Source organism: Equus przewalskii, chromosome 6, assembly GCF_037783145.1.
Source record: "Equus przewalskii isolate Varuska chromosome 6, EquPr2, whole genome shotgun sequence".
Lineage (NCBI taxonomy): Eukaryota > Metazoa > Chordata > Mammalia > Perissodactyla > Equidae > Equus > Equus przewalskii.
This window is the reverse complement of record NC_091836.1, coordinates 5,578,197-5,648,615: the sequence shown is the minus strand read 5'-3', so window position 1 is coordinate 5,648,615 and position 70,419 is coordinate 5,578,197. Positions and strand designations below refer to the sequence as shown.

The window sequence follows — 70,419 nt, the reverse complement described above, 5'->3', positions numbered from 1 at the left end:
CCAGGGGAGACATGAGGGAGCTCAGAGTGAACTGGCTTGGTTGTCCTTTTAATTTGGCTTTAAATTGGAAAGGATTGTGTTTATAAAGTCTGGACAAACTGCTTGATAGAGAAATGAGAGATTGAACGTGTTCAGCTCCAAAGAAAAGGGACACTAGCTCCTCCCAGTCTTTTTCACCCAAAAAGCATCCTTAGGTGACCAAGGACCTCAGTAGGAGTGTCAGAGGATCAATCCTTGTGATGCATAGCAGTCCCATAGGGAATTCCACTGTCATTCACCGTAATTAATTACAGGCTCCTCAGGGTCATACACCTAAGGGCTGGTTACCCGGGTGCTCTGAGCCCCCACAGTGTTTTTAGACTGCCAGCGGGAGAAACTGAGGCACGTAAGAGAGGGTTACTCCCATGTAACACTCCAGCCACACATTTTCTGACCCAGACACTGTCCTTAGAAGTTGTTCAGAGTTTATTAAAAACAAACAGACAAACAAAAAGAAAATGGGAAACAGTGCTTCTAAAGCCCGCCAGCTCCCGGATGGACAGCCTCCCACTGGGACTCCAGCTGGTTTCGTGTATAATACATACAGAAACAATGCTTGCAAGTATTTAACAAAATGGGAAAGATTAACTAAAGATGACTTAAGCCTTTTTAATTTTTTGTTGGAAGATTAGCCCTGAGCTAACTGCTGCCAATCCTCCTCTTTTTGCTGAGGAAGATAGGCCCTGAGCTAACATCTGCTGCCAATCCTCCTCTTTCTGCTAAGGAAGACTGGCCCTGAGCTAATATCTGTGCCCATCTTCCTCTACTTTATACGTGGGACTCCTACCACAGCATGGCTTGTCAAGTGGTGCCATGTCCGAACCCGGGATCCGAAACAGTGAGCCCTGGGCCACTGAAGCAGAAGGAGTGAGCTTAACCGCTGTACCACCAGGCCGACCCCAGGATGACTTACGTCTTAAATGTCCAAAGTGGGGAACGTTTGATCTCTCAAAGCTACTGTATTTGCACGCACAAGGAGAAAGAGCCCGCTCCGAAACTAAAGCAAAAGAATGGGAAGCTTATTATGACCAGCATTTAGAAGCTTCAAAACATAATAACGATAAAATGACTTGTTTACCGGAGACTAACCGTAAACTGGCAGAGACTGTATCTGAATTAAAAAGAGGTAAGAAGTCAGACCACCATCCCACCCCCTTATCCCTTTCATCTCCTCCACTGCCGCTTTTGGAACCTCAGAGCTTAGCTCCTCCTCCCTCAGCACCCTCATATCCTTTCCTTTCTGAACTTCCGTCCCCGGACCTATCCACTCCACCTCCTCCTCCCCCTCCTTCACCGCCTCCTCCTCCTTCTCCGCTCCTGGAAAAAACAAGGAGTAACTCTCAGGGAGCAAATACTGAGGGTTCTAAAGTTCGATTGGCTCCCTTTAAGGAGAAACCTGTTCCTGGGTGAGGCAAGCGCGTTCTTGTGTATAGTCCCTGGACCAGAACTGAACTTAAGAACTTAACTAAGGGTTTTCCTGACCCTTTGCAAGATCCTTTAGCGTTTGCTGGAGAATTTGACTTGATTGTTAGAACATATGCCCCAGGTTATTCAGATTTATATCAACTGGTGCCTTTGCTCGTATCTGAGAGCAAAGCAAAGGAATGGATAAAAGAAGCAAATTGGAGGATTTCCATAAGCATGAGCCTCATGACCTTGAGGAATGTGGAGATATTCCTCGAAATGTACATAAAGCCATTCCTGTAGTTTTTCCCAGGAAAATAGATTGGGCTAAAGTCCACCAATGTAAGCAGAAACCCGAAGAATCTATCTTTGATTATTTTGAAAGGCTTGAGAAAACCTTCAAACAACACTCTGGGATGGCCCCTGAAAGTTCTCAGGATCATCCAAATGATTCCATTTTCTTAGAAGGATCAGATGAGAAATTAGCAAAGTTAGTTAAGAGACATGAACTGGATCGGACCTTAATGCACACTAGCGCTCTTGTTACCATTGTGGATAAACTATCTAAAACCCTGTAGCAAAAAGGGAAAGCTCCTAGGGTCATGAGCATACAACTACAACAGCTTAGTGGCCCAGCAAACGCCATCCTTTTAAAATCCAACCAGAAACGAAATGACCACGTCTGCTACTATTGCAAAAAGCCTGGTCATTTCCGACGAGATTGCTGTACCCTCAAATGGGATTTAGGGCGTGACACCAGCAAAGAAAAATTGGGATGCTTGAGGGTTACAAGAGGCCAAATACCTTAGGGGAAATTGAAGTAACTCTTGGAGGGGAAACTTCAAAGGCCCTGTACTTACCGGGGCTACCTTATCTGCCTCAACCCTTATTCGTTGCCCTCTCCCTTGGGGTAAACAGACAGTTCGAATGGTAGGGGTTTCAAGTTTTCCAATGCAGCTTTTTAAATCAGAACCAATACTTTTTCATCGAGGAACCATCACAGGAAAGCATGTGTTTCTCCTGGTTAAATGGGCTCCAATTCATTTGATGGGACGAGATCTTCTAGAAGCATATGATGCCCATACTGCCTTTTCACAAAAGGGCAAAATGCTTCTAGATTTAGAAAGTCAGGATGCTGAGTAGCGTGCAGTTACTGAAAGGTTGATGATTGTGAAATCAATGACTCAAATAGAAGAAAAGGAAACTGATGACCTGTCATTACAATTACTTAGAGAATTATGGTCTTCGTCCTCTTCAAATACTGGAAAAATTAAATCAGCCACTCCTATTAAGGTGGCTATTGACAACTCTAAGCCTTTACCTAATATCCAGCAATATCCACTTAGACCAGACGCATTAAACAGAATGAGGCCTGTCATTCAGGAGTTTCTTGAGAAGGGACTTATAATTCCTCATACTACTCCCTGTAAGACACCTATTTTGCCGGTAAAAAAAGCCTAATGGAAAAGGCTGGAGATTTGTTCAAGACCTGAGAGCCATAAATAACATCGTGATTCCCCGACACCCTGTGGTTACAAGTCCACACACTTGGCTCTCAGCGATTCCAACCAACAGCTGGCATTTCCCAGTCATCGATTCAGGCAGTGCCTTCTTTAGCATCCCCATAGAAAAGAATAGTCGGTATCTTTTTGCCTTCACATGGGAAAATCGCCTGGATACTGGACAGCTCTGCCACAGGGCTATGCAGAAAGCCCCACTAAGTTTCCCAGATTCTCAAGGCTGATTTCACTAATACAGAGTTCCCTAACAACTCCACTTTAATCCACTCTAATTCAGTATGTGTATGATCTGCTCTTATGTCCCAAAACTGAGTTGGATTCTCAGAAGGACACAGTTGATCACTTACAACTGTTAGCATCTAAGGGGCATAGAGCAGCCAGGGAGAAATTACAATTTTGCCTGCCTATTGTAAAGTATCTAGGGTGCTTAATATCGCAGGATGGACTTGATTGATTTTGAAAGGATTAAAGGCATCTTGGCTTTTTCTCTCCCTAAGACAAAGAAACAGTTAAGGGGATCCCTGGGACTAACCGGATACTGCGGGAACCGGGTACCTAACTTTTCACTTCCTGCCTAGCCTTTATCTACATGACTAAAGTCTGATCAGCCTGATTTATTTATTTATTTATTTATTTATTTATTTATTTAGGAAGATTAGCCCTGAGCTAACTGCTGCCAATCCTCCTCTTTTTGCTGAGGAAGACTGGCCCTGAGCCAATATCCGTGCCCATACTCGTCTACTTTCTATGTGGGATGCCTACCACAGCATGGCTTGCCAAGCAGTGTCATGTCCGCACCCGGGATCTGAACCAGCGAACCCCAGGCCGCAGAAGCAGAATGTGCGCACTTAAGCGCTGCACCACCGGGCCGGCCCCTGACCAGCCTGATTTAATTGAATGGATGCCAGAAGGAGAGAAGGCAGTAACTACCTTCAAGTCTATTTTGGCTCAAGCACCAGCCGTGGGGCACCCTAATTATAGCTTGCCATTTTTCCTCTTCGTTCGAGACGATAAAGGAAATGCCTTAGGTATCTTAACTCAAAAGCATGGAGATCAACATCGACCTACCGGGTGTTACAGTCAGCAGTGAGACTCAGTGGCAAAAGGGTCCCGCCTTGTATGAGAGCCATTTCAGCCACAGCCCTCTTATGTGAGACCACTGAAGAAATAGTGATGGGGTCTCCTTAACTATCTATGTTCCTCACTCAGTTGAATATCTCCTAAATTCATCACACTCAGCATCACGCTGTAAGCTGACTAGCCTCCTATGAAGTTCTGTTGCTCTCTGCTCCTAATATTTCCTTAGCCCGATGTTATAATCTTAATCCTGCCACTTTACTTCCAGCATCACAGGAGGAGGATGCCCATGACCGCATTTTATTAACTGATTAGCTCCTCACTCCTAGGAATGACTTGCAAGAAACTCCCATTGGTAATGCTGATCTAATTTGGTTTACAGATGGGTCTTACTTAAAGGATGGACAAGGACATTATTGGGCTGGATATGTGGTAACGTCCTCAGTGGACATAATTGAGAGTTCTTATTTACCAGAGATAAAGTCAGCACAGCAAGCTGAGTTAATTGCTTTAACTCGAGCTTGTCAATTGACCAAAGACCAGGTAGCAAATATGTATACTGCCAGCCATTATGCTTTCAGAGTAGCACATGACTTTGGAATGCTGTGTAAACTATGAGGGTTTTTAATCTCTTTGAGTCAGCCTATAAAGGATGGGAAAAAGTTTGCAGAATTATTGAATTCTACATAACTACTCAGACAACAAGCAATTATTGAAACACCAGGGCATTCCAAATCTGATACTTTGGAAGCTAAAGGAAATCGGTTTGCTGACGCAGCTGCTAAACAAGCAGCCTTGAAGGTTTGCCCCACCCAGCCTTGAGAATGCCCACTGCTTCCTAGTAACTCTGCCAACCCGGTAAAAGATTTCCTTCTACAGGCTCAAGAAATCACCACGGGAAGAGAAACAGATATGGCAGTCAAAAGGGGGGAATTTTTGACACCCCCTCGCAGATGTGGTTCAGGCCCAATGAGAAACCCACAGTACCTGTTGGAGCACAATTGCCACTGCTCCAGCATAGACACCAATTAACCCATTGGGCACCTGCAAAGATGATTTTACGGGGAAAACAATGCTTTTGGAAACTTTCTCCCATGGTGGCTCATAAAGCCTATGCTCGTTGTGCTATAGGCCCAAAGTATAATCCAGGGAAAACCACTTCCTGGGTCACAAGGTCACTTTCCCCTCCTAAGGGACCCTTTGAGGTATGGCAATTGGACTTCGTCCAAATGCCACCATCTCAAGCATATAAATACATCTTGGCAATGATTTGCATGTTTTCACATTGGATTGAGGCCTTTCCTTGCAGAAGAGCAATGGCTCTAACAGTAGGTAAATACCTATTAGAGAGAATCATTCCTGTTTGGGGAATTCCTACTGAGTTACTGAGTGACCGGGGAGCTCATTTCGCTGGAGGAATAATTAAATCTATTTGTATTACTTGCCCAATAATGCAGCATTTCCATTGTGCTTACCATCCCCAGTCCTCAGGATTGTGGAAAGAACTAATGGTACAATCAAAACTCAATTGGCAAAACTTTCAGAAGCATTTAATCTCTCATGGCCGAAGGCTCTTCCACTAGTGCTCCTCAATCTTAGATCTACACCCTTTGGTAAACATCAGCTGTCTACTTTTGAGATAATAGCTGGATGGACTATGCAATTAGACGAAGGAATGTATGAACCAACTTTACCTAAAGGAGACATTTGACATTATTGTCCAAGTCTCATTGAGGCACTTAAAAGAAATGAGAGATTGGAAGTCGATTCTTTTCACAGTGAGCTCCTGGGAGATGAAGACCTTAAGGATCATGGCTTATAGTCTGGAGATTTCATTTATTGGAAAAGACACCAGATAAAGGATTCTTTGCAGCCTCATTGGAAGGGACCATATCAGGTGCTTTTAACCCACCTGTGTGCTGCAAAATTAAAAGGTGTAAACTCATGGATTCACATTACTCATCTGAAAAAGTCTTCTCCTCCTGAATGGGCTTCAGCTCCAGTCTCTGACACCCGCCTTCGACTGACCAAGACGAGTATCTCCAAACCAGGATGAGAGGAAGACGACACCTGTTGTAGACAGCTGTCCCAAGACTCCGGACCAGGCCTGTATTCCTAACCTTATATCTCCTCATTTAAACCCTTGTAATGTTTCAACTTTATGTAATTGCTAAAATAATTGATTTCTAGATTGGCTTGCTGATTTTCCTACCCTAATACTTTACCCCCCAAGTTGATTAGATTAGAACCTAATTACAAAACTGCTATTAATTACAAAAAATGTCATTTAAGACTTTCCTAATACCGTGTTTGTTTTTCCAATCCACATCCGAATGGGCCTCTGATGGCAATGTTTTTACTAATAATGATCCTGAAACATGGCCGATAGCCCACACTATTAATAATACAGGGCACGGCGACTCTTTTTCTGTTACTCAAACCATCCAATTATCCCAACAAATTGCAAGTGAACAAAAAAAACCAGATATCACAGTAAGAACCATGGAAGCTTTTACGCAAATTTGGGATGGATATGTTTGGCTTACTCCTCACTGTGGATCTTTAAACATACCTGCACCTTTATGTTGGGAGCAAAGAAATCATTCCAAACAAAATCTACCAGATTACACTCGAAAGGTGGACTGGATACCCCCTGAGTCATGTCAGAGCACTTTTATACTTAAAGAAAGTGATTGGTTTGGAACAGACTGGTCTCAGAGACCAGGCATTTATTGGACGTCTCCTAATGGAACTCAGTGGTTATGTGGAACAAACCTCTGGCCTTGGCTACCACCTGGATGGCTAGAGTACCACACTCTGGTCTTCCCTTGGATGCAGGGCAAGATTCACCAAGAGCTAACATCTGTTGCCAATCTCCCTCTCCTTAAGGCCAGATGGGCTCCTTCAGTGTTCCGCTGGTATGACCACCTAGCGGCTATATTTGCTCCTTCCTTGGGGTTTAGAAGTTGTCATATCGCATATAGAAGCTCTGACTAAATTTACTCAACAAGCTCTTAATGATAGTCAAGCAGGAATAGCTTTATTAAACACTGAAATGTCTTTAATGTGAAAGGCTGTTCGTAAAAACAGAATGGCCTTAGATATTCTGACAGCATCCCAAGGTGGCATGTGTACAATCACTTAGACTGAATGCTGTGTTTTTGTACCTGATGAGTCTTCCAATGCGTCATCTCTGCTAAAACACAGGAAGAAGACGGTGGATACCTTAAGTGATCTGACACCCAGTCTTGTTTTTTTGGTTGGCTCCCTTCTGGTATCGGTTCTGTTTTCCGGTCTGGATTGCAGTTTCTATTTCTATCACTTCTTGAAATCCTTGTGCTAGTCATAATCTTCAAAATAATTGCTATTTTCTTTACTCAGTGTTGTAAGAATAGCATACAAACTAGAGTAATGATTACTCGATGGCTTGAGATGGTCGATCTATCTTACAAACCTGGACAAATTTCCTTTTCTGATAAGGACTATGCCTAAGAACTCATTTAAGACTAATCCTTTCAAATATATTGAATTATGGTTACTGTACTTGTTCTATGATCATTTACAATGTAAATACAAAGTGTCATAGAAAAACACATATACGATGTTTGTGCAACAATCCAAAGTTAATAGAAAATTATATAATCTATGAAATGCTTCCTCTGTTAATACATATACCTCTATGCTTGTCCACTATTTCCCCCCAACATGGACAACTGAGCAAATAAATGAGATAAAAGTCTAGCACCAAGGGACCTGCAAGCAGCAATCACCCTGGTGTCGAGGGACAGCATTTGATGATCAATATTTTCTATCAAAAGATTATAGATCAAAAGGGGAAAATGACAAATAGAAATGGCAAGCCATAGGATATATTGGGGTATATGAGGAAGCCATTTGGTGTCAACCTAATTTGGCCTGACTTTATTTTTCCAAAAAGGCCTGACATGGCCATTGAGCATGCATTGTACATTTGCTTTAAGCATTTCCTATGGCAAGAACAAATGGCCTTAAGATAAAGGTGCAACTTCCCCCGACATTGGCATTTGCTTAAGGATAAGTATCTTTCCTTAGGCTAGAAACTGATTGCTGTGCTCACCTGTGACCACCCAGCTCAAGACAACAGATCTGCCAGCCTGCTGTGTCCACCCTGCTGTGTTTACCGAGACAGCAGACCTGCTACCTGCTGTGTCCATCACACAGGTGTGCCAACAGGGCAATCTTGTGACTATTGTAAAAGGGACATTTCAATCATATGTGAAACATGCTCTTTGAGGGTATATAACCACCCTGTACACCCCCACTTCTTCTGAGTGCTCCATTCCTTCATGGAAGGACTCTCCCAGGTTATGTGGGCCCTCACATTTCAGCTCAGAATAAACTCACCCCAATTTTGATTTATAGATTGGTTACAAATTATTTGCATCAACAAAGTGATGAAAATGTTCTGTAACTAGATAGTGGTGATGACTGCACAATATTCACAACATTGTGAATGTACTGAATGCTCCCGAATTGTACAGTTTAAATGGTAAATTGCGTGTTATGTGTATTTTACCACAACAAAAGAAATGAAGGGGGTCTTTCCAGATGAAAGAAAAGAACACTAGACAGTACTCGAATCCACATGAAGAAATAACACCAATAAAGGTAAGTTCATAGGTAAATATAAAAGACAGCTTAAATGTATTTTTTTTGTCTGTAACTCCTTTTTTCCCCTATCTGATTTAAAAGACAACTGTGTGATGCAATAATTAGAATTCTAAGTTGATGGGCACAAAGTATAAAGACGTAATTTGTGATAATAGCTCCATAAAAGGAGGAGGAAATGGAACTATACAGGAGCAAGGTTTTGTATACTATTAAAAATTAAGTTGATATTAATCTGAGCTAGATTGTTATAAATTAAGATGTTAATAGTAATTCCCAGGGCAACCACTAAGAAAATAATTTGAAAAATATATAGTAAAAGAAACAAGAGAAATAAAATGATACGCTAGAAAATACTTATTTAACACAAAAGAAGGTCATAATGGAGGAACTGAGGAACAAAAAAAAAATAAGACATATAAAAAACAAATAGCAAAATAGCAGACTTAAACTCTGCCTTATCAGTAATTACATTAACTATAAATGGGTTAAACTTTCTAATTAAAAGGTAGAGATTGACAGAATAGATAAAAAAGATGATACAATTATATGCTGTCTACAAGAGACTCACTTTAGATTAAAAGAAAAAGATGGTAACTTATTACAACCAACCTAATCAGATAGGAAACCAGGAGTCCATATATAAATAAATGGAAAGTTTGATACACATAGTTTCAAGTTGCTCTCTCCAAAATACTTAGTAATTACAAAGGAGAAAAGAGCAACTGCTTAGTGTAGCAGTCACACTGGGGTCAATTCCTAGCCCCAGGTTGCAAGGGAAATGATAGAAGATATTATATCACATGCATATGGTAACCAAAACAAGCTGTGTGACCTCAGACTGTTGCTTGCCTTCTCTGTTTCTCAGTTTCCTCATCTGTAAAGCAGGATAATAACTGTACCTTTCTCATAGGGCTATTGTGAGAACAGTCAGTGGCCCCCCAGCCAAAAATCACGAGGAACACACCTTTGGTTGAACAAATTTGGGTTTATTACTTGTTGCAGTGAGGGAGAGCACACACCCCAGGGAACTGTAGGGCACATGCTAATTGCTGTTACTACTGAGTATCCATCATTGGAACAGGCAATTTATACCTGTTACCAGTGCACTGTATTAAACCTCACAGTAACGGTATGAAGCAGGGTAATTGTCCCTTTTCACAGCTGAGGAAACTGAGGCTCTGATAAGGCAAGGCCAGAGGTCCCAGGACTGGATAGGGGTTGGAACGGTGCCTTCTGGCACCAGAGTCGACTGTGCAGCTTCTGTCTCCACCCTAGATGACCTCTCTCCTAGATACGTCAGGCACTCCATCACTCCCCCGACTTTTCTGACAGGAAGAGGCGTCCCCATCCTGTTTCTTTGTTCTTCTTTCTGGTTTGGGGAGACAGATCTGAGGAGGGGCTGCAGAGGGCAACACATAGGGTTATAAAAACCATAGTGCAGAGAAGAGGTGGAGAGAGAGGAGCAGAGAGGAAGGAAGGATGGCAGAGATGTGTGGCCTTGGTGAGGCTGGGACCCCACTCTGGGGTGATGGTGGGGAGCGGAGGGCTCCAGGGTTCTGGGGGAGTTGGGATCTGGTCCTGAGAGCAGGGTTGTTCTGTCCTATTCAGAGGAGACATATGAGAACCAGAAATTGACTGAGAAAGAGCCTAGACAACTGTGGAGCTCAAGGCGCTCACCAGGTACTGGGGTGGGTGGCTCAGGAGCAGGCACCTGGGGAAGGGGGTGGCTGGGAGGTCCCCTCCAGTGTGGGCATGGCGGGGCCGGGTCTGTCCCTGAGCCTCCAGCTCTGCCCATCTGCCGGTTCTGCAGGATGCCGCACCAGGCTCCCTCTGCTTCTGCTGCCGCTTCTCCTTTCTTTGGGCCTCTTCCTGCTCCTGATAACCATCCTGATTCAAGGTGACTCAGGGGTTGGGGGTTTGGGGAACCCTGGATCTCTTTGGATTTTCCCTCTGGGATGGTCTTTGCCCTTTTCCACAGTCCCCAGACTCATTAGTGCTGGGGCGTTTGGGCTCCTCATCACCTCCTGTGTGACCATGGGCTGGTTCCTATTCCTCTCTGAGCCCATTTCCTCATCTGTGAAATGCAGCTCCCCTTCCTCTACTGGGGGGCTTAGGCTCTCGGAGACCTTGAAACTGGACCTGCACAGGGTCAGGCACACAGTTGGTGTTCATAAAGGAGAATTCTCTGCTCTCTTATAGTCTCCAAGATCCATCAATCCATGCAGAGAGGAGCGTGGGACCATCAGGAGAACGAGCCCCCGGGTGAGGCACTGGATGCCGGGATCCAGAGTGGGACAGGGCTCCGAGGCTGCCTGACCTTGGACGAACCCCCGCCACGGGGGTGAGGGAGGGAGGGCAGGAGCGGGAGGAGGAGACTGGACCCCTGCGTGAGGTAACGTTGGTCAAGTTGCTCTCTAAGGGACTGTCAGTTTCCTCACCTGTCAAATGGGCTCTCAGGGTCACTGTGACATCCATGGACAATGTTCTCCTGGGGCCCTCTCTACACCAAGCACACAGTAGGTGCTTAATCCTTGAAGCCCTCTTCTTCTAGTGGCTGTTTCTCCGGAGCGGATACAGTCAGAACTGGAGGAGATCCGTGAGCAGCTGACCAGGATGAATGCCACCCTGAGTAAGGGTCTCACACCAAGGTCGGGAAGGAGCTGCGAGGTCCCTTCCCCCCGGCCCCGCCCCAGAGGGCTGGGGACCCACCTTCTATGGCTGCTGGTCTGAGGAGGGCTGGGCAGAGCCGGGATCTTTCTCACGGGTTTCTTGGGGACTGAGCTGACAGCCGAATAGGGCGCCTGGGCCCTGGGCTCCCAAGATCAGAGGCAGGCGCAGGCGATTTGGGAGCCGAGCAGCTGTCTGTCCCAACCCCACCCCTCCTCCCCAGCTGGCCTGTGCCGACCCTGCCCCTGGAATTGGGGATTCTTCCAAGGAAGCTGCTACTTCTTCTCCCAGACCCAGAACACCTGGAAAGCTTCCGTCTCCGCCTGTCAGGACATCAAGGCTCAGCTGGTGATCATCGACAGTGCTGAGGAGCAGGTGGGCTGAGCAAGGTTTCCGTCGGAGGCTGGGCCATGCGGCTGGGCAACAAAAAGCCTTTTGCCACCCTCCTCTGCCCTCTGAGAGATGGAGGTCCGGTGGGCAAGCTGGGGCCAGGGAAGATGCAGTCAGGGAAGGCTTCCTGGAGGAGGAGCAATAATGGACTTGGGCAGATCACATGAGAGGAGCCCATGGATGGACAGGAGGAGAACTCAGGGTACCCTTGAGATCATACATAGTCTCTCGCCAGCACATATGTGATCTGAGATACAAGTTGACACATTTCCACACGTGGATGCACATTAACACACATTCACAGCATACATGCATGTGTGAACACACACAACTTGAGTCGGGGCTTTAGGCTGGACTGCAGAAAGAACTTCCGAGGGAGGCAGGGGACTACGGGAATGTGGGCAGACGGGGTGGCACTCAAGATTCTTCTTCCTGATACCCCCCCGCCCCCCCGCCACCTTCAGCAATTTCTGAAGTTTTGGGATACCAGAAATAATAGGCCCGCCTGGATCGGCCTCAGCGACCACCACAACGAGGGTTCCTGGCTATGGGTAGACAACACCCCTGTCAATCTCAGGTGACCTCGCAAAGTCAATGGCCCCAGGGGGGTGGGCAGGGAAAAGACCCACATGCCAAACCAGGGGTGCTAGGACTCTGGGATTGGAAGGCACCATCTGAGGAGCTCGGTAGAGATGCAGAGTCCCGGCTCCACCCCGGGGGAAGGGCAGGGTTCTGAGTCTACTAGTCTGGGTACAGTGCAGGAATCTGCAATTTTACTCCGCCAGAGTTGATTCTCAGGGAGGTGGTGTCTGAATCCACGTTTTGGAAACCCCGCCTCTGAATTCCCCACGTCCCTTTGGTACTTGGAATTTTGCTGCCAAAGGCCAGGGGTCAGATCCTTCAAGGGCGGGCCTGGAGGGTGGGCTCTGGCTGGAGAAGGGGACTCATAGCTCCCATGGTGGTCGCAGCTTTTGGAAAGAAGGAGAACCCAACAACCACGGAGATGAGGACTGCGTGGACTTCTACAGTGATGGCTGGAATGATGACAAATGTAACAGAGAGAACTTCTTTATCTGCGAGAAGCCCTCGGTCCCCTGCCCAGAATTCTGACGACCGCTGTTCCCCGGTGCCCAGAGACCAGGCAACTGCGCATGCGCTTTGCTGGCTGCTCTCTGGCTCCGCCCCCTTTTCTTTCCTCCCCCCTTAACTGAGGACGGGAGGACCCTGAGAGAGGTTCTGAGACCCCCTTCTCCTCTAAGGCCCATCCCTCCATAGGCTGTAGACGGTTTCTCTTCTGTTGATGGTCTCAGCCTTACCTGAGCCCCCATAATATTCCCTTAATAAAGTAATTCATTGTATTGTGTGTTCCACCCCACTTACTATTTCTTTGTCACTGTTTCAGTGACTATAGTTTTGTAATATGTTTGATATAAGCTAGAACATTGTCTTCTTTCAATATGTTTTCCTCTACTACAGTGTATTTTATTTTCCAGATACAGTTTTGAACTGGTTTGTAACTTTGGTTGGGAATAGACATAGATACATATGTATGTATCCATCCATCTGTCTATCATCTATCTATGTGTTCATTCATTCATGAGCCAATTATTTATCCAGATATTTTAAAAATGTCCTTCGGTAAAGTTTTATGATTTTCTTCCTATAAATTTTTTAAAAACATTATTTCTATATATGTGTGTTAATTTCCTATCAATGCCGTACCAAGTTACCACCAACTTACTGGCTTAAACCAACACAAACTTAGTATCTCAGAGTTCTGGAAGTCGGAGGCCCGAAGGAGTCTCACTGGGCTGAAATCAAGCTGTCTTCCTCTGCTGGCAGCTCTCTTGCTCCATCTTCAAAGCCAGCAATGACTGATTTCTCTTTCGCACTTTGTGCGGCCCTGACTTCTGCCTCTCTCTTCCGCATTGAAAGGACCCTTCTGATTACATTGAGGCCCACCTGGATAATCCAATATGCTTTCGCTATTTTAAGGTCAGCAGACTAGGAAACTTATTTCCATTTGCAACCTTAACTCCCGATTTTCCACATAGCGTGACATATTCACAGGTTCTCGGCACTGGCATATGGACATCTTTAGGGGATATTATTCTGCCCACCACACGGTGTTGCATTTTTTATTGTGCTGAATGAGATGCATCTCGGTGGGTGTGGGGGGATAATACCCTAACTCTCTCTGCTCTTGAGTTAGACAACTCTGAGGCACGTTCCACACCATCCTTCAGAGGTCACCAGCAGGACTGAGCCCTGGTAGCCCACAGCAGCCACCTGTTCAATAACACCAACTCTTTCTGGTGGCTTCCTGCCTTCCCTGCGTCACTTTCCCATTTCCCTCCTGTGCTTTCTGAGGATGACACCACAAATCAACTTCTTGCATTGAAATCCTCATCTCCGGGTCTGTTTCTAGGGGAACCGGACCAAAGTCAGGCTGGGTTCAGGTGACTCATTCTGAATGGTAGGCCAGAACCAAACCTGGTGAGTGATTGGGCTGCGACTGGATCAACCATGTCACTTCCAGACTGGGACATTTAAGAGAAAGTAGTCACCTCTCTGTAGTCTCTTCTCTCCCCATGGCAACCCTGGAACCCATAGCAATAACCTGGATCCAAGATAGATTTGCCAGTCTGCAACAGTTTGACAAGAGCGTGCCTTGGCCATGACTACGTCCTGCTAAATTCTTGAGACATCAGCAATTATTGTGGCACAGCATAGCAGATTCTTATTAACTTGCCCCCAAAGGAATTCCAGAACCACAGCTAACATTCACACACTTGGGTATAAAGGAGAGAGAACTCTTCCCAACTCACTCTCTGAAGCCAGCACAATTTACCATTAAAAATAATTCCAGTCAAATAAAAAGGAAAAAAAAAAAAATGGAAAGCCGTTGAATTGTATTGAAAACAAAAATGACCCAGGAATTCAATTGACTAAATTCAGTTAATGCTGGAAAGCCTTTTCTCAATAAAAATTCCTCAGGTAATTATTACAATTATGACTGATCAGCTTGCTTTTTTAAATATGGGGTTAAGATATCCCCATCATCACTTCTAGGCAAAATGGAGCAATGGGCTGTGGATTGACCCTCCTGCTTGAAACAAGTAAAAAAACTGGACAAAATGTATGAAAAAATGATTTCCAGATACTAGAAATTAGTGCAATTGGGTGGTCCTCGAAAGAGAAGAAATAAACAGTGAATCCTATAATTGCCCCAGCTTGCTGCCTGGAGAGAGTTTCCAGGTTGCAGCGCAGTGAATGGAAACCCAAGCAGAACTCAGAGCTCTCGATGGTTGAAGAGATAGAGCTGGGAACTCAGGCAGGCCAAAAAGGCTAGAATTCACAGGACGGAATTCTAAGGAGAGAGAATCACACCGACAGAGTTCTAAGGCTCTGCAGAGGGTCCCTGTTCAATCTTTGACTGAGTATTGGTTGATACATGCATGAAGAGAAATTATATGAGGCCAAGATAGAACCACTCAAAATGATTAGAAGGAAAAGTACTTCAGGCTCACACAGGACTGGGACCATCAGAAGCCCACCATTTATGCACCTGTAATAGGAGCAAGAAGTAGCTTTTGTTGTTCGAAGCCATTCGGAGGTTGTTTGTTACTGCAGTGCAACACTATCTAAACTGCCTGATACATGCATCGTTTCTGGGCGTACCAGCCCCACACATCCAACGACCAGCATCTGAGACACTTTGCATGAAGAATTTTCCTGACCATTGGAGTCCTCTCTGCTCATGTGCAAGGCAGCCAGGAATGCCAGAGAATAATGACCCCCACTTCCCCAGACCAGTCCTTCCCAATGACTGATGAGAGTTAATGGTTAAATACCCCAGCTTCCTTGCCCTTCTGGAAGGACAACTCTGAGGCAAAATCTTCAGATTCAGTTGCCCACCAAAATTACTTGTCTGTTAACACACTCCTCGTTGGCTTCCTTCCCTTCCGTTTCTCACTTCCTCACTGGCTTATTCACGCTTCCCAGTGTCACCTTTCAAATTAACTACACGTGAGTCCCCAGCTCAAGGTCACCTGATGGAGGAACCACTAAGGCACAGAATAAATAGAAACTTGGCGTTGAGTAAGATATGAGTTATGAGTTAGAGAAGCACTGGCAGGCATTGATTTATTTTACTCTGCACTTTGAAATTTAGACTTACAGAAAAATTGGGAAAATAGTACAAAACTTCCTGTATAGTCTTCATCCAACTTCCTCCCAAGTTAACGACTTACTAACCACAGTATAATTATCAAGACCAGGAAGTTCACATTGACACGCTATTATTGAGTAAACTACAGATTTTATTTGGTCCTTTTTTCTGGTCCAGGATGCCGCATAACAATTAGTTGTCCTATCTTCTTAGTCTATTTCAATCTGCGACAGCTCAATCTTTCCTTGCTATTTATGTCCTTGACATTTTTGAGGAGTACTGGTCAATTATTCGGTAGACTGTCCCTCAATTTGAGTTTATCTGGTGTTTTTTCTCATCACTGGGTTGAAGTTATCCTTTTTGGCAAAAATACCACAGAAGCAATGTTATGTCCTTCCCAGTGCCGTGTCTCAAGAGTTACATGATGTCGATATGTCTTGTTGGTCATGATAATCACAATTACTTGGTTAAGGTGGTGCCTGCCAGGTTACTCCATTGTAAAGCTAATCTTTTCCCCTTAGTAATGAATAACTATCTTGTGATGAGATACTTTGAGACTTAGAAAATATTCCGTTTCTCATCAAACTTTCATCCACTAATTTTGGCATCCACAAATGTGATCCTGCCTGTGACAATTATTATTGTGGTTTTTGTTAATGATAATTTTCTATTGTCCTCAATTATTGTACATTTATTAATCGGAATTCTTCTGCAAGGAAGAGTGTCCCTTCTCTTCTATTTATTTATATATTCACTTACTTATTTCGATCAGTTTTTACTCAAGGATGTTTATTTTATTCCATGGGTTGTATTCCAATCATTATTTAGTTTCTTGACCAAATTGTCCCAGCTTTGGCCATTCAGAATTCCTTCACGTTGACTCTCACATCTTGCTAACATGCCCCACCAAAAATGGTCCAGCCCCATTTTTCCTGCCTCAGTCCTGGAGTCAACCATTTCTCCCACGAGCTCTGGTTCCTTTCATTAGAGAATGGTAGTTAGAAACCAAGATTTGTGGTCTAGTTACTTTCTGGTTTTGTCTTGCCATTTTAAAATGTACAATTCAGTGGCGTTAAGCACATTCACAATGTTGTGCAACCATCCCCATCACCCATCTACAAAACTTCTTCATCTTCCCAAACAGAAGCTCTGTCCCCATTAAACACTGACTCCCCATTCCCCTTTCCCAGCCCTGGCACCACCATCCTACTTTCTGCATCTGTGAATTTGCCTATTATAGGGACCTCATCTAATCACACAATATTTGTCCTTTTGTGTCTGGCTTCTTTCACTTAGCATAATGTTTTCAAGGTTCACCGACGTTTTAGCATGTATCAGAATATCCTTCCCTTTTATAGCTGAATAATATCCCATTGTATGTATAGACTACATTGCATTTATCCATTCGTCTGTTGATGGACACTTGGGTTGTTTCCACCTTCTGGTATCGTGAATCATGCCTCTGTGACATGGGTGCACAAGCATCTGTTTGAGTCCGTGCTGTCAAATCTTGTGGGTGGATACATAGGAGTAGAATTGCTGGGTTATATAGTAACCCTATGCCTAACGTTTTGAGGAACTGTCAAACCATTTTCCAGACTGGCAGCACCCTTTTCTATTCCTTCTGGCAATGCATGAGGGTTCCAGCTTCTCCACATCCTTGCCAACACTGGTTATTTTCATTTTTTTGATGATAGCTTTCTTAGTGGGTGTGACGTGATATCTCATTGAGGTTTAGGTGTGCTTTTGATATTGGAATGTCCATTGCTCTCCATCTTCTCAGGAGGCAGAGCTAGGAAAATTATGCATGTATTCTAACCCATGTATGTACACATACACTTCTATATTCATTTCTGTATCTACTTATCTGTACACATATATTAAAAACCGTGAGTTCATAATGATACCTCCACTTCCAGTCCAACCCTACAGAGCTCCTTCCAGCCTTTCGCCTTTCTGTATTTCTAACTTCTTTCTCCAACAGTGAAAACCCTGGCTTTCATTATCCACAATATATTTGCTAATTGTTCAATCCTAGAATACACAGGAAGTAGTTTCAGAATTTCTAATTCGTGCCTCTCGGAGAAACCATCATCCTATTGTTGAATGACGTACATCCTCTCAAAGATTCTTCAAGAAAGACAAATGGCTACGGAGTTTCGCTATGGAACAATTTCCGTTATGGAGCAACTTCTTGTACATATTTGAAGGACAGCTGGGCTGCATATCAAATCCTTGGTTCACACTTTTGTTTACCAAGTTTTTTTTTCCTGAGGAAGATTGGCCTGGAGCTAACATCCATTGCCAATCTTCCTCTATTTTGTATGTGAGCCAGCACCACAGCATGGCCACTGATAGACGAGCGGTGAAGGTCCATGAAATCCAGGATGCTGGAGTGGCAGAGGGCACCAAACTTAACCACTAGGCCACTGGGGCTGGCCCTTTGAGTTTTTTAAAAAATGCTACTCCTTTGTTGTCTTGCTTTGAATGTTAGCTTTTAAAAGTCTGATACTGGCCTAATTCTTTTGACTTTGTAAATTATTTGATCTGAAGGGCTTGAGGATTTGATTTGAATCTTTGAAACTGAATCGCTTTACTAGACTATGTCTCAGAGTTGACCACTCTGGGTTAGTTTTCCTAGGTACCTGGTGAGTCCTTTCAGTACGTAAATTCAGATGATTTTCTATTTCTAGAAAAAATTTTGAATATGGTTTCAAATATTAACTCTGGTTGGTTGTTGTTTTCCTTCTTCAGAAACTCCAACAATACACTTATTACTCCTTCAGTGCCTGAAATTCCATTTTTTTTTTAAGATTTTATTTTTTCCTTTTTCTCCCCAAAGCCCCCCAGTACATAGTTGTGTATTCTTCGTTGTGGGTTCTTCTAGTTGTGGCATGTGGGACGCTGCCTCAGCGTGGTCTGATGAGCAGTGCCATGTCTGCGCCCAGGATTCGAACTAACGAAACACTGGGCCGCCTGCAGCGGAGCGCGCGAACTTAACCACTCGGCCACGGGGCCAGCCCCCCTGAAATTCCATTTTAATCAATTTCTCCCTCATCCCTTTTTACTTCTTTTTTAGTGTCATTGTCATTCTCTTTGGGTTTTTTCCTGCTTTTCTCCAATGCCCTTTATTAAGCTTTCATTTGAGTCTATTCTCTCTTGGGTACCTTATAATTTATTCTGCATCTCTGAGACCATTTTGTCTTTTTCTTCCATTTCTTTCCTGAGTTGCTTCTCTTCCCTTATCCCTGTTTTTATTTTCTGCCCATGTCAGTACTTAGTTCTTTAGTTTTTGAATTTTTGCTGTAAGGTGATTTTCCATGTCCTCAAATGCTTGCTTGACTATATTTAATTCTGTTTGGAGCATTGACTTACAATTTTCTTCTACTTCTTTTTTTTTTTTTTTTTTTTTAAGATTGGCCCTGAGCTAACATCTGTTGCCAATCTTTTTTTTTTCCTTCTGCCCAAAGCCCCTCGGCACATAGTTGTATGTTCTAGCTGTAGGTCCTTCTAGTTCCTCTATGTGGGAGAAGGCCGAAGAATGGCTTGATGAGCGGTGATATATCCGCACCCAGGATCCGGACCGGTGAAACCCTGGGCCACCAAAGTAGAGGGAACAAACTTAACCACTCAACCACTGGCTGGCCCCTCTTCTACTTCTTGATTTCTTTCTGGGGGACGTTTTCCCCCAGTTGGTTTGTGTGGATTTTCATTTCCTGAGTTTTTGCAATTACTCTCTCTGGATTTCCTATGTCCCTTCGGTTCATTTTTCATTTGGGGACATGTTTTATGATACGTAGCTCAATGGCCCCCTCTTTTGTCACTATAGCAAAACCAACTTAATGTAGCGGATTTTTTGTTTGGTTGGTGGAGGGAGTAAGTGGCGAGAGACCGCCAATTTTGTCTTGAAGGGCCCTAAATTTCCCCTTCTGCTTCTATTTCTCGTCACCACCCAATTGTCGAAGATCTCCTTTCTCTTTTTGCTTTTACTCTCCCTGGAAGCTCTGCACTTTGAAGAACTCATCGCTTTCCTAGAGTTGACTCTCTATCTGCTCTGACGTTGTAGCATTTTCAGACTTGCAGTTTGCTCCGTCTCTCTGGAGCTGGTTCTAGATCAATGTGAGATTCTCTCGTCACTTCCCTCTTCTGCATTTCCCGCAGACTTTCTCCATAACCCCTGGGGCAGGGATGGAGCAGAAGGATGAGGCATCTCACACTGCGGTTCCATGATTTTTCTCTTTTCCTCATAGTTCTTCTAAATCTTGGCAATCTCTGTCTTCCTGTTATGCCGATGACATGGTTTTCTGTCACTCCCCTTTCTCCTCTTTTGTTCTGTATTGTTTGGGGAGTAAACATTTGGCAGACGGGTAGATCTCACCATCTTGGGACGAACTGAGGTTCGTCATAGCTGTTTTGATACAAATAGATAATGTTAAAGCACCCAAAGGCATGAGTAGCATTGGTAGTATTTTTCTACGCTTATGGGGCCTCCTGACTTTGTTTGCCAGCCTGAAAATTGACCGCAACCAAACAGGGGTCTACAGTGGAGGGTGAGATGTTGACGACAGAGATTATGACAGCAGTAAACACAACCGGTATTACTAGACACACAGAGTATCAAAGAAGGGTTCAGGAAAAGTTAACATTTCAGCACTATCGGCAACAGTCAAAAGGAAGAAACAACCCAAATGCTCGTCAACTGATGAATGGATAAACAAAATGTGACGTATCTACACAATGGAATATTATTCAGCCATAAGAAAAGGAATGGAGTTCTAACACCCGCTTACAACATAGGTGGACTTTGAAAACATGATGTTCGGTGAAAGAAGCCAGGTGCAAAAAGTCATGTATTGTATGATTCCATGTATACAAAATGTCCAAAACAGGCAAATCTATAGAGGCAGAAAGTAGATTAGTGGTTGCCAGGGGGTGGGAGTGGGGGAGGGGGAATGGGGAGGTAACTGCTGATGGGTCCTGGTTCCTCTTGGGGTGACGAAAAGATTCTGAAAGTAGATAGTGGTGATGATTGTGCCACATTGTGAATGTACTTAATTCTACTGAATGGTTCACTTTATTTTTTATTTTTTGAGGAAGATTAACCCTGAGCTAACATGTGCTGCCAATCCTCCTCTTTTTGCTGAGGAAGATTGGCCTTGAGCTAACATCGAGCCCATCTTCCTCCATTTTATGTGGGATGCCTACCACAGCATGGCTTGACAAGTGGTGCCATGTCCGAGCCTGGGATCCAAGCCGGTGAACCTCAGGCCACCAAAGTGGAACAAGCACAGTTAACTGCTGTGCCACCGGGCCAGCCCCTGAATGGTTTACTTTAAAACGGTAAAAATGGGAGGCCGGCCCCATGGCTGAGTGGTTAAGTTCGCATGCTCCACTTCGGAGGCCCAAGGTTCCGATCCGGTTCAGATCCTGGGTGCGAACATGGCACTGCTTGTCAGGTCATGCTGAGGGAGCATCCCACACAGCACAACCAGAGGCACTCACAACTAGAATATACAACTATGTTCTGGGGGCTTTGGGGAGAAGAAGAAGAAAAAGAAAACAAAAAAAGATTGGCAACAGATGTGAGATTAGGTGCCAATCTTTAAAAAAAAAAAAAAGAGAGAGAGAAACAAATGTTTAAAACAATAAATAAAATTGTAAAAATGGTAAATTTTGTGTTATGTGTATTTTACAACAATTAAAAAGAAGTTACTATTTCACTAAAACGCCTCTGTCCTGGTCAGACCATTTGGACCTATGAGAAAGTTGAATCTCATGAAAATAATAATAAGTTTCACATATTTCACATATTCACAAGTTTTCATATACCCTGAGGTACACAGGGAAGCCATTCTGGTTTAAATCGGATTCAGCTTAAAATTCGTTCTTTCCAGAGCAGCCGGACTCATGGCCCACCACACATGCCTTGTGCATCTGCTTCAAACCTTTTCCCAAAGCAGAGAATGCGCTCTTTTAAAGATAGGGGTGAACGTCTCCATTCCTCTGACTCCCATCCCAGTACTTCTTTGAAGATAAGCTTTTCTTCCCAGAGAACCAAGGTCAAGCTGACCTGCTGTGTGTGTGCCGAATCGTGGCAAAACATCTCCTTGTGACTTTGAGAAAAAAATTGGTATTCCTGTCCTTCTTGAGTTGTGTTCTTTGTTCTGAAATGGTGTAGGACCATGCTGTAAGCCATACTTCCCCGGAAAGCTTATTCCCTGGGGGAAGGGAGCACTTCTGGGCTAGTCCTCATGTTAGCTCATTGAACCTCTCTCTTACGTATAGATTAGCTACTGGTTATTTGGGTCGACAAATCCGCCACTCGACATCCTCAAAGTGACAGGTTCCTGACGAATGTGGAAAGACAGGCAGGTCACCCCCTTGCCCACCTTCATGCTCCATGGGTGACCTCTAGCCAAGGCTGTGCTTCTCAGCCGTTGGTCCATAAGACTCTTCTCGAATGATCAATCTTGGCCATCATCTGCTGACTTGTTACTTGGGAAGCTCCTCCTTCTGTAGAGCAATCCCACTTCCATCTTTTCTTGTTGACGTCAGATGGAAATTTCTAGAACCCCACGGACAGACGGGCCAGTTTAAAGGGCTTTGCTATTTATTCCCAACTAAAGCACCCCATGGCTGTCATTAACATGCTGTTATGGACTGAATGTTTGTGTCCCGCCCCAAATTCATATCTTGAGGCCCCCACCCCTAACGTGATGGTATTTGGAGGTGGGGCCTTTGGGAGGTAATTAGGTTTCGATGAGGTAGGTCATGAGGGTGGGGCCCCATGATGGGGTTAGTGCCTTTATAAGAAGAGGAGGGGGCTGGCCGCATGGCAAGTGGTTAAGTTCTCACACTGGCGGCCCAGAGTTTTGCTGGTTCGGATCCTGGGTGCGGACATGGCACTGCTCATCAGGCCATGCTGAGGGAGCATCCCACATGCCACAAACTAGAAGGACCCACAACTAAAATATGCAACTATGTATGGGGGAATTTGGGGAGAAGAAGAAGAAGAAGAAGAAGAAAGAAGATTGGCAACAGTTGTTAGCTCAGGTGCCAGTCTTTAAAAAAAAAAAAAGATGAAGAAGAGACACCAGAGAGTTTCTCTCTCTCTCTGCCATATGACGGCACTGAGATGGCGGCCATCTGCAAGTCAGGAAGAGAGCCCTCAGCAGGAACCGAATCTGTTGGCACCTTGATCTTGGACTTCCAGCCTCCAGAACTGTGGGAAATAAACCTCTATTGTTTAAGTCACCCAGTCTATGTTGTTTTCTTTGTTGCAGCCTGAGCTGACTAAGACACGTGCCTCTCACTCCATTTCTTTTCTTTTCTTTTTTTTTTAAAAAAAATATTACTACGTTGCTTTTTTTTAAAGGTATGCTTTTTGCTGAGGAAGATTGGCCCTGAGCTAACATCTGTTGCCCATCTTCCTCTTTTTCTTTTTCTCCCCAAAGCCCCAGTACATAGTCGTATATCCTAGCTCTTCCGTGTGAGATGCCACCACAGCACGGCGGCTTGATGAGCGGTGCATAGGTCCAAGCCCAGGATCCGAACCAGCAAACCCTGGGCTGCTAAACCAGGGTGAGCAAACTTAACCACTACTACACCACCAGGCCGGCCCCTCACTCTGTTTCTAAAAGCAAGATTTTAAATTATCTTCATGTAGGGCTCACAACTGGCCTCGTCCCCTTCTGCTGTGAGAATGTGTGTCAGTCAGGATGTGTCTAGTCGTAAGTAACAGAAAAACAACATGAACAGGTGTGAACAAGTGAACACGTGATTCGCTGGCTCGAGTAACAATAAGTCCTGTTTTACCACAAGCCTTTGCAGCTCAGTGATGCTGAGCCCCTCATGCCCGTCATCTCTCCTTCCACATTCTCAGCTTCATCCCGTGTTGTGCTGTGGGTTGAATATTTGCTCAGTTGTGATGAAACGTTGTGCCACCAGGAGGAAACGGGCTCGAATCAGAAATTAAAGCTAGTTATCGGAAAAGAAAGGACTCCTCCTAGTTTTCTTGGGTCTCATCCCAGACTCACTGAATTGGACTCTCTTGGGAGCGGGTTAGCAATCTGCATTTTTAATACGTGCCCCCAAGGGAAATGGAAATCAAAACCACAGTGAGATAGCGCTTCACACCCACCTGGGTGGCTAGAATAAAAAAGATAATAACAAGTGTTGGCGAGAACGTGGAGACATTGAAACCCTCCCACATAGCTGGTGGGACTGCAAAATGGTGCCGCTACTCTGGAAAACAGTTTGGCACGTCCTCAAAATGTTAAACATAGAATTCATAGGATCCAGCAATTCCACTCCTAGGTATATGCCCAAGGGAAATGAAAACTTACATCCACACAAAAAATTTGGACAAGAATAGTCATAGCAACATGATTTCTAATAGGCCTTAAAGTGGAAATAACCCAAGTGTCCATCAACTGATGAGCAGATAAATAAAATGTGGGCCATCCATACGTTGGAATATTATCCAGCCATAAGAAAAGAATGAGGTTCTGACACATGCCACGACACGGGGGAGCCTTGAAAACGTTATGCTAAGTGAAAGATGCCAGACACGAAAGGCCACATAGTGTCTGATTCCATTAACATGAAATGTCTAGAATGGGCAGATCTACAGAGACAGAAAGAACGGTGGTTGCCGGGGGCTGGAAGGAGACGGAATGAGGGGTAACTCTAGCGGGTTATTTTTGGCACGACAAAAATGTTCTGGAATTAGATGGCAGTGATGGTTTCACATCCTTTGAATATATTGAAAACCACTGAGCTGTATGCTTTATATCTCAATAAAAAAATAATGAGTCCCAGGGGATTCTAATGAGCCCCGGATTTGAGGGCTACAGGTCCCAAGTAAGGGTGCCATCCTTCCCTGGGGACCTGGACTGGAGCAGTATCAGGTTTAGTCTCTCCCAGTTCTCCCCTCTGAAGCCACTGCGTCCAATCCAACTGGCCTTGCCCTTCTTCAACGCCCGCAGGAAGGCCTGGGAGAGGGTGAGGATGTTGCGGGGGTCAGGGAGGACCCCTGTCAGTGCCAGGCAGGCCAGAACTCCCTGTCTCCTTTGCAGGAAGTTCTCATAATCTCACCACCAGCCTTGCCAACAAAAGGGCACGGCTCACCTGTGCTTCTGTCTGTGTTCCCAGGTGCGTCCACCTGTTCACACAGGTGTTCATACATGCATATAAGTGATCTCACACCTAGGCTTACGAATGTTCAGGAATGTTCACTATGAATGTCCGCTCAAGACTCTACATTGTATGGCTTGATATGGTAGGCACTCACCACACGGGGCTATTTATTTATTATTATTAAAATTTTTTCCAGTGTTATTGAGAGATAATTGACACACAACCTTGTATCAGTTTCAGGGGTACAATGTAATGATTCGATGTATACATATATTGCAAAACGATCACCATGATAAGTTGCATTAAAGTCTATTGTCTCAGATAGTTATACATTTTTTTTCTTGTGGTGAGAACTTTGAAGATCTACTCTCTTAGCAACTTGCAAAATATGCAGGACGGTATCGTTAGCCAGAGTCACCATGCTGGACGTCACATCCCCAGAACTTAGTCATCTTATAACTGGAACTTTGCACCTGTGAACCCCCTTCCCTTATAGCCATGGGGCTATTGAAATGGAAATAAATTAAAAGACAAAAAAAATGGGGCCAGCCCGGTGGCACAGTGGTTAAGTTCGCACGTTCTGCTTCGGTGGCCTGGGGTTCACCAGTTCGGATCCCGGGTGTGGACATGGCACCACTTGGCAGGCCATGCTGTGGTAGGTGTCCCGCATATAAAGTAGAGGAAGATGGGCACGGATGTCAGCCCATTTGGAAAAAGAGGAGGAGGACTGGCAGTAGTTAGCTAAGGGCTAATCTTCCTCCAAAAAAAAAAAAAAAAAAAAGGACAAAAAAAGGAGTTCAGTTCCTCGGCGGCACTAGCCACATTTCAAGTGCTCAATAACCACGCGTGGCTAGTGCCCCCCATACGGGAGGCGCAGACAGAGGACACTTCCATCGTCAGGAATGTTCTAATGGGCAACACTGTTCTATAGCAAGAGTCGGCAAACTGTGGGCCTCGGGCCACATTCCCCGCCCCGCCTCCCAGCCCTGTTTTTGTGCAGCCTGAGCACCAAGATCTGGGTTTACGCTTTTAAACAGCTGAGAAAAACCCAAAGAAAAATCGTCTTTTGTGACACATGAAAATGACAGGAAATCCACACATCTGTGCGGTAAGTAAAGGCTTATCGGCACACGGCCGAGAACTGTCTGTCTGCTTTCACGATGCAACGACAAAGGGGAATACTGCGACAGAGACCGAAAAGCTGAAAATATTGACAATCTGATCGTTTTTAGGAAAACTTGGCTCACTTCTGGTCAAGAGGGTTCCTGGGTGACCCTGTGTGCAGGAGCTGCGGGCAGGGCCCCACCTGCACCCCCTGGGCACTCGCCACGTCTCTCTCTCCCTGGGAGGGACAACTCTGAGGCATGCTCTGCGGAGTCTCCCAGAGGCCCATCCCAAGCAGGAGGGAGGTCCAGGCGACGTCACAGCAGCCCTGTCCCCGTCCATCCTCCGTCCTGGCATCCTTACTTCCCAGATAAACCTCTTCTCTCCTGATCCTTGTTTCAGGGCGGCTTCGAGAAGAAGCCCTGTGCCAACACGTTCACCTGAGGGCACGCCCACCCTTTCCTCGGGGACCTGCACGTGTAACGCCAAGCGTGTGCTCGTGTCTTTGTTATGTGGGGGCTCATCCATATGGGGGTCATTCTAGCGCAGGTTTGGGGGCCCCACATTCATCCCACTTCCTCCCTCTTTCCAGAAGCCGCTCCTGACCACGTCCTCCTGGCAGGGCCATTGCATGTCCCATGGAGAGCCGGGCCCCTGACAGGTGCGCCTCCTATTTATCTGAGTCCACAACACCAGCCGGGCCTTCAAGTCTTCGAAAGCCTCTATGGGCTGGTGCCAGGTCTTCTTCACCTCCGGGAAGAAGCAGCAGCTGGTCAGGAAGGGCTTGCATCCCCAGGAGAGGGGCTGGCACAGGCGGGCTGGAGAGGGGTCGGGGCTGGTAACCAGGTCTGGGCACTTACGTCCCTGTGTCTGCTCCTCACACCCGAGCTTGGTCCTTGGTCCCACGTCACACACAGCTTTGTACTGTCTCAGACCCTCCCCGCAGGGTCCTGGCACCCGCCTCCCCCAGCCTGGGAGCAGCTGCGGTCGTTGAAGACCAGAACCAGACAGAGATGCCTGCGGTAGTGGGTCACTTACTGTGTACGTGCATCGGCAGCCAAAGGGTCCAGGCTTGAGAGCCCTCCACCCTCGGGGCCTGCCACTGACCTTGGACAAGGATGGCCACCAGGAGCCCAGCGAAGACCATGAGGGAGAGGAACAGGAGCACCAGGGGGGCCCGGCCCTGCCCCCGACACCCTGCGGGAGAAAAGATGGATGGTCCCACCACACCTGAGTCCCTGCCCCTGCCTGCCCCAGGGACCGCGTGTCCCCCAGCCCCCACCTCCTAGGATGTAGAAGTCTGGGACCCAGTCCTCGCCTCCCCAGGACCCAGGAGTCCAGGCCCCCAGCCCTACCTCCCCAGGACCCAGGAGTCCAGGTCCCCAGCCCTGGCTCCTAGGATGCGGGAGTTCAGCCCCCCAGCCCCCAACTCCTATGATGTAGGAGTCCCGGGCCCCAGCCTCCACCTCCCCAGGACCCAGGAGTCCAGGGCCCCATCTTTGACCTCTCTCACCCCTGACTCCTGACCCACACTACTTGCCTGACCCTTTGGGCTACTTGTCTGTTGGGATCCAGGGTATTTTGGGGGAAAAGCTCTGTCTTTCAGCTGTCGCCTCCCACTTCACCCAACCCACCAGCTCAGCATCTGCTCCGTCTGCCTGTCCGCCCTCCTGGGAACCTCAGCTTCCACCCCCACCCCAGCCAAGCCCCCAGGACCCCCCAGTCTGGCTGGGCTACACCAAGACTGCCCAACCTCTGGCCCCACATGCCTTTGAGCTCACTCATGTCCACTGTCTTCTCCTTTTCCTCTTTCCTTTTCTGGCCTCCTTCAGGTCCCCACCAAGTTCTGCTCCAAACTCCACCCCAGACTCAGGAGTCAAAATAAGGGCGGATGGGGGAAGCCTGTGGGAGAAGGTTGTGGCCAGGCAGGGAGTGAGGCCAAGGAGGGAAGTGTGCCAGGTAATAGAGAGAATGTTTCACGCCACACTCGCACATCCCAGGATGGCCTCTAGTTGGTCCCAGAAACACCCTTTCTTTCCTCTCATCCCATTTTCCGCCTGCCTCCAAGGTCTGATCCAGGGTCTGGGGTGTTTGCAGAAGGAGGGAGTCCACTGGGAGCCAGCCCATGGCAGCTCCCATCATGACTATCTAATTCCAGAACACTATTTTTTTTTTTTTTTTTGAGGAAGATTAGCCCTGAGCTAACTGCTGCCAATCCTCCTCTTTTCACTGAGGAAGACTGGCCCTGAGCTCACATCCATGCTCATCTTCCTCTACTTTATATGTGGGATGCCTGCCACAGCATGGCTTTTGCCAAACAGTGCCATGTCCGCACCCGGGATCTGAACTGGTGAACCCCAGGCCACCGAGAAGCAGAATGTGTGCACTTAACTGCTGCGCCACCGGGCGGGTCCACAGAACATTCTTATCAACACAAAAAGAAACTCTGTACCTATTAGCAGTCACTCTCCACGACCCACCAGCGACTGTTGAGTTTTAATAGCGTTGTACGTGAGCTTCAAATGAGCACACTTTAATTACTTTCTCCTGCATGGAAGTTCATTCTCAGAACTCCAGACGTACCATCAACCGCTGACACCTGCAGATTCACCAACACACAGTTTAAAAAAAAAAAAACTTTTTTAGTCATGGTAAAATATACATAACATAAAATTGACCATTTTAACAATTTTGGGGGGGCGCAGAGATTAGCCCTGAGCTAACATCTGCCACCAATCCTCCTCTTTTTGCTGAGGAAGACTGTCCCTCAGCTAACATCCATGCCCATCTTCCTCTGCTTTATATTTGGGATGCCTACCACAGCATGGTGTGCCAAGCGGTGCCATGTCCACATCCGGGATCTGAACCAGCGAACCCCGGGGCCGCCGAAAAGTGGAACCTGTGAACTTAACCGCTGCGCCTCCGGGCTGGCCCCAATGTTAACCATTTTTAAGAGTGCATTCACAATGTTGTGCAGCCAATCACCACTATCCATCTCCGGAACTTTCTCATCTTCCCAAACTGAAACTCCATCCCCATGAAACACTAACTCCCCCTCCCTCCCCCAGCCCCTGGCCCCGACTGTCCTACTTTCTGTCTCCATGAATATGACTCCTTTAGGGACCTCCTACAAGTGGGATCACGCACCATTTGTCCTTTGTGACTGGCTTATTTCACTGAACGTGTTGTTTTCAAGGTTCATCTGTGTTGTAGCGTGTGTCAGGACTTTATTCCTTTTGAAGGCTGAATAATATTCCATTGTATGGCTGGACCACATTTTGTTTATTTATTCATCTGTTGATGGACACTTACGGTCATTTCCACCTTCTGGCAATTGTGAATAATGCTCTATGAACATGGATGTATGGGTAACTATTTGATTCCTGTTTCCAAATTTTAGCGGTGTATACCTAAAAGTGGAATTGCTGAGTGATAGGATGATTCTAAATTTAATTTTCTGAGCAACAGCTGGAGTTTTTCCCACAGCAGCTGCACCATTTTACATTCCCACCAGCAACTCACAAGTGTTTTCTCCACATAAATTCCTGGTTGACGCTTGTTCTGTTCTGTTCTGTTTTTTTTTTTTAGACAGTAGTCTTCTTAATGGATGTGAGGTGATGTCTTGTTGTGGTTTCGAATTGTGTTTCTCCGATGATTAGCAATGTTGAGCTATGAACAGCTTTCAGAGTGAGTTCGTACAAATTTTGAATCACTGGTGTTCTCTTAGGGCACAATTCCAGTCTCCAACCTCTGCAATCTTACAGTTTCTCCTATTTAAAAGGTATATTTGAGGGGCTGGCCCCGTGGCCGAGTGGTTAAGTTCCCACATGCCACAACTAGAAAGACCCACAATGAAAATATACAACTATGTACTGGGGGGATTTGGGGAGAAAAAGCAGAAAACAAAAAGAAGATTGGCAACAGTTGTTAGCTCAGGTGCCAATCTTTAAAAAAAAAAAAAAAGGTATATTTGAAAAACATAACAACGTCTCAGGGATTACACAGGTGGACAAAGACCCAAAATTGGACTGACTCTAATTGCATCATTCTAGGTGACCGTTTGAAGTTTTTAATTCATGTTAACAAAAAAATACAATGGCATTTGGAAAAGAATGAAAATCTCAGTGTAATACTTTCATTGAGCGAGTGCAAACTTTAGTTCATATGTGAATATTTTATGTTTAATAGCCTTAAATTATAGGGCTGGCCTGGTGGTGTAGTGATTAAGTTCACGTGCTCCGCTTTGGTGGCCCCAGGCTTCGCAGGTTTGGACCCTGGACGTGGACCTATATACCACTCACCAAGCCATGCTGTGGTGGCGTCCCACATAGAAGAACCAGAAGGACTTACGACTAGGATATACAACTATGTACTGGGGCTTTGGGGAGAAAAAAAGGGGGAGAAGATTGGCAACAGATGTTAGCTCAGGGCCAATCTTCCTCACACACACACACACACACACACACACACACAAATGACCTTAAATTTAAAAAATACTCTTCTTTAACTGTTAAAATTTCTCTTAGTTTTTCACTTTGAAATAATGGTAGAGTCACAGGAAGTTGTAACGACAGTACAGAGAGGTCCCGTGTGCCCTTCACCCAGCTTTCCCCGATGGTTACCTCTGTTGATGAAAATTACCAATAACCAACGTATTGATTAGAAAGGTAAGGTGATGTTTATCTGAGCCAAGCTGAGGACTAGCTTGGGAGTGCAGCCTCCACCAGGGAAGAAAGCACGTTATGGAAGTATGACTTATAGCGTGGTCCTATACCATTTCAGAACAGAGAACACACGTCAAGCATGATGGGAATACAATATTTTCCCCCCAAAGTCACAAGAAGACGTTTTGCTGCAGTTGAGCACGTACACAGCAGGTCAGCTTGACCTTGGTCCTCTGGGAAGAAAAGCTTATCTTCAAAGAAGTACTGGGATGGGAGTCAGAGGAAGGGAGCTGTTCACCCTTATCTTTACAGAGCACGTTCTCTGCTTTGGGAAAAGGTTTGAAGCAGACGTACAAGGCATGTGTGATGGGCCATGAGTCTGGCTGCTCTGGAAAGAACAAGTTTGAGGCCAAACCAGAATGGCTTCCCCATATACGTCAATATGTGAAAACTTCTTGTTATTTTCATCACATCTCACATAACTATAGTTAAATCTAGGAAGCTGGCTTTGGTGCAATGTGTGTGTGTGTACAGTAGTCCTCCCCTCATCCACAGGGGATTTGTTCCAAGATCCCCCAGTGGATGCCTGAGACCACGGATAGTACCAAACCCTGTATATACTATGCTTTTTCCTATACACGCACATTTGAGGTGTTACAGCAAAAACAGCACGGATTTCTTTTTCCTTCTTCCTGATTTTACAGATACAAAATTCGCTCTTACCGTAGATCCTGTTACTGCAGACATAGATTCTTTACCTGCCACACAAGAGGCACCAAATAAGAAACTGGAACGCCAGGCTTACGGCAAGGAAAGGGTTTTTATTTCAGGTGACGTCAGCTGGGAGACGAAAGTGAGCCCTCAAATTCATCTCATCTCCCCAGAAGATGGGAGGCCAGGGTTTTGAAAGGTTGTATGGAATGCAGCTGCTTGTAGGGAGGGGAGGCTGTGGCCTCGCTGATTGGCGCTTTCCCACCAGCCTGCATGTGGTCTTGTGCGGCTGCTTGCAGAGAGGAAAGTGGTAAGACAAGGGAATCCGCAGGTGGCTGTCCTTGGTTGTCTGCCTCCGTGGTGGAGGGTGGATTCTGGTTCCAGGAAGTGGGGGAGTAAGCAGGGCAAGGGGGTGAGCGCTTTGATGTTAACCCCATACACGCTGGGTTTAACGTAGGAGAACTGATATCGGTGCCAGCACCAATCCTAGCAACCTCAGCACACGATTTTTTTTCTTTCCTTATTAAGTTGAGAACTTTCACCTTTTCACTTAAAGAAAGCACTTTATGGCTTCTCTTTGGCGTGTCCCAATTGCCAGCATCACTATTCTTGCTCTTCAGGGCCATTATTAAGTAAAATAAGGGTGACTTGAACACAAGCACTGCGATACCATGAGAACCGATCTGATAACCAAGTTGGCAGGTGGCGCATACAGTGTGGACACTCTGGGCAAAGGGATGGTTCACATCTGAGGTGGGACAGAGTGGGACAGCACGAGATTTCATCACACTACTCAGAATAGTGCACAATTTAAAACTTATGAATTGTTTATTTCTGGAATTTTCCATTTAGTATTTTCAGACCGAGGTTGACCATGCATCGCTGAAACCGTGGAAAGCAGAACGGGGGATGCTGCATAGATCTATGTCATTCTATCTGAAGTGTACAGCTCAAGAAACTTTTACATGTGAGTACACCTATGTGACCACTTCTCGGACCAAAATCTAGAATATTTGCAGCACACAGAAGACACCAGGCATCCCCCTCCTGGTCGATCCTCACCCCTCTTCCAGGTAACCTCCATTCTGAGTCCCACCAAACCTTAGTTTGCCTGTTCTTGATTCACATAAAGTCAAATCTTATAGTACGTCCTCTTTATGTCTGGGTTCTTTTGCTCTCTTGTGGGATTCATTCATGTATTTTGCTTTTTCATTGCTATGTAATATTCCACTGTGTGAATATGCCACAGTTTTTTTTCAGTCACCTGCTGGTGGGTCTTTCCAATTCAAAGCTATTATGAATAAAGATTCTATGACTCTTTCTGTTTCCTCCTTAATACTATCTGCTATCTTTGGATAATAGTGTGGACTGTGGAGGTGGACTGTTGGGGTTCAAATCCCAGTTCCACTATTTACCAGCTGTGTGACCTTGGGCCAGTGACTTAACCTCTCTGTGCTTCAGTTTCCCCTATCTGTAAAGTGGAGGTCATATTATTTACCCAGGGGTAGGAAAATTAAATGAATTCATATATAAAGTAGTTAGAAAAATGCCCAACTATAATAGGCATTAAATAAACATAAGGAATGATGATTCAGCTCCAACTCCAAAAGTCAGCAGAAATCAGCATAAAGGAGGATGCCAGGGAGCTGAGACAGCATAGCATGGAGGTCAGAGGGCATGATGGTTCCAGGAAGATGAGGCGAATTTTCTGCCCACCCCTGCCGTAAGTGCAGGAGGCACAACAAACCAGCTTTACTCTCCATGTTACTGGATTTCATCAAAAGCGTCCCACAGCTCAGCCACACCAGGATGAACCAGTCCTTCTTGCTGTTGACCCGAGATCACCCCCCCCCCAGCACCCCATGGAATTCTGGGAAGATCCATCTCATTTCATGTCAGAAGCTCTACTCTGTCCCTTTAGCCTTTCTAATGAACATGTCACTACCCAGTTCCCTCTTTCTCTTCCTGAACGAAAGTAGCTTCAGGGATCAAGCATCACAGAGTGGAAAATAAAGAGCTGTGGCTCCCAGGGGTCCAGACGAGGCATTTGGAGACAGTGGATGGACCAGCGTGACCCCAAGGAACCGATGGCACTGGGTGAGGCGGGGTGGGGACTCTGGGATCTTGGGGAGGGGGCAGGGGGATGGCTAGCCCTGGGCTCTGAGTCAGTGCTCTGCTCATTCAGATGACGAAGAGCTGATGACCAGCGGGAACAGACTTTCCTACAAAGACTTTGGATTCCAAAAGAGTCATGGCTTCAAGAACTTCCCAGGTAGGACAGGATGAGGGGACAGGGAGCAGGAAATGACTACTGCCAGACAGCTGGGTCCTGGGGAGGTGGGGGCTGGGGGACACACGGTCCCTGGGGCAGGCTGAGGCAGGGACTCAGGTGTGCTGGGACCATCCATCTTTCCTCCCGCAGGGTGTCGGGGGCAGGGCCGGGCCCCCCTGGTGCTCCTGTTCCTTTCCCTCATGGTCTTCGCTGGGCTCCTGGTGGCCATCCTTGTCCAAGGTCAGCGGCAGGCCCCGAGGGTGGAGGGCTCCTAGGCCTCCACTCTGGCTGCAGACACAGCCTAGGGGGGTCCAGGTCCAGGAGGGAGGTGGGGTGAAAGCCAGGACTCTGGTCCCTCTGGGTCGCCCTGTCAGCTCTGGGGTGGCCTCTCCTGCAGCCCCTCCCACCTCTGATGCAGGGTCTGGGGAGGAAAGTAGAGGGGGCAGTCCCTGCTCCACCTGCCCTCCTGGTGCCGCCTTCTCTGGCTGTCAATGTTCCTCATCTCCAAAGGGGGTTAACCAAGACCTTGACTCTCAGAAACAATGACCCTGAGGGCCCAGTGCAGGGCATGGTACACAGTAGGTGTTTAATAATTGCACTTTCTTAATTTCTTGGCACAGTCTCCAAGGTCCCCAGGTCCCAGGGGCTGGAGCCTTCGAAGCAGGAGGAGATCCAGCAAATACTGACCCAGCTGAAGGCTGGAATCGGTGAGTGGCCGAATGCCAGGGTTCTGGAGCCTGGAAGGGTCTCCGGGGTGGTGTGACTCTGCGTGAGTCACTGCTCCTCTCTGAACCTGTCTCCTCACCTGCGAAACAGGAACCCAGAGTAATAAGGATGATGGCACTCGGTGTTCCCGGGGGGGCCAGGCACACAGTAGGCATGAAATTAAGCCAGTCTCCTGTTCTGAGCTCCAGGTCCGGAGGAGATGGGGGCTAGGACTCCTGAGTCTTCCTGGGGCCGAAGGAGGGTCTCGGGAAGTAGAGAGGGGAACGGCCCCTGTGGGGTGTAGAATCAAGCAGAGTCCCCAACTCTCCAGGCGGATACAGAGATGGGGGCATCCCGATCTGGGTCCCAGCCCTGACCCGCCTCCCACAACAGCCCTTCTGTGCCACCCCTGTCCCTGGGGCTGGCGGTCCTTCCAAGGAAATTGCTACTTCTTCTCCAACTCGCAACTCAACTGGCACGACTCCGTGACTGCCTGTGAGGAAGTGGAGGCTCAACTTGTAGTCATTGAAAGCGCTGAGGAGCAGGTATGCCTGTCGGGGGACCCGCACCTGGCCTGGGGCGTACACCTGACCACTGGCCCCCTGGGGAGGAGATGACCACAGGGGATCTTGGGGAAGAGAACCTGCTTACTCCACTTGGAAAGGTGGGGAGGGGAAGGATAGGGATGAGGGGGTCCCAGGCTGGCGCCTTGCAAGGGGGTACAGTCAAGATCTGAACATGTGTGAGTGTCTTGGGGAACGCATAAATCCATAAAGTTTAAGAAAACCCCAGTGGTGTGCTGGCAAATGCTTAACAACTGGCTCCTGGAGGGGGGTGGGTAGAATGAGTCCTGATTTGGAGCATTTGCTAATTTCCCTGGTATAAGTTCTCCCACGGTGGCTGATTTCAAGCTGTCACGTGACATCACTCCACGCAGAGGTGAAAAGAGGCACGCGTGATCAGCTCTCACAAACTGGCTCGATCTGGTTCCAGCATATTAAACTCAGTCACGAGGACACTCATGTGGACATGCTTAGCACGCGTAAAATACACAAACACACAGTAGACACCAGCTGTGCGTGTATGTCTGCAAGTCAGACCATCCGTGCTCACAGGATAGAGATGTGAGAGATGCTCAGACATCCTGATAGCAGGTGGGGGTTCAGGATCTGGTCTCCTAGAAGCCCGGAGCTCAGATGGAAAGAAGAACTTCCTACGGAGAGATTGTGGTGATGCTGAGCCAGGAAGGTGGGGCAAGGGGCGGAGCTCCCTCCTGATTTCTCTGCATCCGCTAGAACTTCCTGCAGGTCCAGGCTTCCAGGTTTAACCGCTTGACCTGGATGGGGCTCTCAGACCTGAAACACGAAGGCACGTGGCACTGGGTGGACGGTTCTCCCCTGTTGCCCAGGTAAGTTTCAGGAGCAGGACCTCGCTTTCCAGTGGGGGCGGGGTTCTGAAACCCCCGACGTGAGCTTTACCTGGGAATCCTCCCCCTCAACCCCCCATGAGAGTCTGGGATTGTCACTGAGCTGAGATGGGTGGGCTCCACCTATCCACGTTCAGATGGGACGGCAGGTGCCCCAAATTCCACCATCAGAGCTTCAGGAGGAGCGTGTAGCCTGGGCGAGCGTTTTAAAATATAGTGTATTAATGGACTAGGTGAGGTACCATAAGGCCAACAGATCAGATTGCCATTGAAAAGTCAGTTTGTTATAGTCACACATCCCAAGAGAGGAAATGTGTGTCATGTGACAAGGGGGTCACACAAGGAGGCACCAGGCTGGGTCAGGAGGCAGAGGGAGGCGGGATCTGTGGGCAAGAGTCTTTATCGTAGTTTCCACTGGAAAGAATGAGTGAGGCAGGGTAAGCAGGCTTAGGATGGGCTAGTCTGAATAATTCCAGCGGGCTCTGGGGCATAGGGGCCGTCCCTAGTTGACTGACACCTCGCTCCAGGGTGATGAGGGTAGTGGCCCTGAGAGTGGGACCCCATAAAGGAGCCAGTTGGGGGTGTACCTGGATTGGTTGGTTTGCTTTTGAAAAGCCTGCCCCAGGGAGGAGGGCTCCCTCCAAAAGTGGGGGCAACCCAGGCAGCAGGAGCCCAAGGCAAACTGACTCAGGGGTGTCATCAGGTTTCCCAGAACAAAGCGTGTCGGGCAGATGCACGCAGGGCAGATGGGAAAGCAACAAGACAACGGCAGCTAGAAACGGTGAACGTGGTCGGGCGGGGGCTCACGTTCTGCGTGGTCTTTGCAGCTTCGTGAAGTATTGGAATGAAGGAGAGCCCAACAGCAGCGGGGAGGAAGACTGCGCGGAGTTTAGGGGCAAAGGCTGGAACGACTCCAAATGCAGCCTCAGCAAATTCTGGATTTGCAAAAAGCCCACAACCTCGTGCTCCAGTGCCTAAGGCTGTTGTCCGTCCTCGAGCCCTGTGGCTCTGACCCCACCTCTGCTGGGTCTGCAGAACTTCACCCATCTTTACTCTGGTCTTTCTTCTCCTGGTCTGTGGACCTTGACAGAAGCTCAGGACTCTTCCCTCTCGTCTTCTTTATCCCCTACGGGCCCATGCCCAACTCTGTCCTTCCTCTGATGCTTCAAGGCTTCCCTTGGCTCAGAGGTTATGGTTCTGGGCACCTCGCTCCTTGGAGCTTAATAAAGTGACCGGCTGTGGGATACGGTCAGGCTTGTGTGTTCCATGGATCTGCTCTCTCTTCCTTCCAAGGGCACATGGTTTGGATGGCTCTGTGTAGCTGCCGCATCCCCTGGACCAGAGGGCGGGGGGGAGTGGACTGAAGCTCCCTCCATCCCCTCCCCCTCCACTCCTTGCCCTGCACATCGCTTTCACTGGGCTGTCTCTGATTTGCATCCTTTATAATAAACCAGTAAATGCAAGCTAAGTGTTGTTCTGAGTTCTGTGAGCCTTCTAACAAATTACCAAACCTGAGGGGGGGTCATGGGAACCCCCAAATCTGAAGTCATCAGGCAGAAGCGCGGGTAGCCTGGGCACCCCATTTGCAGCCGGCGTCTGATGTGGATCAGGCTTGTGGGACGGAGCCCTTTAACTTGTGGGATCTGGTGCCACCTCCAGGTGGATATGTCAGAATTGGAGAATTGCTTGGTGTAAAAACATCGCACAGAATTCGCACCCTCCCGCAGGTGCTGACCCTAAGGATGCCCCTTCGTAAATAAAATGATTCTGCACAGTATTTGAACCTGAAGCAGTGGCGGTGTTGTTTCCTGACACATCCAAGCAATTCTCTGACACCAGCTGGGTGTTCTATGGTTCAACCTAATTCTGATTTCACCTACCTGGAGAGAGCATAAGACCCCACAGGTGAAGGGCTCAGTCCTACAAGACTGTTCCACTCTTTAGACATCAATTGCAAGTCCAGATTGTCACCTGTGCTTCTGACCAACCAGCTATAGATTGGAGGTTCTAATGACCCCTTCCTTGGGTTCTGTTAATTTGTTGGAGCTGCTCACAGAACCTGGAGAAACGTTTTACTTCCTAGATCGCCAATTTATTATGAAAGGATGTAACTCGGGAACACCCAGATGGAAGAGATGCAAAGTATGGAGACAGGGCACAGAGCTTCCATGCCCCGCCTGAGCATGCCACTCTCCCCCAGTCTCCAGGTGTTCACCAACCCGGAAGCTCTCAGGACCCTGTCCTTTTGGGTCTTTGTGGAGGCTTCGTTTCACAGGCGTGATCGATGAAATCACTGGCCATGGCGCCTGAACTCAGTCTCCAGCTCCTCTCTTCTACCCGGAGGCTGGAGATGGGACTGAAATTTCCAACCCTCTAATCTCATGGTTGACTCCACTCGCAACCAGCTGCTATCCTTTGGTGTGGTCCAAAAGTCACCTCATTAACGTAACAAAAGACACTTTTACCTCTCTCATCACTTAGAAAATCCCAAGGGTTTTAGGAGCTCTGTTTCCAAATATATATTTCTTATTATAAATCACAATATCACAATAAACAACCTACATGCTATACTCCATCTCACTTAGAGTCAGCTTCCTGGCAAACTCAACCTCCAACGAGCAGAATACCTCAGAGGAGTGTTCCAGATCATCTTCCAGAGGCCCCTAATGGGTTTGAGCCTCAGTTGCCCACAGCAGCCACTCGCTCATTGATGCCCCCTGTATTGGCTTCCTTCTTTCCCTGTCCCACTTTCCTATTCCCCTACTGGTGCTTCTTGGGATCACTTCCCAGATAAAACACTTGTAACTGAATCCTTGTCTCAGGCTCTGCTTCTGGGGAAACCCAAGCCAAGCTTATAATATGCTGTGATATCTGCTAGGCATTGTTCTTCTCTATCAAAATGTTCTTGCCTATTCTTATGCAATTTCTTTTAAAGATGATTTCTTAAATGACCACAGCTTTAAATGTTTAAATGTCTTTGAATAAGTAATCTATGCATGTGGAACCAAAACTCATCAATCTATACAGAGAAAACTAAAGCTCCCTCCTTCCTCATCCTCTGAGCCCAAAATGTTACCCTCCCTAGTTGTAACCTCTCTATTATATTCCAAATAACCCACTTGTCAAGTTTGTTTTAAAATCTGTTTGGCAGTCTCTCAATAAAATGTTCAAAAATCTATTTGTGAATGGACAGAGAACAGAGGATTTTTAGGGCAGTGAAAACATTCTGTATGATGCTGTGATGGTGGATCCACGTCATGATACATTTGTCCAAACCTGTAGAATGTACAACACCAAGAGTGAACCCTAATGTGAATTCCGGACTCTAAGTGATTATGATCTGTCAATGTAGGTTCATCAATTATGTCTACACAAATAATCAATAATCAATCTATAGAGAAGAAAGATAAGGTGACATTTATTGAGCCAAGCTGAGGACTAGCCCAGAAGTGCAATCTCCACCGGGGAAGAAAGCACTCGGAGAAGCGTGGTTTACAGCATGGTTATATACCACTTCAGAACAAAGAACATACGTGAAGTGTGACAGGACCGCAGTTTCTTCCAAAGCCACAAAGACATGTTTTGCTGAAATTTAGAATGTACCCAGCAGGTCAACTTGACCTTGGTTTTCTGGGAAGAAAAACTTATTTTCAAAGAAGTATTGGTATTGGCAGCAGAGAGAGGGAGATGTTCACCCTTATCTTTAAAGAGTGCATTCTTTGCTTTGGGAAAAGGTTTGAAGCAGATGTGCAAGGCATGTGTGATGGGCCATGAGTCCAGCTGTTCTGGGAAGAACGAGTTTTAGGCCAAACCAGAATGGCTTCCCCATATACCTCAATGTGTGAAAACTTCTTATTATTCTTATTATAATTAGTTATAACATCAGTTATGACAAAGGTACCACTCTGGTGTAGGATGTTGAGAATGGGAGAAGCTATGCATGTGTAGGGGCATAAGAAATATGGGACCTCCCTGTACTTTCTACTCAACTTTGCTGTGACTCTAAAACCATTTCAAAATGTAAAGTCTTTTTAAAATAATCAATTTGATCTTCCTTGCAGAATGATTTTAATTAACAAGCAGGGAAGGAAATAGGAAATCACCATGGAACACCACAGTAATAATTTCTCCCAGCAATATCCACAGCCGGATGCTACAATTAATGGGTTTGACTTTAAGTAGGAACAGGATATTTGCATAACCTCAACGTATCTCCCCCCACCCCCAAATATTAATTACTGTGGTGGTCTTAACACATGTTCACACATTTTTAATAATTATTCCTAAAGGAGGAGGGGCTTAATTCTCCTCCCCTTGAGTGGCACTGACTTAGTGACTCACTTCATGGGGCTACAGCAGAGTTTCTCAACTTTTTTTTTCATTTCACCAAGTAGGCTTTATAAATGTTTTCCCTCATTGCCCACCCATATTAAATATTCAAGAACAAGATTTTGTTGGGTAGAGATGAGCTTTCAAGGTCTACAGGCATTGTAATACCTAAGATTACTTTTACCGTCCTTGGAAGCAATGAAACCCTGTTGAGAATGGATGGATAGGGTATGGAAAGAAGAAAGTTGTGGCTTTATAGGGCGGAAACCTGGCAGACACTGCCTTAACCAAGGTTAACCTTAACCACATGGCCAGTGATAATCAATGTGGACATCCTGTACCCTCCTCTCTGATATCATGGGATGAGAAGAGCAATTCTCCTTTGTGGTACTCTTTCTCTCAATCCACAACTTCAATCTAATCATAAGGAAACAGCAGAAAAACCCCATGAAGAACCAGCCAGTATAGCACATGGTAGAAACTCTTCAAAACTTGTCAACATCATGAAAGACAAGGAAAGACCAGGAACCTGTTAGAGTTTGGGGGAGACTAAGGAGACATGATGGCTGTTAGGACCTGGATTCTGCCCCTTTCCCCCAAATTCACAGGTTGAAGCTCTAACCCCCAGAACCTCAGAATGTGGCTGCATTTGGAGATAGTGTTTTAAAAGATAATTAAGTTAAAATAAGGCCATTAGGGTGGGTCCTAATCCAATATGACTGGTGTCCTTATAAGAAGAGGGGATGAGGACACAGACACACTCCGAGGGACGACCATGTGAGGACACAGGGAGAGGCCTGTGAGAGAGACCTCAGGAGAATTCAACCCTGCTGACATCTTGATCGTGGACTTCCAGCCTCCGGAATTATGCGTCCATAAGTTTCTGTGTTGAAGCCCCCTGGTCTGTGGCACTTTGTCATGGCAGCCCTAGAAAGCTCATACAATGACTAAATGCCATGTGGGATCCCTGGATGGAATCCTCTAACAGAAGAAGGACACCAATGGGAAAAATGTGAATGCTAAACGAAACCCGTAGTTTAGTTAACAGCATCGCACCTATATTAATTTCCTGGCTTCGACAAATGTATGACAGTAATGTAATGCTATAGGAGGCTGGGTAAAGGGTATACAGAACTCCCTGTATAGTCGTCCCTGGGTGTCCTTGTGGGATTTTTTTCCAGGAGCCCCGCGGATACCAAAATCTGCAGATGCTCAAGTCCCTTATAGAAAATGGCATAGTATTTGCATATAACCTATGTACATCCATATATTTTAAATCATCTCTAGAATATTTATAATACCTAATACATGTGGATGCTGGGTAAATAGTTATTATACTGAATCGTTTAGGGAATAATGACAAGAAAATAAGTCTGTGCGTGTTCAGTACAGACACAACCATCATAGACCTTTCTATCCGGTTGGTTGAATCTGTGGACGTGCAACCCGTGGATACAGAGGGCTGACTGTGCTTTCCTTGCAATTCACCTGCAAATCTAAAATTATTTCAAAATTAAAAGTTTGAAAAAGATTTAAAAAAAGACTATTTAGGATTCCACTTAAAGGAGGCCCTTAGAAGAGCCAAATCCATAGAGACAGGAAGTAGAATGGTGGGCCAGGAGCTGGGGGAGGCGATGAGGAGTTAGAGTTGAATGGGGACAGAGTTTAAGTTTGGGAAGATGAGAAAGTTCTGGAGGTGGATGATGGAACTTGCACAACAATGTGAATGTGCTCAGTGCTGCTGAACTGTGCACTTAAAAATGGTTAAGATGATAAATTTTTACATTATGTGTATTTTATCACAATAAATGTCTGTCAAAAATCTATTTAGGATTTTTAACGAGACAGCACTAAATATATTATAAACTAATATATTATAAATTAATTTGAGAAGAATTAAACTCTTTAGAATACTGAATGTTCTTTTGGGGAACTCAATCTGTGTCTCAATTTGTTCAGATCTTAGTTGCATTTAATAGGTTTTTTTTCTTGGTGAGGAAGATTGGCCCTGAGCTAACAACTGTGCTGATCTCCCTCTTTTTCATGTGAGATGCTGCCACAGCGTGGCTTGATGAGTGGTGCATAGGTCCTCACCCGGGATCTGAACCTGGGAACCCCGGGCCACTGAAGCAGAGCACATGAACGTAACCAGTATGCCACCGGGCCAGCCTGCATTTAACAGTTTTATTCGTATTCTTGTTATGATTATTCTTTAATGCTCAAGGGTTTTTCTCATATTGGGAAGAGGATTTGTTTCCTCTTTCATTTTCAGATGCTCATTGCTAGGACATAAGAAAGCTGCTCCCTTTACAGATTAGTCCAGAAGTTAAGTCTCTAGAACTTTCTAGACAATTGATCTTGACTTCAAAATGCTCTCAACTTCAACTCTTCCTTTCCAATACCTATAGGTCTTATTTCTTGTCATTTCCTTATTGGATTGGCAAATTAGCAAGACGGACATCTTTCTTTTCTTCTTGATTTTACCAAAAATGGTTCTCAGAATTCACTACTAGGACATTTCTGAGGGTTCCTAGAAATTTCCGCTTATCAGATTAAGGAAGTTTCAGCCTACTCTTTGTGTAAGCGTTTGTTTTCTTGTGTTTAGCTTTTTTTGTTTGTTTGTTTTTTTTAAAGATTGGCACCTGGGCTAACCCAAAGGAAATAGGAGTAGGGATTTTTTTTTAAGATAAAAGGTGAAATAATTGAAGAAGAAAAGGAATAGCAACAAACACCATGTGTAAAGTGCTTTAATACACATTAACTCAGAGAAGCTCACAACAGGCCAATGAGGTAGGAACTAGTAATGTTACTCTTCCTCACGCACCTGGCCTCCTAGAAATGAGTCTCCCTTCCCTGATCCGGGCCAGGGCTGGAGGTTAGAGGTCTGCGGCCAGCCTCATGCCTGGGACTTCCTTTCCCTTCTTATTTCCCCTGTGGCGAGTTCCGGGCACGGGACAGGGGATGGGCAGCCTTCTGGTTGCTTTCCTAGCTAGACAGCACCCCGTGGCTCCCCAAGGAAGCTTCAACTACAGGTGTATACAAAAGAGACCCACCTTTCCTGCCTCCTTGCCTCTGCCTTGGTTGTGTTCTCTGCCTGGTGGACCCATCCTTTTTCTGCCAACAGTGTACATGTCCTTCATGGCCTCGTTCCCATGCTACCTCTTCCAGAAAACCTCCGAATCTCCAAACACCTTAGTTCTTTCTCCCCCATAAGGGCTGGTGAGTCAATTCCACCTAGATCCAAGAACATATTCTGATGAGATTGTGCAATCCTTGTGGGTTTTGTTTTGTGTTTTTCGGTTCCCTCCCTGCAAGCCCTCCCTGAGAACCACTGTTCTCAAGAACCCCAGAAGGAGGGTGTGCCCTCCCAGAAGGTTCTGCCCCACAGTAAAATCCTCCTGCCAAGTCAGCTGTCAGCCCCTGTTGACACGAGCTCCATTTCCGATAACGAATGCAAGATGGGTCTCGTGTCTTGGAACAAGGGGACATCTGGGAAGAAGAGCGGGACTCTCCCATTTTGTGGGAAATAAGCTTCCTCAGTCCTGCACTGTCTCCTGAGTGTTGCTGACCTTTAACGTCTAAACGCTATTCCTCCTTCTCTACCATAGGCATCCACTCTGATGTGTGGGATACACTTCCGTAAATATACATACTTGGTGTGGTTGTGTGTGTGTGTGTAAGTTCCATAAATGTCACAGTACTATGACTCTCAAGTGGTTTCTGCTTCCTTCGACCCCAGGTTACTGAGATCTAGATATGTGGCTGCCTGTACATCTGGTCTATTACTAGTTTATTTCAGCGCGTGACCACCAACTTTTACTTCCTCATTGATGAGCGATCAAAAGTGCCATAAGAAAAATGGGAAGACGAGCCACCACCTAGGAGATGATATTTGCATCTGTATCTAGAACACATACAGAACTTCTATAAATTAATAAGAAAAAAACCCAAACCACCTCCTAGCAAAAGATGGGTGAAAGACACAATTTACAGAAATCAAACCAAAAGAGTGAATCAACATCTAATGGACATTCAAATTCTCCAGGAGTCAAGAAACACAACCCAAAGCCACGATGAGATCCAGTGAGAAGCAGGAAAAGTAGTTCTCTGAGAAAAATTTACAGACCTTTTCTAACTAAGGGGGAAAAAGTGAGAGAGAGAAGGAGGAGGGAGATAGAGGACAAAAGATCACGAATGAAGGAATTAAGGATTTCACTTGATAAATTAGTTTTTAAAAAGCAAAAATGAACCCAAAGAAAATAGGAGGAGGGATTTTTTTTTTAAGATAAAAGGTGAAATAATTGAAGAAGAAAAGAAATAGCAGCAAACACCATGTGTAAAGTGCTTTAATACACATTAACTCAGAGAAGCTCACAACAGGCCAACGAGGTAGGAACTAGTAATGTTACTCTTCCCATTTTATAGACGAAAACTGAGGCACAAGAAGGGTTGATTGCTCCTCCTAAGATTATATCGCTCACACGTGGTATATAGCTGAGATTTTAAACCCAGGCAGTGTCACTCAATTAGCAAACAACACCATGTCATGAAACCAAAAATAGTAGAAAGAATAAATACAACTGATCTTTTATAGAAAGACCCACAAATGGGAAATACCAGAGGTAAGCCTGGAATGAGGAAGCAAATACAGCAAAAACAAGAGCAGCAATTAAAATAATTGTAGGGAAACGGTACATGATGAACTTAAAGATCCAGAAGAAACAATTTCTGAACCAAACATGACCCAGGTAAAATGGAATTTTTAAAAATGTAGCTTAATTTATTAATCACTCTTTTGTTGTCTATCTTCTTGACGTTTTGACTAAAAAACCCTTTCTACCTGGATTTTTCCACCCAAAGTTTTGCTTTTCAAATATTTAGATTTAGATATACATCTGGAGAGGGATTGGCTGTCTTATTTGCCATTACGTAGTCAAGACCTTCAACAGAGCACATAGCAGGTACTCAATAAATAATGGCTAAATGAATTAATGAAAGGCTGTTGTGTGTGAGCCCTAAGAGGATGGGCATCCGGGATGGTGGGTATCAGGTGTGAGTACCAGGTGCACGTGGAGGGAGTGGAATCTTCCTCTTGCAAAAAAACACAGCACTGGCCTGTGGGCATCTGGACCCAGAAGGCCGCCTATGTCATTGGTCAGACCATCAAAACCAGTCTTCAGTAGCGCCACTGTGTGTCTTCCATTTGGGTGGAGAAGGCTTTCTGTCTCTCTCCTCCAACGTTTGGTTTTTAGGACCCCTAAAGATTCTCAGACAATTCAAGAGAAAGGAGGAAAAAACTGAGCTGCTTGCTAATAAGAAAAGTCAAGGAAAAAGCCATTAATTAGAAAAAGAGATGGGTTTATGGAGCATTTCATTCTAGTAACATAGTAACTGGAATTCTCAGGTTTAATGTCTAACATCTATGAGGGCAGAGATTGCAGCTTCTTGTTTCTCACTTGTTATCCAGGGACTGTGTCTGGCACCTCGGAGTCATTAAATAAATGAGAGTAACTCTCTGGGTATATCCTTGCTCACTCCATGCTAGCTACAGTTCCCCTTATGGGCGAGACACATTCCCACTGTAACAGCCAGATCTTAAGTTAGCATGAGGGAAGTCATGTTAGGGAAAGGAAGCCATATTGTAACTATGGCCCTGACTCACTCATCTCTGTGAATATGTTCTAGTCCGCACGTAGCCTAGACGATTAAGCACCTCTCGATTTTACAAAATGCATGGTCACTAGTTCTATGAGTCTTGCTTACGTGTATCTCCCAGCTGTGAGAAGCAACTTTGTTTTCTGAGTTCCCCAGGAACATGACAACCTCAAGAGACAAAAATTCTGCGTTAGTACCCATCATGAATGACAGAAGAAAGAGATAATGAGGCGCCTTGAAGTCCATCACACCAGACAGTTGACATTACTGAACCCCCCTCCCTTGCCCATTTCCCCTATATAACTGCCTCAAGATTCTGTATGATTTGAATATGGTTCTTCAGGATATTAGTCTGCCATCTTCCTGCGATGCTAGCTAGTCATCTAAATTTTCCTTTCTCAACCACTGGCTTGTTTGCAATTGACTGGCACCAGATTGTGGTAGCAGAATGAGCCCCTTTTTGCTTGGTTACGCCACCTCCAAGCCTCTGCACTTGCTGTTTCCTCTGGCTGGAGTGTGCATCCTTCAATACCTTCCTACCTACCTGTCTGCCTTCCTTCCTTCTTTCTGGCTTTATTGAAATACAGTTCACACACTGTATGATTCACCCTAACAATTCAATGAATGATTTCTATTATATTCACACAGTTGTGCATTCATCACCACAACCAACATAAGAACATTCCATAATCCCAAAAAGAAACCCCTAACCCCTTAACCAACACCCTCCCATTCCCTCATCACTCCCAGCCCCTGACAACCACTAATCTAGTTTCTGCCTCTATAGGTTTGCCTGTTCAGGACATTTCACATAAAAGGACTCATACAATAGGTGGCCTTCTGTAGCTGGCTTCTTTCATTTAGCATCTTTTCAAGGTTCATCCACATTGCAGCCTTTATCAGAACATCATTCTTTTCTATGGCTGAATAATATTTCACCATATAGCTACACCACCTTTATCCATTTATCAGTTGATGGGCATTTGGCTTAGTTCTACTTTTTGGCTACTATGAATCATGCTGCTATGAACATTCATGTACAAGCTTTTGTCTGCATGTATGTTTTCATTTCTCTTGGGTATATACCTAGGCGTGGAACCGCTGGGTCGTACGGTAATTCTATGTTCAATTGAGGAACTCTCAAAACTGTTTTTCCAAAGAAACACCTTTTCAGAAAGCTCTTTCCCGACCATCCTGCCTAAAATAGCTGCCCCAAATCATTCACTCTCTCCCCAGCCTGCTTTATTTTTCCTGCTCTCCCTGGCGAGATAGCACAGCATAGTGTATGTATTTATCACCCCATGATATTCTAAAACACCACATATCTTTGTTCATCTGTTTCTTGTCTTCCCCGCCAGGAGATTGGAATTTCCATAAAAACGGGAATTTGGGCCAGTTTTGTCCCTTGCTGGACCTCCAGCGCCTAGAAGAGGGCCTGGCCTGGAGCAGCTCGCAGCCCCCATGAGCAGGTGTCCCAGGAGCCACAGGAACGAGGGCGTGGCCACCCCGAGTGTGCAATCCACGAGGTGCTGGGTCCCGAGAGGAAGCAGCTGGCGCGGGTGAGCGACCTCGCTGGGCAAGCAGCTGGGTCAGAAAGCGGATGGTGGCAGGGAGGCCTGCCTGGGGGCGGAGGCTCCAGAGAGCACAGATCCCCCTTCTGAGACTGTTGATGTCGAAAGTCATAAAGGGCCGTCTCTCCTCGGCCTTGGAACGGGTGGACCCCCCCTAGCTTGGAGGGCAAGGGTGTGTCGGTCAATGTTTATGGCCGCTTGAGTTATGCAATATAACAAACGACCCTGCAACTTGATGGCTGAAAACAATAGTGATTTTTTATTTTTCACAATTCCATGGGTTGACTGGGTGGCTCCTTCCTGGTCTCGCCTACAATCGTTTGGGCCGTTGTATTCGCACAGCAGTTGGAACGGCTAGAAGAGCCAAGAGGAGCTTTGCTGCCGGTAGCAGGCTGGGCTGCTTTCTCCTCCAAGCGACCTCTCACTTCCACCAAGCTAAGTGGGGCCCTCCAACATGGCGGCCTGCAGCATCCCAGGAGCGAGAAGGCGGAAGCCGCAAAGCACGCTGGGGCCAAGACTCGGAAGTCACGTGGTGGTGCTTCTGCATGCCTATTGGTTAAAACAAGTCACGTGGATAATGCAGATTCAGAAGGGAGAGGAAATAGACTCCGCCTTTTGAGGCGAGGAGTAACAAAGTCACCTTGCAGACAGGCGTGTGTACCGAGAGGGAGGAATTTGGGGCCGGGAGTTTTCAGTGTTTTGCAATAGCGAAGAGAAGAGTCCCTGTAGCAGGCAGAGCATGGCCTTGGATCAGAGAACCAATACTTCTTGGCTGAGTGGCGTTGGGTGACCTACCTGATCTCTCTGAGCCCGGGATTCGTTCCAATCAACAAGCAATCGAGTTTTACCATCGTCCTGCCAATCACCCTTTTCGTTGGCACCCAAGAAAACGGGCTACAAATCAATTCTTAAATCATTTTCAGCAGACTCTCCTCGAATGTGGATAATTTGCACGTGGACAAACTACAATGTTTGATGTTTTCGTTATGTTCGTTATTTACTATCTGTCTCTCCCAACTTCCTACTAGAATGTTTACTCCAAGAAGGAAGGAATTTGCTTATTTGGGGCATCAATGGATGCCCAGGTTCTAGATTGATCCTGGCACAGGGCAGGTGTTCAAAATTTGTTGAAAGAATGAATGAATATTAGCAGGTTTTATGCCTGGGGTGGTGCAGGGCTTGACATGGATGACCTCTATCATTTATCAAAGCATCCCTTGGAGGGAGGCCTTGTCACTGTCCCCCTTTTCACAGAGGAGAAAAACTGAGGCTTCTAGAAGCTACATACACACACCCCTCACCCACCCAATTGTAGAGTCCGGAAGCTTAGCGGACCAGCACCCAACAAATGCCAGTGTTCTCCCATGACTGAGAAGGAGTGAATTAAGGGCGGGGCAGATCCAGCCTCTGGCAGGCCCCTGCAGCAGAGTTGAGGAGGGAAGCTGAGCTGGCCTGGGGGGCTATGGCTGAGGGGCTTTCTCAGGAACCAGCAGGGAGGGGCCCGAACTTGGCTGGCTCAGAGCATCTCTCTTGGGAAGGCCAGCCCCAGACCTCTAAGAGGTGGGGACCAAATTCCAGAGTGAGGCCCCAAAACCAGCCTGGAGATGTTGCTGCAGCTCCCAGGCCAGGGAGGATGGAACTGCACATGCACACACACACACACACGCACACACAACGCACGCACGCACGCTCCCTACCCCCCTCCACCACCAACTCCCACTTCCTCTACCACATCCTTACCCCTAGCCCAGCCCTGCCGAGAAAGGGCCCAGCCCTGTGACTCGTCAGAGGGTCCCTTGTACTAGGAATTAAGAGTCAGAAGATGGGAAGGAAGGAAGAGAGTGGGCGGGGTGAGTGAGTGAGGGGGCTCCATTTATATCCATGCCCTGGGCTGGGAGGCTGCTCATCATGGACACTGCCCCGTACAGCAGGTGGGGTGGTGGGCTCCAGGAGGCCCCCGGAGGTATGAGCAATGGGACTGCCTCACTGTCCCCCTTGAGTCCCTCTGGCCAGTGGTTTGGGGTTTGATGGGGGAGGGGAGGGAAACAGCCAAGAGAGAGCCCAGGTAGTGGGTGCAGGAGAGACACCACAGGTCCTGGAGCCAGCTGGACCTCAATTCAAATTCCAACTCTGCCACTTAGGGGCTGTCTGACAATAGGCACGTTACTTGACCTCTCTGAATCCCAATTTCCTGGGAGGAACCCAAGTGTTCTGGGCTTGGTCCTCAGGGCCCAGGGATCCAGGATGGTCCTGGAGCAGGAGGGACCCAGGAGTCTCTCTGTGTTATCCCAGGGTCCTGGGGACGCTGGGGAAGGAGACTTCTCATCGTAGCCACATCTCTTATGATCGCCACCATCCTGTGGGCCCTCATTCTGAGCATCCTGTTTTCCAAAGGTGAGTGTCTATATAATTCGGGGAGGTGTGTCCAGCCCCCATGGGGAGATAGACCGTCCCACAATGGGCACACCAGCCGGGTCCCAGATCCCTGCCTGGGTCTGAGTGTGAATACGTGTGAACAAAGTGTGTGCGTCTTTGGACTGTGCGCACGCACGTCTGTGTGTATGTGCATGCATGAAGGTGTGAGCACGTCCCTGGGTGTTTGGTTCCTCTCGGCGTGTGTGCACATCATGTGGGCTGCATGTCTGCCTACCCCCTGTGTGGGTCCCAAGACTGGGTCTCCGCAGGGGGGCAAAGGGAGAGTTCCCAGGTCCCCGGGGCCGCGCCTGCAGGAGCCTCTCTCTGCAGCCTCCACAGAGCGCCGGGTGCTGCTCGGCCACCAGGACCTGCTGAGAACAAATGGTGAGCGCAGAACAGGGCCTCCTGGGTGTGCAGCGGGGGGAGTGTCCGGGACCCTGGAGACCGGAAGGGGTTGGGTGAGTGGGGATCCTAGGGTCCCCGGGACTGGCCCGGAGAGGGGAAGGGTATCTCGTGAGTCCCCGGGGGCTGACCTGGCGGGGGTGGGGTGGGCGGGGGTTGTTCCAGCCTCGGAGCAGACGGTGGTGCTGGCCGCCTTGAAGGAAGAGATCCGATCCTGCGATAGATGCTGTAAGAATTTTGGGCTGAGGGGGCGGGGCTTGTGGTCCTGAGGGCGAGGCTTGTGGGCGGGACCGCAGGAGGCGGGTGCGGGCTGGGCTTGTGGCCAGGATGGGAGGAGGTGTTGGGCGTGGGGCGGGCTGGTCTCGGACGTCCCGCCCCATCCTGGTCCCCTTCCCAGGCCAGGGGACGCAGGCGCAGCTGCAGACCGCTCACACTGAGCTTGGGGAGGCGCGGGCAAAGCTGTTCCAGCAGGAGAGCACCCTGAAGGAACTCAGCGAGCGCGGTGAGGGCGGGACAGTGGCACGACCCCTCATCCCTCCGCGCGGCTGTCGATTCACGTCCTGACCCTTCTGTTACCCCGACCCTATCCTCTGATCCTGACCCTGACCATTGGACTCTGACCTTGACGACAAGTCCCAACCTCAACCACAACTGGACCCTACCCGGCTACGACAGTCCTTGACCGCGATGTAATTCTTGACGGTGACACTGCCCACAGACGTGGATGCTGACTTTACCTAATCGTGACCCTGCTCCTCGCCCTGACCCAGCTATAATCTGGACTTTCTTGACCTCGTAGTGACCCAGGGCTTGGCCGAAGCGGGTAGAGACCGCGAGGGCATCCGTACGGAGCTGTTGCGGGCGCTGGAGGCGGCCCGGCTCAGGAACAGTGAGCAAGACCGAGGAGGGAGGGAAGGGGGGAGGGGACAAGGGGGCCCTGCTCGTGGACCTCGGGGTTTCCTGAAACGCCTACCCTCCCCTTTGACCTTGGCCTGTTCTCTCTGGCTCCGCCCCTGGGCCCAGAGAGCCAACCCTAACTCCCCAGTCCTCTCTGCTCCACCTGGGAGCCATCCACCTTTGTGACCGTCGCCACCCCGCAGGCTCCTGCGAGCAGTGCCCCGCGTCGTGGCTGCCCTTCCAGGGTTCCTGCTACCTTTTCTCCATTCCAACTGCCACGTGGGACGAGGCGCAGCGCAACTGCGCCGGCGCTGGCGCGCACCTGGTGATCGTGAATGACTTGGACGAGCAGGTGTGCAGCCTAAGCCATTAGAGGCGGGAGGCGGAGTTCACCGGAAGGGGCGTGGCCTGGGAAGTGCGGGTGGGAGAGAGCGAGGTGGACTCAGTCTACACCTCCGCCCAGGGCTTCCTGAGTCGGAATGTGAGAGGTCGCGGCTACTGGCTGGGTCTGAGGGCGGTGCGCCGTGCCGAGAAGGTCCAGGGCTACCAGTGGATCGACGGAGTCCCGCTCAGCTTCAGGTGAGAGAAGGGACGTGGGGAGGAGGACAGATCAGACCCGAGGGGAAGTGGTTTGACCAGATCTCAGAGTCTCAGTTGGGATGGGCAGCCTAGACCCCAGGAACTGGCTGAGGGTTAAATTCCGGGGGATAGAAAATTATGTCCCAGGGCTGGAAAGTTCTGTCTGTGGATAGATTAGACTCTCAGGGTATCTAGGTAAGACCCAATTAATAAACAGGCTAGACCCTGGGTAGGGAGGACAGACCCCAGGGCCATCCGCAATCTAGACCCCCAGCAGCACCCATGCCAAACTCCTGCAGCCAATGGAACCAGGGGGAGCCCAATGACTCTCAGGGTCGTGAGGACTGCATCATGATGCTGGACACGGGGATGTGGAACGACGCTCCGTGCGGCGACAACGAGAGGGACAACTGGATCTGTGAGAAGAGACAAATCTGCTGACCCCGCCCAGTGCCCCCGAGCCACGCCCACCGCTACTTGTGCGATCTGTGAACAGCTGTCCTGGATTCACCCACCGCCATCCATTTTTCTTCCCCCCCCACCCCCCCCTCCCCCGCCCACCACGACGGACAACCACTGGCCCAATCCAGCCGTCTCCAGTGCCTACAATCTGGGTCCTCCTCTGCAAGTTACTTGCAGTCCCTCAACATGTGACCTAACCTAGCCTTCGCTCCAAAATCCCTGTTCCTCGGCCCCTGATCTGACCCCACCTCCCTCCCTAGCCAAGGTCAGGCGAATCCGAGAAGGAGCTATCGCGTTTCTTTCATTTTTCCCCCAGACTGGGAGGCCTCAACCACAAGGGTTTTGTGAGCTGTCTTTGCAGCCCTGCGGGGCATCAATAAAAGTTTGAGAAATGAATCTTGGCACCTGACTCTGAGGAGCTGTTCTAAGCTTTCTTGCAGAGACGCTGATGATCCCTGTGAATGACCCCAACCTCTCTAAGCGACCTTGAAGCCCTATGATGTCCCCAAACCCAGGGGTAACCTGCACTGGGCCAGGAGGGCGGTGGGGCTCTGGGGACACAGGAATGAGTCAGGCCTAGTCCTTACCCCCCAGGACCCCCTTGTGCTGGTCTAGCTGGACACAAGAACCATGTGACTAGTGACTCAATGGAGAAATGCATGAAGGAGTGACAGGTGATGCCCTTGGAGGAGCCACCTTTGTCCTCAGGGACAGAGACTGTGCTGACATGCTGCAGTGGGGGCCCCTTTCCTTGAGGAGACTGGCACCCCCTTGTGGAGATGACAGGCAGCCTGAGACAAGGCCCTGAGGCAGACGGGAGAGGGGCCACCCGGATCCGAGGAGCAGGGCCCTTCTGTCTCGGGCACCAGGTTCTGTGACCACTGGGTGGGGCATCGGGAAATGCATCCCAGCAAAGACAGACTTCAAGGCACAATGGGATCTCAGCATGGGGAGCTGGGCAGGGTGGGCTTTGCAGGCTGAGGCTGTTGGAAGGTGCTGAGGATGGCTGAGCCCATTTAGGGGGGCGGGGTGCACAGAGCCTGGCCATATCAGCTGGGGACTTCTGATGTGTATTCACCCTGCACTCCCAGAGTTTCCTGATTCCATCGGGGGACCTGGGGACTCTCCTAGAATTCCCGGTGGAGAGGGATTCCGTGGAGGGGAGTGACAAGCTAGCAGCCTTTAGTTCTGTACAGAACGGAGTCCAGAAGCAAAGGCTGCAGGGAGCCCCCAGGCTGTGCAGCCCTGAGAACATTGACTGAGCAAGGAGAGGAGACAACACCACCCACACTCCTGGCCAGGTGGCACCTTTCAGCGCTGTGAGCACACATCCCCTGAAACCGGTAAACAGTTAGCCATTGATGATTAGCTAGCTAGTAACTAAAGTTTTTTTCCTCTTTGCAATTACTGCGTATAGCTTTCAGTTGTGCCCCCACCCATGGTTAACTGTGCTGCTTAGGCACTATGCTATCTGACGCCCACTAGGCTCCTATAGGTAACATCTTCCTGGAGCCTGGCTCACCATGGTAATGGGTGTGTGAGGTGTTTTTCAGGAATTAGAACCCCTTGTCCACTTCAGGCTAGTTGAGATCCCCAACTCATCGACTGGGCCTGTGCAGATGTCCGATAAGCAGCCTTTTGACGTCAAGAGGCTAAAAACCCCACCCTCAGATCATGCTCACGACGCCATTTTGTGAACGTGCATCCTATGAAGAGGTACGGAGTCTGACTATGCTTGCGCACATCATCAATGACCTCACGTTTCCTTGCCTCCAAGCATCCATCTCCACATTTCAGACCACCTTGCCCCCTTACTCAATAAATATCCCTGAGTCCCCATTTTCAGGCAAGCGGATTTGAGACTCGTCCTCTTGCTTCCTCACGTGGCTGCCTTGTGATTAAACCCTCTCTCTGCTGCCATCTCATTGTCCCGGTGTTTGGCTTTCCACGCAATGGGAAAAAATGAACCTGGTTCAGTAACACCCCCAACCCTTCTCTGGGATCTCTACAACTGCAGCCAAGAGCAAGGCACTGAACAGACCCAGGAACCGCCTGACTCCAGGACAGATAACACACCTCAGTCTGTCTACCCGTCAGGTTGACAGCAGGCAGTTAGGATGAAGTTGTAGTGACGGATATGCAGCAGCACAGGTGGGCAGAGGAGTCCTGGGCATCCCTTCTGGGGATGGAGCTGAGGGAGTGCTGGCTGTGGCTGAGGCAGAAGGAAGAGACCCCAGAGTTAAGCAGAAGCCACTGCAGGATCTACCAAGGACCTAGCATGGTCAGAGCAAGCCCTCTGGGTCCTGCTACCCAAGGCTCAGACAATGGGATCCAGGGCCCAAGGGAGCCCCAGGTCAGGAGCCCAGAGAACAGCGTGGCTGGAGTGGAGATGCTCATCCTGCCCTCAGCACTCCTGGTCTGCCCACAGGCACTGCCTTGCAGCTGCCTGGCTCGAACCTGCCAGCATTGAGCAAGTACATGAAGACCCTGTATGAGAGGGTCAGGGTCACCTTCCCCTCTCTCTGGACTCTTGGCCTCAGGTCCTCCAACCTCCATGATGCCACCTCCCTGGGAAGAAACCTAGCCCTAATCCTGGAACAGACCTTGACCTTCAGTTGGCTTTTGTTTTTCTGGAGAATAGGTCTTGCCAAAAAGATTGTGTTCTACAGGCTGATGGATGCTACAGAAAGAACCTGTACACAGAGAAGCCCTGTGAGAGCCTGGCTGGGCCAGGTGAGGAGTCTCAAAGACAGACCCCTTTTTCTGGAGACCTCAGAGGCTCTGAGAGAGCCCAGTGGGATCTGAAATAGACCCACGTGTCCGAGACCCATCAGCAATTGTGAGAACACCATGACACCCTTCGTAGGCAGAATGACGGTCCCCCAAATTGTCCAAGTCTTAGTCCTCTGATTCTGTAAATATGTTACCACATGACAAAAGTGACTTTGCAAATGTGATTATATTAAGGGCCCTGAGGTGGGGACATGATCCTGGGTTGTCTAGGTGGGCCCAATGTCATCACAAGGGCCCTTAAAAGTGAAAGAGGGAAGCAGGAGAGAATTAGGGGAAGAGGGGAGAGTCATGATCATAGAAGGATGATGAGAGTAATGTGATATGAGAAGGACCTGATCCACCATTGATAGCTTTAAAGACGGAACAGAGACCAGGAGCGAAGGTTGTGGGTGGCCTTTAAAGGTTGGAAAAGGAACGAAAACCACTACACACCTATGAGAATAGCCAAAACCCAGAACGCTGACAACATCCAATGCTGGTGAGGATGTGGGGCATCAGGACTCTCATTCACTGCTGGGGGCAATGCAAAATGGTCCAGCCACTTTGAAAGACGGCTTGATGGTTTCTTACAAAACTGAGCATACTCTTACCACATCATCCAGGAACTGTGCTCCTTGGTATTTACTCAAAGGAACTGAAGGGGTATGTCCACACGAAGTCGTGTAAACAGGTGTTCATAGCAGCTCTACTCATAATTGGCAAAATGTGGAAGCAAGCAGGATGTCCTTCAGTAGGTGAATGGATAAATAAACTGTGGGACATCCAGACAATAGAATATCACCAAATGCTACAAAGAAATAAGCTATTTAGCTATGAAAAGACATGGAGGAATCTCAAATGCATATTAATAAGCAAAAGAGGCCAATCTGGTGGTGGGGGCGGGGGGAGCCATGGTGTAGAAGTTAAGTTCAGTGTGCTCTGCTTCAGCGGCTTGGGTCCACAGGTTTGGATCCCAGGAGGGGACCTACACTACTCATCAGCCATGTTGTGACAGTGACCCACATACAAAAATAGAGGAAGATTGGCACAGATGTTAGCTCAGGGCTAATCTTCCTCAAGTGAAAAAAGAGGAAGATTGGCAACAGTTGTGAGCTCAGGGCAAATCTTCCTCAGGGGGAAATAAAAGATGGCTTACCTTGGTTGGAAGAAAATCCAAAGACTTTATCATGGCTTATAAGATATACATGATCTGGGCCCCTATTTTTTTTTAAATTTTTTATTGAGTTAATGATAGGTTACAATCTTGTGAAATTTCAGTTGTACATTATTGTTTGTCAGTTGTGTTGTAGGTGCAACCCTTCACCCTTGTGCCCACCCCCACCCCACCTTTCCCCTGGTAGCCACTAATCTGTTCTCTTTGTCCACATGTTTAAATTCCTCATATGAGTGGAGTCATACAGAGATTGTCCTTCTCTATCTGGCTTATTTCACTTAACATAATTCCCTCAAGGTCCATCCATGTTGTTGCAAATGGGACGATTTTGTTCTTTTTTAGGGCTGAGTAGTATTCCATTGTATATATACCACATCTTCTTTATCCATTCATCTGTTGGTGGGCACTTAGGTTGCTTCCATGTCTTGGTTATTGTAAATAATGCTGCAGTGAACATTGGGGTGCATGGGACTTTTGGAATTGCTGACTTCAACCTCTTTGGGTAGATACTCAGTAGTGGGATGGCTGGGTCATAAGGCATTTCTATTTTTAATTTTTTGAGGAATCTCCATACTGTTTTCCATAGTGGCTGCACCAGTTTGCATTCCCACCAGCAGTGTATGAGGGTTCCTTTTTCTCCACAACCCCTCCAACATTTGTTATTTGTTTTAGTTATTTTTGTCATTCTAATGGGTGTAAGATGACATCTTAGTGTCGTTTTGATCTGCATTTCCCTGATGATCAGCAGTGATGAACATCTTTTCATGTGTCTATTGGCCATCTGTATATCTTCTTTGGAGAAATGTCTGTTCATGTCTCCTGCCCATTTTTTGATTGGGTTGTTTAATTTTTTGTTGTTGAGTTGTGTGAGTTCTTTATATATTATGGACATTAAGCCTTTGTCGGATGTATTACTTGCAAATATTTTTTCCCAGTTAGTGGGTTGTTTTTTTGTTTCAATCCTGTTTTCCCTTGCCTTGAAGATGCTCTTTAGTCTGATGAAGTCCCATTTGTTTATTCTTTCTATTGTTTCCCTTGTCTGAGAAGACATGGTGTCTGAAAAGGTCCTTTTAATACTGATGTCAAAGAGTGTACTGCCTACATTTTCTTCTAGAAGCCTTATGGTTTCAGGTCTCATCTTTGATCCATTTTGAGTTTATTTTGGTGAATGGTGAGAAAGAATGGTCAATTTTCATTCTTTTACATGTGGCTTTCCAGTTTTCCCAGCACCATTTGTTGAAAAGACTTTCTTTTCTCCATTGTATGCCCTCAGCTCCTTTGTAGAAGATAAGCTGTCCATAGATGTGTGATTTTATTTCTGGGCTTCCAATTCTGTTCCATTGATCTGTGCACCTGTTTTTGTACCAGTACCATGCTGGTTTGATTACTGTAGCTTTGTAGTATGTTTTGAAGTCAGGGATTGTGATGCCTCCCGTTTTGTTCTTTTTTCTCAGGATTGCTTTAGCAATTCAGGGTCTTTTGTTGCCCCATATGAATTTTAGGATTATTTGTTCTAATTCTGTAAAGAATGTCATTGGGATTCTGATTGGGATGGCATTGAATCCGTAGATTGCTTTAGGTAGAACGGACATTTTAACTATGTTTATTCTTCCAATCCATGTACATGGAATGCCTTTCCATCTCTTTATGTCGTCATCCATTTCTTTCAGAAAAGCCTTGTAATTTTCATTGTATAGGCCTTTCACTTCCTTAGCTAAATTTACCCCAAGGTATTTTATTCTTTTTGTTGCGATTGTGAATGGTATTGTGTTCTTGAGTTATTTTTCTGTTAGTTCGTTATTAGAGTATAGAAATGCTACTGATTTATGTAAATTGATTTTGTACCCTGCAACTTTGCTGTAGTTGTTGATTACTTCTGAAAGTTTTCCAATGGATTCTTTGGGGTTTTCTATATATAAGATCATGTCGTCTGCAAACAGCGAGAGTTTCACTTCTTCCCTCCCTATTTGGATTCCTTTTATTCCTTTTTCTTGCCTAATTTCTCTGGCCAGGACCTCCAGTACTATGTTAAGTAAGAGTGGTGATAGAGGGCATCCTTGTCTCATTCCTGTTTTCAGGGGGATGGCGCTCAGTTTTTGCCCATTGAGTATGATGTTGGCTGTGGGCTTGTCATATATGGCCTTTATTATGTTGAGGTAGTTCCCGTCTATCCCCATTTTGTTCAGAGTTTTTATCATAAATGGCTGTTGGATCTTGTGAATGCCTTCTCTGCATCTATCAAGATGATCATGTGGTTTTTATTCCTCAGTTTGTTGATGTGGTGTATCACATTGATTGATTTGTGGATGTTGAACCATCCCTGTGTCCCTGGTACGAATCCCACTTGATCATGACGTATGATCCTTTTGACGATTGCTCTATTCAGCTTGCCAAAATTTTGTTTAGAATTTTTGCATCTATGTTCATCAGTGATATTGGCCTGTAGTTCTCTTTTTTCGTGGTGTCCTTGTCAGGCTTTGGTATCAGCGTGATGTTGGCCTCATAGAATGTGTTAGGAAGTGTTTCATCCTCCCTAATTTTTTGGAATAGCTTGAAAAGGATAGGTATTAAATCCTCTCTGAAAGTTTGGTAGAATTCCCCAGGAAAGCCATCTGGTCCTGGGGTTTTATTCTTTGGGATGTTTTTGATTGCCGTTTCAATCTCTTTCCTTGTGACTGGTCTGTTCAAATTGTCTGCTTCTTCTTGAGTGAGCTTTGGGAGATTGTAGGAGTCCAAGAATTTATCCATTTCCTCTAGGTTATCCATTTTGCTGGCATATAGTTTTTCGTAGTATTCTCTTATAATCTGTTGTATTTCTGCAGAGTCTGTTGTTATTTCTCCTCTTTCATTTCTGATTTTGTTTATTTGAGCTTTCTCTCTTTTTTTCTTTGTAAGTCTGGCTAGGGGTTTGTCAATTTTATTTATCTTCTCAAAGAACGAGCCTTTTTTTGTTTCAATAGCATTTATTTCTGCTCTGATTTTTATTATTTCTCTCCTTCTGCTGACTTTGGGCTTTGTTTGTTCTTCTTTCTCTAATTCAGTTAGGTGTAGTTTAAAATTGCTGATTTGGGATTTTTCTTGTTTGTTAAGATGTGCCTGAATTGTGATGAATTTTCCTCATAATACAGCTTTTGCTGCATCCCATATGAGTTGGTATGGCATGTTATCATTTTCATTTGTCTCCAGGTATCTTTTTATTTTTCCTTTAATTTCTTCAATGATCCATTGCTTGTTCAATAGCATATTGTTTAGTCTCCACATCCTTGTGCCTTTCTCAGCTTTGTTCTTGTAATTAATTTCTAGCTTTATGGCATTATGATCAGAGAAGATGTTTGTTATTATTTCAATTTTTTTAAATTTGTAGAGGCTTGCCTTGTTTCCCAACATATGGTCTATCCTTGAGAATGTTCCATGCACGCTTAAGAAGAATGTGTATTCTGCTGGTTTGGGGTGGAGTGTTCTATATATGTCTATTAAGTCCAACTGTTTTAGCTTTTCGTTTAGCTCCACTGTTTCTTTGTTGATTTTCTGTCTGGATGATCTGTCCATTGATGTGAGTGGGGTGTTGAGGTCCCCTACTATTATTGTGTTATTTTTGATATCTTCTTTTAGGTTTGTTAACAGTTGCTTTATGAACTTTGGTGCATCGATATTTATAAGTGTTATTTCTTCTTGATGAAATGTCCCTTTGATCATTATATATTGGCCCTCTGTGTCTCTCTTTACCTGCCTTATCTTGAAATCTATTTTGTCTGATATAAGTATTGTGACACCTGCTTTCTTTTGTTTGCTATTAGCTTGGAGTATTGTCTTCCACCCCTTCACTCTGAGCCTGTGTTTGTCCTTGGGGCTGAGGTGTGTTTCCTGGAGGCAACAAATTGTTGGATCTTGTTCTTTAATCCATTTTGCCACTCTGTGTCTTTTTATTGGAGAGTTCAATCCGTTTACATTGAGGGTGATTATTGATGCATGAGGGATTAATGCTGTCATTCTGTTGCTGGTTTTCCTGTGTTTCCTTTGTTTCTCGTCCTGTGTGTTTTAGCCTACCCATTGACTTCTGCAATTTCTTATGCTGGGTTTCTTAGATTTTTCCTTATTTATGTTTTGTGTCTCTGTTCTGTTTTTCAGTTTAGTGGCTACCCTGAAGTTTGTATTCAGAATCTCGTGTATAACATAGTCCATTTTCTGGTGGTCTCTTACTTCCTTAGCCTAGACTGTTTCAGTTCCTTTCCTCCTCCCATCCTAAATTATTATTTTCATCTCTTATTCCAACTTGTGTTGTGAATTTGTGGTTAAAGTGATAAGATTGTCTTTGCTTTGGTGATTTGCTTCCCTTTATCCTAATGCTATAGTTGAATATTTGCTATCCTATTCAGATTCTATCTATTTGTGTCCCTACTCTGTGTTTTGTGACCCCTTTCTCCCTTTTTTTCTTTTTTCAGGTATGAGAGCCTTCTTGAGGATTTCTTGTAGCGGACGTCTTGTGACTACGAAGTCCCTTAGCCTTTGTTTGTCTGGAAAAAATTTAATTTCTCCCTCATATCTGAAGGATATTTTTGCTGGATAGAGTATTCTTGGCTGAAGATTTTTATCCTTTAAAGTTTTGAATACGTCACTCCAATCTCTCCTAGCTTGTAAGGTTTCTGTAGAGAAATCCACAGAAAGTCTGATAGGAGTTCCTTTGTAGGTTATTTTCTTCTGCCTTGCTGCCCTGAGTATTCTTTCTTTGTCATTCATTTTTGCCATTTTTACTACTATATGCCTTGCAGTAGGTCTTTTTACATTGACAAATCTAGGAGATCTGAAAGCTTCCTCCACACTCATTTCTCTCTCAATCCCTAGATTTGGGAAGTTCTCTTCTATTATTTCGCTGAGCACACTTTCTGCTCCATTTTCCTTTTCCATGCCCTCAGGAATTCCGATGATTCTTAAAATTGGTTCTCCTCATTGAATCCACTATTTCTCTGATATTTTCCTCATTCTTTTTAATCCTTAGTTCTCTTTCTTCCTCTGTCTGGAGCCATTCAGCCTGTCTATCTTTGATTATGCTAATTTGCTCCTCTATGGTGTCTACACGGGCATTCAGGGAATCCGTATTCTGTTTTATCTGGCCCATTGTATTTTTCATCTCTAGTATTTCTAATTGATTCTTCTTTATAATTTCCATCTCTTTTGTGAAGTAACTCCAGAACTCGTTGATTTGTTTCTCTATATTTCCCTTTACCTCATTGAATATTTTGATGATAGCTATTTTGAACTCATCTTCACTTAGTTTACCCATTTCCAAGCCCTCAGGACCAACTTCTGTATTTTTATTGTTTTCCTTTTAGACTGGAGCTTTTATAAATTGCTGGATGGTAGCGGAGCGGTTTTTGCACATGCTGCTATTATTCGGCTGCAATTACAGCCTGTCGCCAGTAGATGGGGGTCAAGAGCCTTGCATTCTGAACCCTGTGCCTTCAGCCCCGATGGCAGCACCCAGCGCGGCTTGGGGGAGGAGAGGCGCTTTCACTCACGCTGACCTGTATTGGATCAGCTCTCGCTTTCTGGTCTCCCGGGGCCCTGACTTGCAGGGGTCCCCCCACGCGAAAGCTTTCTCCTGTTAGAGGGTTTCTGCTGCACAGGCAGCGGGAGTCCTGCACGATCCCAGGACGCGCGGCCCCTCCCCCGCTCCTTCCTGCACCCGCGGCAGCGATCCCAGTCTCTAACGGAGGGCGCCAAGTTCTCTCCTACCCCATTCCAGCTCCTCCGAGGCCGGATGCAGACTCTTTGCCTTCCGTCCTTTGGCTGCTGTGGGTCTCTGACGATTTCTGTTATTAGGATTTTTTTTTTTTTGGTTGGAAAGCAGTTGCTCTTTTTGGTTGTAATTTGGAGGGGAGAGGGTCCTGGGTGAGCTCACGCCACCTTGTTGCTGACATACCTGTCTAGCTTTTTGACCATGGAATCTCAGATTGTCTCCCTTGCTCTGCTCTATTTCTCAGAAAAATCCCTCATCAGGAGTTTGTGGGTGTTGTTGAAGTAGCATCTTTCTACTCTGACCTCCTTGCCAAAGTCCCTCATGTGCCTTCCCCAAGTATCTGCCCAGCTCAGCAGAACGATTTTCACCCATGGCCAGGTCAAGTCCAGTCCACAGAATGCTGAGATTCACCCTGAGCTGTGCTGTAAGATGCAGATTCTCTCCACACTTGGGGCTGCCATTGTCTCCTGGGCGCCAAAGCAGCTGCCTTTGGGCATAGAGTCACTTCTGACTCATAAACACCACGGCACCATCTCTAAGTCTATCCTTTCTCTTAAGGGGCCTCCAAGTAGCCACTTAAGTTTACTGGACACATGGACATTCGCTACCCTTCTGTCTTCTCTCATTTTTCCTTCCAGTGGAATCTTCTTAAAACCTCCATGCATATCGACTCATGCAGGTAAGTGTTTTGGAGGCATTATAAGAGTGTATCCCAATTGTTAGCCAAGAGCATCTAACTTCTACCTCTGGTCCAGCCCAAACACCCTGTGACAGATAGATGAGAAAACCCAGGAGGCTTGGAGATGTTCAGGAATTTTGTCATTTATTCATCCTATGAATATTTATGAAATATCTGCTCTCTAGAAAGTGGGGCTATGATACTAAACAAGATGTACATTGTCTTTCCTTTCATGGAACTTACATTCTAATGGTGGGGGGAAGCCCAATAAACAAGTCAATGAATATCTAAGTGGTCTGGATGTCTTCTGTTGACCCCCCCGAATCCATCCAGTTGTCTGCCCAAAATGCGACATCTTTAGAGTGTAACAATGGGCTTTCTTTCTTTCTTTTTTTTTATTGAGTTAATGATAGGTTACAATCTTGTGAAATTTCAGTTGGAACAATGGGCTTTCTTGACCTCTGGTTTCCCATTGGTTTTGGCCAATGGGAAACACCAACAGGATATCAGGAAAAGAGAAGAGAGTGAGGTCAGAGGCTCTGTTCTCTTAGCTTCCGTGTGGGTCACCATTGGCTGTCTCTCCCTTGAATGAAGACCGCAGTTCCATGATCTGGTACACCAAGTTTTATCAATTATGATTTCTTACTCCTTGTCCATTCTGATATTTTCTCAATAGCATTGTATGTAGTTCCTAAACATCTTCAGCCTACCCTGTGATTTTATTTCCACATAAAATAAAAAAGAAATTTAGAAAGCTTCAGTCAAGACATTTTTGGAATTAATATCCATATTTTTTGCATAAATTGCAACACATCCTGCTCTTCCCGCCAGCATTTTGCATGTTTTAATAACTACGTGATCACCACAGAGATCAAACGAAAATCCAATGCTGTCTGGATTTTATGTAAATTAACGTTCAGCAAAATCCATGAGTAACAGATATGACTTTGCCAAAACCCAAACAGATCAACCAGGTTCCCTGTTTAAACCTGTATAGGACCAGAAATTTATTTATCATTTTTTAATAAGATGAAAGTCACATAACATAAAATTCACCACTTTAGCCATTTTATTTATGTTTCTTATTTTTATTTTCTTATAATTTTTTTTTAGGAAGATTAGCCCTGAGCTAACATCTGCCACCAATCTTCCTCTTTTTGCTGAGGAAGACTGGCCCCGAGCTAACATCTGTGCCCATCTTCCTCTATGTTATATGTGGTACGCCTGCGACAGCATGGCTTGACAAGCGGTGCATAGGTCCACACCCAGCATCCGAACCAGCAAATCCCAGGCTGCCGAAGTAGAATGTGCAAACTTAACCACTGGGCCACTGGGCCAGCCCCTTAGCCATTTTAAAGTGTACAATTCAGTGGCTTTTAGGACAGTCAAAATGTTGTGCAACAATTGTCCTGTGAGGCCATTTTTTAAGCCTCTCAGACACCAAGCACACTTGGCATGAGAGGTTTATTTGAAACAAAAGTGACAGTATATTCTAAGGGCAAGATTCAGTTGATTTCCATTTGTCTGAACAGCTAACTAGACCCATTTTGGCATCAAGTCTAGGCTGCCATTCTGATAGGGCAGAACTGCTGGGCTCTGCTTGATTTCTTGTGTCCCATTCTTGCTGGGTGGAACAACTTCACCGTATTTCCAGCCAGTCCTCCTACCAAATACCACTACTTCAAGGTATGGGAAGTTGGCTAAGAAACAACTGTGTTTAAATGATTGGCGAAAGAGGAAGTAGCATTTGTGTTTTGTGTGTCAAGCTTGTATGTTGGTAAAGAGGGATGTTTCCTTCTTTTCTTGAAACGTTGGCTTCCTCTTCCATGACAGTCAGAAAAGTTTGGCTTTGGGTTAGAACAGGGAGAGCCAGTATAGTGTCAGGGTGTGTATCAGTTGGCAACTTGGAGAGAAGCACGTGGTCTGGTCATATGGATTAAATGAAGAAGGTTTAATGAAAAAAACTATGTATATATGTGGAAGCAGGTAAAAGGGGTTCTGAACCCAATTCCAATGTGTGTGGAGGGTTTCCCTGCACATTCAAGCAATTTCTGACACCCATCTGGGTATCCTACAATTCAACTCAGTTGTGACACTGTCTACCTGGAGATAGCATAGTTTAAGGGCTCTGTCCCACCAGCCCGCCTCCCCTCCTACTTCAGAACCCGGTCAAAAGCCTAGGTTGTCACCTGTGCTTCTGTCTGAATGGCTATCGATCGGCGATTCCCATGACCCCCTCCTCGGGTTCTATTAATTCACTAGGGTGGCTCACAGAACTCAGAGAAACGTTTTACTTACTAGACTTCTGGTATATTATGAAAGGATATAACTCAGGAACAGCCAGATGGAAGAGATGCATAGGGAAAGGTATGGAAAAGGGCGTGGAGCTTCCATGCCCTCTCCAGGTATGCCATTCTCCCTGAATTTCCACATGGTCACCAACCCAGAAGTTCTCTGAACCCATCCTTTTGCATTTTTCTAGAGGCTTCATTACATAGGCATTGATTGATTGAATTGATCAAATCATTGGCCATTGGTGATTGAACTCAATCTCCAGCCCGTCTTCCCTCCCTGGAGATTAGGGAGAGGGACTGAAAATTCCAACCCTCTGATCACTAGCCTGGCTCCACCGGCAACCAGACTCCCTTAAGTACTCTCCCAAGGTCACCTTGTTAACATAAACCCAGTTGTGCTGGAAAGGGGCTTGTCATGAATAACAAGACACCCATTTCACCTTTCTGGCTCAGGAACTGAGGACAAGAGACCAAATATAACAAAAGATGCTCCCATTGCTCTTATTGCTCAGGAAATTCCAAGGATTTTACGAGCTTTTGTGCCAGAAATAGGATGAAGACAAAATATATATTTCTCACTATAAATCACAATGTCACAGCAGGGCTAAGAGAAACCAACAAAAGATGGTGGGACCCCCTGGAAGCAGCAATAGGAGGGAACTCTTATCAATCCTTGGGTTGAAGGGGAAACGGGATGGAATAGTTACAGGAACCTGGAAAGGGGCTTTGCCTGACAAAAGAATCCAACCACTGCCCAAATGTGCAGTCCCTTCGGGAAAGGGGGAGCTTCCCATCTCTCTCTCCTCTATCCTTCTTCTCAGACTTTCACGGCTACCATTTTGAAACTCAGTTGGAAGACAGGGCAAAAGATGGGGCTGATAATGCAGTGCATACAGGACAACCTCCCAGTGCTCAGAGCAGGGTAGAGAAGGATGGAGGGCAGATTCTTTCACCATAGCCCGAAGTAAATTGTTACAAAGTTGTTAAAGTTTGAGAGGCAGCCACACCCTATTGAATTGTTCCTAAACCTGCCTGGGCATTTGCTCCCTTGGATTTTGAAATTGACTGGAATTCTGTCATGGTGACAGCCTACTGCTCCATCAAGGAAAGGTAAGACATCTGAGGTCGGGATTAAAGAAGGTCATCAACAGATTCTTCTGTCTGAAGGCTTCTGATTTTGCTATTTCTCAGTTTGTTCATTGGCTTGTGGGTCACTCTACTGTCCCTCTGCGTTCCTCTTTGGGACTTTGCCTTCAAACTCTGCAAGAGAGAAACAAGCTGGATGGATTGGCCAGTCAACATCCAATATGGAGAACAACTTGAAGGTAGACTTCTCTGCTTGGACCACCTCATAGGATGTTGGTGCCGTATGGAGCAGTCCACGGGCCAATCAGTGGTGGTTGGGAGGTGAAGCCACATGGTACCAAACCTGACAACATGTGTGTAAAGAACTCCTTCCAGTCCACTTTGTGAAGTGCATTAGTTCAGCGGGCTCCCAGTCCAGATGCTCAGCAAAGGGCCCCCTCTGGGACCTCAGCGGAGGCCCAGGAGTCCTTGCTAGTCCTTCAGGGACCTGGCTCCTGGCTGTCAGGCGACAGGCAGCCATTCCAGGCAGAGGGATGGAGAATGCCTGGACCACACTCAGCTGGCCCGGGTCCCCTCATCTACTGGAACCCAGCAGAACCCAGGCAGGACCACACAGGGGCCAAAAAGCTCCAGACAGGGTGGCAGCCTTGGCCTGCCACTGGTCCCCATGGAGCTTCACCCCAGGGGGTGCCCAGTGTGGCTTGGGGGTTCCTTTCCTGCTCACCTCCATCGGCCCTCAAGGGGTGCTTCCTCCTATTTGGGTGTCCTGAGACCCGGGCAGAACAGTGTGTCTCTGCTCCTTTCCCTGTGAAGAGGATTCACCTCTGGGCACCTTCCAAGGTGCCTGCTTGCCCAGGGAAGAAAGCCATGAGGATGTCCCCTGAGTCTGGAACGTGCCTTAGGCCTGGGACCTCAAGCCAGACATGGAGGAGATATTCTTGTGCTCCCCATAGGGACTGAATCAGATTTGGCCCTGAGGCTGGTGAGCCCAGGTGCCTGGTGTCAGGACCAGGTGGAGGTCCTGTACTGAGGCTCATGGGGCACTGCATGTGACGACGACTGGGACACCAACAATGCCAACGTGGTGTGCAGCCAGCTGGGCTGTGGCTGGGCCATGTCAGCCCCAGGAAGTGCTCGCTTTGGTCAGGGCTCGGGGCCAATTGTCCTGGACAACGTGAGCTACTCAGGCCAGGAGTCCTACCTGTGGAGCTGCACCCACAACGGCTGGAACAGCCACAACTGTGGTCACCACGAGGATGCTGGTGTCATCTGCTCAGGTGGGCCTCCAATCCCAGGACCCCGTTCTGGCGGGATCTTTGCTGAGAAGAGACACGCTTCCCACTCCAGGGTCCCTCCCCACCCCAGCCTCTCCCAGAGATCCTGTGCTGCCCGAGGTTTCCTGGGGGCAGCTGGCCCCTAAAGCGTGACCTCCAGGGAAAGCGTGGGCTCAGCTCCCCTCCCCTCTTTGGCCAACGGCGAGTCACCACAACTGCTTGGGAGCAATGACCGCACCACCAGTGAGTTCAAGAGAGCTCCACCGCTGTGTGGGCAGACCAAGCAAGCCTCTGACTTTTCGGCAGGGTTGACCCCTTGGTCCACACCCGCTTTTCTCTGGGGCTTCCTTCTGGGGGCACACAGCTTTGGCTGTTGGGGGCGGTTGGGAAATGGAGCACCTTCACCCCTTGATGGGTGCATTCCTTTGGGTCTTGCCAGAAGCCGACTCGGAGGACAGGATTCCAGGCTCGACTGTGACTTGGGAAGGGCACGGAGAGCAGTGGAGAAGTGGGGTGGGGCATAGGGCACGGCAGGTGGCTGCAGCACGGAATGCTCGAGAGCCAGCGAGGATGCTGGGGCTGGAGCTTGATGCCCAGGAGAGACTCGGGGACGCCTCGATCAGTCTCCGAATTGTTGTCCCTGGGCTGTGGACAAGAGGTCTTCCTCCACGGCTGCTGGGACTCCCCCTTGCTGTTCACACGGGGAGTCAATGGTGCAGCTAGGGCGGCCTGTCCTGGGCACGGCGAGGGGCTTTCCTCTTCTGCGATCTGGGAAGGATCCCTCAGGCACAGCCAGGCAGGCCCTGGCGGTGGGACCGAGGGTGGAGCTCCTGGAGGCCTGAGAGCTGCACGGCGGTGGCTGGCTGTGCCCACGCAGGGGACATGTGAGAAGCTACAGCTCGGTGTGTCCCCACTGAGCCTCTTCAAGCTTGGAGTCCAGGGGGGCCCCCGTGCGCTTTGGGTCTGACTTCCCTTCTCTTTCTTACAGCTGCTCAGCCCCAGACCACAGCCCTGAGTAAGTACCCAGCGGCTTCGTCGGGATGTCCCTTTTCTCCCTGGCCACCTGTCCCTTTTCTCCTCACTCTGGGTGAACCACTGCTCTTGGCAGAACCTACGGGTCACATGGCTTTCCCCCTCTGTCACCCAGATGTCCTGCACGTGCTTCCTAACTCGTCATGGGATTCCCAAGACTTTCATCTTCCCGTCAGGCAATTTGAGCTTTCCTCCAACATGTTGATAGCGTCCCAAGCAGCTCAGGGAACCGGCTGGGTGTTCCGGGGCCTTTTCCCCATTGCAGTCCAGGCTAAGGAAACTTTTGTGGGAGAAGGGACCTTGATCACCTCTGACCTTCTGTCAATGGGCTGTCAGAGCAGGCTGGATTCCCTCCAACCCTCGCTCCTTGCAGCACGCTCAGATCCAGCAGGGTCCCACCTGCATCCCTAGGGCAGGGATGGTACCCAGGGGACTGGAAGGGGCTGAGTCATCGTGGGGCTCCAGGTACCGGGATCCCCGATCAGCTCCAGGTCCACCCTCTGCAGCCCCTGAGTTTTCTGTGCAAGCTGCTGAGTCTGGGCATGCCCTCGGTGTGCCAGCGAGTCCATGGTGCAGAGGGCAGCGGCAGCAAAGAACCTCCCACGGAAAAGGGGACATGCTGGGCTTAGAGAGGTGGCGGGAGCAGGCTGATCTGCAGCAGGGCCTTGGTCCCAAGGGAGGTCACTGAGCGGGAGGCTGGTGCAGCACACACAGGTAGCAAGTGGCGGGATCCACAGGTGGGATGGTTGTCATGAGGCCACCGAAAGGTTTCGTCGAGTCCTTCTTTCCATCACTTCTAACTCTGCCTTCTCTCTGTTGCACTTCCAGCCCCCTGGCCCAACGCTACCCGAGATGTGGCATCACCAACAGGTCAATCTTCCCATCCACACACCCTGGGGCCCCCTCTCTGCTTCAGGATCCATTTTGGGTGGGAGAGTGATGGCAGGAGGCTCAGGGCGTGCCCTTGCTTCTCCTTGGCCCTGTGGGTTGGGCGTGGCACAGAGGCTGACTCATTTTTCGTCTCTTTATTGCAGTAGCTGAAATAAATGTAACTATCCCAGGTGAGTACCTGTCGCCCAACCCAGTAAAAGTCCCCTCTGGAATTCAGGTTTCCTGAAGTAGGAGGAGAGGAAAGCCTCCTCCTGGAGAATGAGTTCTCCTCGAGGACCTGTAATTGGTTATGGTGACCAGCTGAGTACCCAGAACCATCGCTCTCACTGAGCTCAGCCCTAGAGAGCCCCTGTGGCCTCCCACCACCGCCTGCTGCCAGCGCTGGTCCTCGCAGAGAGGCTGAGGGGGAAGGGGTTTCGGGCCTCTGCTCATTTCAGATGAAAATTACTGTAGAATGGCTAGACATTTCTTCTGGTCTAGCTTGGCTGGTCTCTGATGGAAACTTTGATGCATTTTTGATTAGATGGTGGGTCAGCTGATGGCTAGATGATCCTGCATGGCCTCACTCCTACATCTTGTGGTTGGCAGATTGGCAACCAGAGTGAGGGATGATTGAGTAGCGAGCTTTGGTTCTCTTCGACATGGCCTCTCATCCTCCAGCAGGCTAGCTCGGTCTCATTCACACAGCGATCTTAGGGTTCCAAGTGCAGGAAGAGAAGGCAAGCCCCAGTGAGCAAGCACCGTTCAAATCTCTGCTTGCGTCCTGTTAGCTGTTGTTTCATTGGCCAAAGCCAGCCACATGGCCAAATTTCGAGTCAGCATGGGAGGACACACATGAAAATGGGAATTCTTGCATTTGTTGGTGCAAATAATCTGTCACATGCAGAATTAGGCTATGAGCACAGGAAATGCTCAGAATTTCCGGGACTTCTCTTGGATTCAGGCATTTCAATTTAATATCCATCCAGTTTTCACTTTAGCTCCGCTGACAATTATAGGTCTGAACCCTCTGTCATTTGTCATTCAAAAGAAACATTTTGAGTATCACATGGAGCAAATATTTTGAGTCTTCCTCGGAGAGGCTGACTGCCAGCCCGCCTAGACAGCCATACCTAGGTGATTATTTGAACATTTTATTGCGTTGGCTCTAATTAATTTATAAAAATAAACATGAAACCAAAAGGCAAGATGCTATCATTAGGGATAGTAAGGCCATGTTTCGTAAATGTAAT

At 47.1% G+C, this 70,419-nt stretch overlaps 3 protein-coding genes across 5 annotated transcripts; all 3 read left to right on the top strand.

Moving 5' to 3' along the window:
• The first annotated feature begins 10,008 nt into the window (after positions 1-10,008).
• LOC103540279 (CD209 antigen-like protein C) lies at positions 10,009-13,430 on the top strand. Its single transcript, XM_070622845.1, has 8 exons — positions 10,009-10,191; positions 10,299-10,370; positions 10,501-10,587; positions 10,890-10,952; positions 11,242-11,319; positions 11,581-11,732; positions 12,212-12,324; positions 12,716-13,430. The coding sequence occupies exons 1-8, from the start codon at positions 10,170-10,172 to the stop codon at positions 12,855-12,857; spliced, it is 729 nt and encodes a 242-aa protein (XP_070478946.1). The 5' UTR covers positions 10,009-10,169; the 3' UTR covers positions 12,858-13,430.
• A 19,977-nt stretch (positions 13,431-33,407) lies between these two features.
• Positions 33,408-37,190, top strand: LOC103540278 (CD209 antigen-like protein 2). Of its 2 annotated transcripts, XM_008506828.2 has the most exons (7): positions 33,408-33,632; positions 33,721-33,807; positions 33,958-34,047; positions 34,428-34,514; positions 34,906-35,057; positions 35,808-35,920; positions 36,766-37,190. In XM_008506828.2, exons 1-7 carry the CDS (start codon positions 33,596-33,598, stop codon positions 36,914-36,916), a joined length of 717 nt encoding a protein of 238 aa, XP_008505050.1. In that variant the 5' UTR covers positions 33,408-33,595; the 3' UTR covers positions 36,917-37,190. The 2 variants fall into 2 exon arrangements, with proteins under 2 accessions (XP_008505050.1, XP_008505054.1); XM_008506832.2 differs by lacking the exon at positions 33,958-34,047 and having other exon boundaries at positions 33,458-33,632.
• A 12,051-nt stretch (positions 37,191-49,241) lies between these two features.
• On the top strand, positions 49,242-52,644 carry LOC103540280 (C-type lectin domain family 4 member G-like). 2 transcript variants are annotated; one of them, XM_070622844.1, is made up of 9 exons: positions 49,242-49,343; positions 49,786-49,887; positions 50,239-50,292; positions 50,476-50,538; positions 50,708-50,812; positions 51,110-51,199; positions 51,411-51,559; positions 51,671-51,786; positions 52,086-52,644. In XM_070622844.1, exons 1-9 carry the CDS (start codon positions 49,316-49,318, stop codon positions 52,225-52,227), a joined length of 849 nt encoding a protein of 282 aa, XP_070478945.1. In that variant the 5' UTR covers positions 49,242-49,315; the 3' UTR covers positions 52,228-52,644. The 2 variants fall into 2 exon arrangements, with proteins under 2 accessions (XP_070478945.1, XP_070478944.1); XM_070622843.1 differs by having other exon boundaries at positions 49,272-49,456.
• The last annotated feature ends 17,775 nt before the right edge of the window (positions 52,645-70,419 follow it).

Coding starts and splice junctions, on each gene's coding strand:
- LOC103540279 (XM_070622845.1), top strand. CDS start 10,170: ATGGCAGAGATGTGTGGCCTTG. Junction 10,371..10,500: donor GAGCTCAAGGCGCTCACCAG/GTACTGGGGTGG, acceptor CCGGTTCTGCAG/GATGCCGCACCAGGCTCCCT. Junction 10,953..11,241: donor TCAGGAGAACGAGCCCCCGG/GTGAGGCACTGG, acceptor CTCTTCTTCTAG/TGGCTGTTTCTCCGGAGCGG.
- LOC103540278 (XM_008506828.2), top strand. CDS start 33,596: ATGGACCAGCGTGACCCCAAGGAACCGATGGCACTGG. Junction 33,808..33,957: donor TGGCTTCAAGAACTTCCCAG/GTAGGACAGGAT, acceptor TTCCTCCCGCAG/GGTGTCGGGGGCAGGGCCGG. Junction 34,515..34,905: donor CCAGCTGAAGGCTGGAATCG/GTGAGTGGCCGA, acceptor CTCCCACAACAG/CCCTTCTGTGCCACCCCTGT.
- LOC103540280 (XM_070622843.1), top strand. CDS start 49,375: ATGCCCTGGGCTGGGAGGCTGCTCATCATGGACACTGCCCCGTACAGC. Junction 49,457..49,785: donor GCTCCAGGAGGCCCCCGGAG/GTATGAGCAATG, acceptor GTGTTATCCCAG/GGTCCTGGGGACGCTGGGGA. Junction 50,293..50,475: donor GGACCTGCTGAGAACAAATG/GTGAGCGCAGAA, acceptor GGGTTGTTCCAG/CCTCGGAGCAGACGGTGGTG.